At 45.7% G+C, this 69,817-nt stretch overlaps 4 protein-coding genes and 1 pseudogene across 6 annotated transcripts in view; 3 read left to right on the top strand and 2 right to left on the bottom strand.

Moving 5' to 3' along the window:
* MAT1A (methionine adenosyltransferase 1A) overlaps positions 1-233 on the top strand; it is a 16,967-nt gene extending 16,734 nt beyond the window's left edge. Inside the window, exon 9 of the mRNA XM_006064768.4 lies at positions 1-233. This exon is cut by the window's left edge and continues 1,862 nt beyond it. The gene's annotated coding sequence lies outside the window, so the exon portion shown is untranslated.
* A 15,346-nt stretch (positions 234-15,579) lies between these two features.
* Positions 15,580-19,811, top strand: LOC102414600 (pulmonary surfactant-associated protein A). 2 transcript variants are annotated; one of them, XM_006064771.4, is made up of 5 exons: positions 15,580-15,727; positions 16,546-16,740; positions 16,991-17,110; positions 17,847-17,924; positions 18,374-19,811. In XM_006064771.4, the coding sequence occupies exons 1-5, from the start codon at positions 15,640-15,642 to the stop codon at positions 18,748-18,750; spliced, it is 858 nt and encodes a 285-aa protein (XP_006064833.3). In that variant the 5' UTR covers positions 15,580-15,639; the 3' UTR covers positions 18,751-19,811. The 2 variants fall into 2 exon arrangements, with proteins under 2 accessions (XP_006064833.3, XP_044798293.1); XM_044942358.2 differs by having other exon boundaries at positions 15,709-15,727; positions 16,519-16,740.
* A 4,582-nt stretch (positions 19,812-24,393) lies between these two features.
* On the top strand, positions 24,394-29,721 carry LOC102415160 (mannose-binding protein A). Its single transcript, XM_006064773.4, has 5 exons — positions 24,394-24,574; positions 26,894-27,083; positions 27,472-27,588; positions 28,537-28,611; positions 29,275-29,721. Exons 2-5 carry the CDS (start codon positions 26,903-26,905, stop codon positions 29,646-29,648), a joined length of 747 nt encoding a protein of 248 aa, XP_006064835.1. The 5' UTR covers positions 24,394-24,574; positions 26,894-26,902; the 3' UTR covers positions 29,649-29,721.
* Positions 29,722-43,386: 13,665 nt separating this feature from the next.
* LOC102392355 lies at positions 43,387-46,202 on the bottom strand (annotated as a pseudogene).
* A 3,268-nt stretch (positions 46,203-49,470) lies between these two features.
* LOC102415932 (pulmonary surfactant-associated protein D) lies at positions 49,471-60,962 on the bottom strand. Of its 2 annotated transcripts, none has more exons than XM_044942357.2 (9): positions 60,572-60,962; positions 59,490-59,562; positions 58,869-59,070; positions 54,404-54,520; positions 54,013-54,120; positions 53,596-53,703; positions 53,117-53,233; positions 52,134-52,217; positions 49,471-50,064 (listed from the first exon to the last, which is right to left on the bottom strand). In XM_044942357.2, exons 3-9 carry the CDS (start codon positions 59,065-59,067, stop codon positions 49,688-49,690), a joined length of 1,110 nt encoding a protein of 369 aa, XP_044798292.2. In that variant the 5' UTR covers positions 59,068-59,070; positions 59,490-59,562; positions 60,572-60,962; the 3' UTR covers positions 49,471-49,687. The 2 variants fall into 2 exon arrangements, with proteins under 2 accessions (XP_044798292.2, XP_025140615.3); XM_025284830.3 differs by lacking the exon at positions 60,572-60,962 and adding an exon at positions 60,356-60,535.
* Positions 60,963-69,817: the final 8,855 nt, after the last annotated feature.

The following is a 69,817-nucleotide window of genomic DNA, read 5'->3' as shown; positions in this document are numbered from 1 at the left end:
TCTGGTCACCTGGGAAGTCTCAAGTTCCTTTTCGGAGAGGGAGGCTTAGGTTTGCAGGTGGCTGAGTTCTTCTAACTTGGGCCATATTTGAAGTGAAAATTCAAAATTTTATACTTTCTGCACCCCCTGGGAGAAACAAGGTTTTCTTGGGTCAACACTGTTATATGAAACTCGAGTCTTTATTTGTTAATAATGCCTGCTAAGCCAGTGAATAAAAACTCGAGAAGCAACTACTCTATGCTTAGTTTCTGTCTCCAACTGCCGTAGACACCTCACCTCCAAGTAGCATTACCTCATCCACCCCCCAGCGAAGCGGCTGTCCTGCCCTCGGGTTACCCGGCGAAGCCTCTGCCATCCTGTCCACATGGGCTCCAGCGCCTCACTCCAGCTTGTGTGTTATCACTGCCTCACCTATTCATTCCACACCACACTGCGTGGAGGCGGGTGGACCCAGGAAACCCCCGTTACTCGTGGAGACCTTGAGGCAAACCGAAATGGGTTAGGACCCAGAGTGGCTGACAGGTGGCTTCCCCAGCCTTCAGGGTGTGCCCCTCGTCCTTGCCTGATTTCTTCTGCTTCCCCTTCCTACGTGTTGTCTACAATGTGCTTGGCACAAAGCAAGTGTTCAGGCAGTATTTGTCCATCGGTTCAGTGACTGAAGTCAGGTGAGGTGAGTGAGCCAAGGGGGTTGGTCAGCAGAGTTGGGAGTTTGGTCTGGGAGGTGGTGGTGAAGAAGGAGTTGGGGAATGAGAGGGGACTGGAAGAAATAGCAACCCAGCAGTGGGTGCCTGGGGTGAAAGACTTGGAATGGGGGACTTTAAGAGAAATTTTCTCCTGGGACAAATTCCCCAGAGCTGATATGACTGGGGCACAGTATCAGAAACAGTGACACAATAGCCAAGATATGGAAACAACCTGAGTCTGCCAATGGATGGATAAAGATGACGCGTTGTATGTGTGCAGTGGAGTGTCATTCGTGAACAAGAAGGAAATCCTGCCATTTGCAGCAACATGGATGAAACTTTAGGGCATTAGGCTACATGAGGTAAGTTGAAGAAAGACAAACGGTATGATGTCACTTATGTGTGGAATCTACAAAAGCCGACAGAGAGTAGAATGGTGCTTATGAGGGGGTGAGATGGTGGGTAGATGGAATGGGGAGATGTTAGCTAAAGGGTACACACTTTCAGTTAAAAGTTCTGGGGAGCTGATATATAACAGTGATATAGCTGATAGCACTGTTCAGTTTAGTTCAGTCGCTCAGTCATGTCCGACTCTTTGCGACCCCATGAATCGCAGCACGCCAGGTCTCCCTGTCCATCACCAGCTCCCGGAGTTCACTCAGACTCACGTCCATCGAGTCAGTGATGCCATCCAGCCATCTCATCCTCTGTCGTCCCCTTCTCCTCCTGCCCCCAATCCCTCCCAGCATCAGAGTCTTTTCCAAGGAGTCAACTCTTCGCATGAGGTGGCCAAACTACTGGAGTTTCAGCTTTAGCATCATTCTCTCCAAAGAAATCCCAGGGCTGATCTCTTCAGAACGGACTGGTTGGATCTCCTTGCAGTCCAAGGGACTCTCATGAGTCTTCTCCAACACCACAGTTCAAAAGCATCAGTTCTTCGGCGCTCAGCTTTCTTCACAGTCCAAATCTCACATCCATACATGACCACAGGAAAAACCATAGCCTTGACTAGACAGAACTTTGTTGGCAAAGTAATGTCTCTGCTTTTGAATATGCTATCTAGGTTGGTCATAACTTTCCTTCTAAGGAGTAAGCGTCTTTTAATTTCATGGCTGCAGTCACCATCTGCAGTGATTTTGGAGCCCAGAAAAATAAAGTCTGACACTGTTTCCACTGTTTCCCCATGTATTTCCCATGAAGTGATGGGACCAGGAGCACTGTACTATATACTTAAAAATTGCTAAGCGTGTAGATCTTAAATATTCCCACCACAAAAAAGAAATGATAATTGCATGACATGATGGAAGTGTTAGCTAATGCTCTGGTGGTAATCATTTTGCAGTGTATTAAGTGTATTAAACCAGCTCTTTGTGCACCTTAAACGTATCTATGTTACAGGTCAGCGATACCTCAGTAAGTCTGTGGGGAAAAGCAGTGCGACAGGCGCCTGGTTCTGGATTCTGAGGTCTACTGCCTTCTTACCGTGGCATCTTCATGAAAGAGGTTTTGGGGAAATAAGAGAGGCTGTGCTCCGAGTTTGGCTCCTATCAGCGTTAGATGCCGAGAAATGTGGGTAGGAAAATAACTTCATGTAAGAGGAAACTAGCCAGAGGGAACCAGGAGAGTTGACAACCCCAGAAATATGCATCAAAGGTGCCATTGGACCTCCCCTTACAATATGGGAGTTCTACAGACCCATTTGCTGTAACTGCCGCAAGACAATGTGAGCCTCAAACGTCATAAGGGAAATAATTCACTATATCGCATTTCATAAAAAATTTTTGTGCATTGGAAAAACACAAAGATAAAACATAAGTGACAAATGGAAAATATTTGCAATGTCAAATTTAATGAACCAGAGATCAATAAGAAAGCAGTCAAAACCCCAGAGGTAAATGAACAAAATACAAGAACAGGAATAAACATGTCATTAAAGGAATGGAACAAACCACTAGAAATGAGTGTTGCTCAGCTGTACACATTTCAAGAAATAACTTTAAAAAAATGCAATATTGGATCTTGGCAAAGAAATGGCTGGCAGATGGGGTGAGGAAATATTCTGAAAATCCAGAGCTGGCAAAGTATAAGGAAGTACACATTTCCAAATACAGTCCGTGTGACTTGTTTACAAACTTACAAGAGGGTACTTGGTTCTTTTGTTCGTAAAATTTAAATGCCATGTTTGTCTGGTTTGACCTTTGGGTCAGAGGTGCCATCAAGACAGGGAGGGAGTGCTTTGCTCCCTGAACTGTGGGTCAGGTGGCCATGCCCCATCCTGAGACGACAGGAAGGCAAGCTTGGTGTGTGCTGAATGGATCATGGTGGTGGTGGTAGGGTGGGCACGTGACTCTCTTGGGAAACCCACGTCTAGGCTACCTAAGAGCCGGGCCCTCTCCTATTGCCAAGGTTGAAGGGACTACTTCTAGGGTGTTTTGTGGAGTCCCAACAGGGTGGCCCTGGGACACTGGGGGCTAGAAAAATCCCCTGTCCTCTACAGGCCAAGGCTGCAACTGCTGAGGCATTTGTGTAGCCTTAGAGGACTATTCAGATCCCCAAGTTACAGAGGAGGAAACTGAGGCTCAGGAGGCTGGGGCCACCTCTGAGGATCCTCATTCCATAAAGGGCTGACCCTGTCCCCAGGCAGGATGGGAACCACAGGTGTGGTGGCTGAGTCCCCTTCACTTCACTGCAAGAAGCGGCTGGGTCACGTCCCACCTAGCACTGGGCCTCGCCCTGCTGCTCTGGAGAGTATGAGGACCCTCCAAGCTGTGTGTACTCTCCGGTAAGAGGGACAGCCCTGGGCCCCTGGGGAGGAGTAGGGAACCCCCTTTCACTTACCCCTGGACCCTGAGGGGCCCCCCTACCTCCAGGGTTCCTGACCCCAACCACCGGCACACACCTCACTCCTCCTGACAGGAGGTTGGGTGCAGTGGGGTAGGGGCCTCTTGATATTTGTGGCTGACATAAAGCTGGTTGGCTTGTTCTGTTGGGCTGAGGGTCTCCTAGACAGCTCCAGGGGCAGCCCTGGCCAGGCTGAGAGTGCTGCCTCCCCATCACCTCCCCCAGGGCTGCTCCCCCTCCACCTCCCTCCACGCAGCTCTGAAGAGCAGTGCCCCCCTCCTGTGGCCAAGACTGAGGGTCCTACCTAGGAACTTCCTCCCTAAAAAAAAAAGAAAAGTGGTGGGGGGAGAAGGAAAGAAGGAAGATCACCTTTAATTAGCTCTGGTTTTGGTACCAAATATCCCAACGTCATGAGTTCCACGGTATCTCATTTGTTTCTATCTTACTTCTGTTTCTCTGCTTTTCTTACATTTCATTTTCCATTTTTAACTTTCTGAGCTCCAGATAGATTCCAGTGGTTTCTAGATCCAAAATTTACCCCAGAGGCAGTTCTACAATTTCCACATGGTTTTCCGCTTCAACTTTTTCACTTGTTTCTAGTTTCCCTGACAGGCAATTACAGAAAATAATCTCTGTTACTTGTATTTTTCAAAAAATTTTGAAGTTTTTGTTGTAGTCCAAAATGGTGAATTTTAATCTTATGTGATGACCTGATGTCATTAGCATGTAGATTTGCATCTATTTCAATTTGTTGTTTAAAGTTATACAACATGCATTTATATTTTAAATTATGTAAATCAGATACTCCAATGGACAGTAATTTTAAGCTTTCCTGAGGGAAAGCTATAGACAAGAGAGAACAGTAATGTGTGAATGCTTAGGCATGGCAAATGGTGGTTTCCACCCTCCTCTTCTCTTCCTTCCCTCCTGCCTCACTCACTCTCTCCGCCTCCTAACCATCCCTCCTTTTTTCTATCTTTTTTTCCTTCCCTCCCTCCTATCCATAGAGGGTCTCAAACAAGATGAACCCAAACAGACTTACACCAAGATATAACAAGGATATTTAAATAAAAAAAGTTAAAGAAAATTTTGAAGGCAGCAAGAGAAGAACCAATTCATATATAAGGAAACCCTCATAAGACTGTCAGCTGATTTTTCTGCAGAAAGTTTGCACTCCAGACAAGAGCTCTTGTAACAATATGAAAACAAACAAATAATTAAGAAATGGGCAAAAGATGTGAATAGATATTTTTTTCTAAAGAAGACATTCAGATGGCCAACAGTCACATGAAAAGATGCTCAACATCACTAAACATTAGGAGATGCAAATCATCACTACAATGAGATATTGCCTCAAACCTGTCATAATGGCTGTAATCAAAAAGAGAATAAGTAGGGAGTTACCTGGTGGTCTAGTGGTTATGACTATTATTCCCATCTCTTAACAATTTCCAAAACTTGTTGTGATCCACAGAGTCAAAGTCTTTAGTCAGTGAAGCAGAAGTAGATGTTTTTCTGGAATTCCCTTGTTTTCTCCATGATCCATGTTGGCAATGTAATCTCTGGTTCTTCTGCCTCTTGGAAACCAGCTTGTACGTCTAGAAGTTCTCAGTTCATGCTGCTGAATAGCTTGAAGGATTTGAGCATAACCTTGCTAACATGTGAAATGAGCACAACTGCATGGTAGTTTTAACATTCTTTGACATCAGAATGAAAACTGACTGTACTAAAAAGGTCTTAATGACCCAGATAACCATGATGGTGTGGTCACTCACTTAGAGCCAGACATCCTTGAATGTGAGGGCAAGTGGGTCTTAGGAAGCCTTACTGTGAAAAAAGCTAGTGGAGGTGACAGATTCCAGCTGAGCTATTTCAAATCCCAACAGATGTTGTTAAAGTGCAGCACTCAATATGTCAGCAAATTGGGAAAACTCAGCAGTGGCCACAGAACCAGAAAAGGTCAGTTTTCATTCCAATCCCAAAGCAAGGCAGTACCAAAGAACTACCATATGATCCAGCAATTCCACTCCTGGGTATTTACCTGAAGAAAATAAAAACACCAATTCAAAAAGATACATGCACCTTAATGTTCAGAGCTGGGGCTTCCCAGGTGGCGCTAGTGGTAAATAACACTCCTGCCAATGCAGGAGACATAAAAGATGAGGTCCAACCTCTGGGTCTGGAAGATCCCTGGGAGGAGGAAATGGCAACCCACTCCAGTATTCCTGCCTGGAGAATCCATGGACAGAGGAGCCTGGTGGGCTCCAGTCCGCAGGGTCACAAAGAGTCGAACATGACTGAAACAACTTAGCACGCTAGCATGCACTTTCACAGCTGCATTATTTACAACAGTGAAGATATGGGCAAACTAAGTGTCCACCAACAGATGAATGGACGAAGAAGATGGATATCCCTTATGACATGTGAAGTGAAGTGTCAGCTGTGCCCGCCTCTTTGTGACCCCATGGACTGCAGCCCACCAGACTCCTCTGTCCATGGGATTTTCCAGGTAAGAATACTGGAGTGGGTTGCCATTTCCTTCTTCAGGGGATCTTCCCAACCTAAGGATCGAACCTGGCTCTCCTGCACTGCAGGCAGATCCTTTACTGACCTTGGTTATTCAATCATAAAAAGAATGGAATTCTGCCATTTGCAACAACATGGATGGACCCGAAGAGTATTAAGCTTAATGAAACAAAGACAAATACTGTATGTCGTCACTCCTATTTGAAATCTGATAAAATGTTGTATAACAAGAAGGAAACAGACTTATAGACAACAAACTAGTGGTTATCATAGTAGAGAAGTGGGGAGGGGCAAGAGATTTAGAGGTAAAAACTATGTTTCAACAGGTGACAAGGGAATATAGTACCACACAGGGAATATAGCCAATATTTATATTAACTTCAAATGGGGTATAATCTATAAAATATTGAATCACTGTTATATACCTGAAGCTAGTATTATAAACCAACTCTAGTTTAATTAAAAAACCACAGAGATTCTAGATTTGGGTCACACATCTAATGAGCCAGGTGGAGTATTTGTCAGGGAGGACATGTTCACTGAGCCCTGGACACATTTCTTCTCCCCTCCTTGCCTGCCAGGCATTCTCTGCTCCTCGTCCTCCACACCATCCTGTGAATGCACATGTGAAGTTCATGCCAGCAGGATGTTCCCTTCTTTTCCTCCAGGAAGCCAGGGTGGGCCCTTGGGCTAGCTTCTCACCAAGGGGTCATTGTTCTCCGGGTCCTCCCTTGAGGGGCTGGGTCTTCCCTGCATTCCCTCAAACAGAAAGTAGAAATGGATTACCTCTTGGCTTTGTGACCCTGTGTGGCCTTGCTAATCCAAATCCCCAAATGACCCCAAGGCCCAATGTAGAAACTCACCTTGTCCAAATGTATTTTTGAACTAGCTATATTTCTTTTTAGTTTAAAGAACTGTTTTTACATAAGTCTTTTTTTTTTCTTCTCATATTGCATCTCCATAGTATTATAAACAAAGTTATGGATAGTATTTAGCAGGTAGTGATTTTTAAAATGATTCCCATTATATTTTATTTTTTATTTTATTTTTAAACTTTACATAATTGTATTAGTTTTGCCAAATATCAAAATGAATCCGCTACAGGTATACATGTGTTCCCCATCCTGAATCCTCCTCCCTCCCCATACCACCCCTCTGGGTCATCCCAGTGCACCAGCCCCAAGCATCCAGTATCGTAACGAGTTAAATTTAAGTTGATGATGTAATTCACTATTTCTTAACTATTATCTGGGAAAAGTTCAACCACCAAAGACATTAGACATATCAGAACACTGTTTCTCTGTCGAAGCTTTTGTGTGGCTGGGCAGTAAAGAGAACAGTGGAGGTTATGTCATGGCATCAGGGTCTCCCGGTGGTCTGTCTGGGTCTGGCAGGGCTGCTGCCCTCTGGTCACCAGGGCTGGACTGAGTTCAGTTACTTATGGCTGCACAAGGTGCGTGCAGGTTGGGATTCTCACCTCTCTAGGGCTTCTGGGCCAGGGAGGCCTTCGGCCTTTTCATCGAGAGTGAAGAGCCATCTCTGATGGCACCGCCGGCCGTGCACCTGCTGAGGGCCTAGGAGCAGCCTGAGCCAAGATCTGGAGCAGCGGCCTTGGGACTGGAGGCTGGGGCATGAGTTGCTGTGCCCAGTAGTCTAGCTGATCCAGGATCAAACATGCTCGGGGTGGATGTGGATTCTAGGCAAATAGCAAGGCTGGAGCTTCTGGCTGATACAGCAAGCAGTCCTGGGACCTGAGGCTTGGATAAGGTCTACCTTGCAGAGTGACTGTCCAAGAGGAGTCCATCCAGAGCTTAAGCCAAGGCTGTGGGCAAAGGATGCACTGGATGGTCAAGGAAATTTTGCCCAAGATTCTGTCAGATCAGATGGGAAGAAGTTCAAACCTGACTCTAGAACCTGCAGACCGTGCTACTTCTGGTAAATTATGGAGCCTCACTGAGCCTCGGTTCCTCTATTATTTAAGGGAGTAAAGATGGGCCCTGTGAAGGATATGGTGGATGTAAAGAAACCTAACAGGTGCTCAGGAGTGGACACTGGTTCACATCTGCTTCTCCAGGGCACAGCATTGAGCCAGCCTCTGTGGAAACAGGGATGGAACGTCCAAGGGTGAAGACTCTATCAGGCTAGGTCAGGGGGAAAGAAGATCCTAATGGTAGAGCCAGGAGAGTGAGAGGATTAAGTCAGGACTTATCAAGACCCCTGATATAAAACTTCCCTGGTGGCTCAGAGGTTAGTGCGTCTGCCTGCAATGTGGGAAATCTGGGTTCGATCTCTGGGTCAGGAAGATTCCGCTGGAGAAGGAAATGGCAACCCACTCCAGTATTCTTGCCTGGAGAATCCCATGGACGGAGGAGCGTGGTGGGCTACAGTCCACGGGGTCGCAAAGAGTCGGACACTGAGCGACTTCACTTTCACTTTCGTGAAGGTGGAATGACTGAATAGGGCGAGTATGATGTGTGACCTTTGTTTTCAGATCTGCTCATTTGACTGCAATTTTTCCTGCAGCCACCAGAGGGCAGAGCTGACCCATACATTTCCTGTGGGAGAGCCGTGGGCTGTATGTTGTCACCCTGATTATTTAACTTATATGCAGAGTACATCATGAGAAATGCAGGACTGGATGAAGCACAAGCTGGAATCAAGATTTCCGGTAGAAATACCAATAACCTCAGATATGCACGTAACACCACACTTATGGCAGAAAGTGAAGAACTGAAGAGCTTCTTGATGAAAGTGAAAAAGAAGAGTGAAAAAGTTGGCTTAAAACTCAACATTCAGAAAACTAAGATTATGGCATCTGGTCCCATCACTTCATGGCAAATAGATGGAGAAACAGTGGAAACAGTAAGAGACGAGAGACTTTATTTGGGGGGGCTCCAAAATCACTGCAAATGGTGACTGCAGCCATGAAATTAAAAGACGCTTGCTTACTCCTTGGAAGAAAAGTTATGACCAACCTAGACAGAATATTAAAAAGCAGAGACATTACTTTGCCAACAAAGTCCATCTAGTCAAAGCTATGGTTTTTCCAGTAGTCATGTATGGATGTGAGAGTTGGACCATAAAGAAAGCCGAGCACTGAAGAATTGATGCTTTTGAACTATGGTGTTGGAGAAGTCTCTTGAGAGTCCCTCGGACTGCAAGGAGATCCAACCAGTCCATCCTAAAGGAGATCAGTCATGAATATTTATTGGAAGGACTGATGCTGAAGCAGAAACTCCAATACTTTGGCCACCTGATGCGAAGGACTGACTCATTTGAAAAGACCCTGATGCTGGGAAAGATTGAAGGCAGGAGGAGAAGAGGACGACAGAGGATGAGATGGTTGGTTGGCATCACTAACTTGATGGATATGAGTTTTAGTAAGCTCCGGGAGTTGATGATGGACAGGAAGTCTGACTGCAGTCCAGGGGGTCGCAAAGAGTTGAACAGGACTGAGCGTCTGAACTGAACTGAGCTGTGGGTTCCCTTTTGTGAATTCTATTGGGAATGATGAGCCTTAAGGCTGGAGAAGACTCTTGACAGTCCCATGGACTGCAAGGAGATCCAACCAGTCCATTCTAAAGGAGATCAGTCCTGGGTGTTCTTTGGAAGGAATGATGCTAAAGCTGAAACTCCAGTACTTTGGCCACCTCATGCGAAGTGTTGACTCATTGGAAAAGATCCTGATGCTGGGAGGGATAGCGGGCAGGAGGAAAAGGGGACGTCAGAGGATGAGATGGCTGGATGGCATCACCGACTTGATGGACGTGAGTTTGAGTGAACTCTGGGAGTTGGTGATGGATAGGGAGGCCTGGCGTGCTGTGATTCATGGGGTCGCAAAGAGTTGAAAATGACTGAGCGACTGAACTGAACTGAACTGAACTGAAGGCTCAGGGATCACCTTCTGCCACTGTAGGTACAGAAGCCATTCACAGGCCCTGAGAAGTCAGAACCCTTTTCTTAACATTCCATCTCTAGAGCAAGCCCTTTTCCCCAGGGTGAGAGATTATGCCCATGAGAGACTGACCCTTAGGTTCCTCATGCATCCATATGGAACACACATACCATCCAACTTTCGCATCTGCTCTTCAGTGGACTTTAGAAGGCAAAGGGAATGCCTGATGAAGGACAATGAAGGCCCTGCCCCAGGCACCATCGTCCCCCACCCTGCAGCAAGCCCGGCCTCAGGGGCAGAGCTGGGAACCGGGGCTTCCTGAGTAAGGGTCTCTCCAGGGTAGTGAGACTCAGGCACAAGCAGGAGAGTTTGCAGCACTATGTCCTGCCACCCCCGACCTTTCATTACGCGCACCAGCCTGGGTCTCCTTCCTGCCTTGGCCCCTCTGTTCCTCTCATATGTGTCTCCCAACCCAGCCAACTCTCCTCAGTTCTCTGGGGCTGTGGAGCAACGCTCTGCTGGCCGCTCGGTTTCCTCTACACCCATGGTGTGGCTTGCATCCTTGTGGGACTCTGATTTGTTCACTGTTCCCTTCCCTGGTTCGTGTTTATCCAAGACACTTATCCTCAGCCTGCTCTTATGCACTTCTTGGGCGCAGGTTCTTTCTCCTCCTCCCTGTTGGTCTTTGGGCCAACTGGGATCTCATGCAGAATCTTTATTTGTCCTATGGATGTCTGTAGAGCTGTGGGCATAGAGAGCCATGGCAGAGGGCACAGCCCCAGGACAGGACTGCTGGTTGCCGAGACAAGGCTTTTTATGGAAGCAGACATTGCTGGTGGCAATGAAATAGAAATGCTTTCACTTTCATGTCGCTTAGGGGAGTCCCAGCTCTGGCAAGGATGGGCTGTGCTCAATTTGCAGCAGGCTGAGTTCCTCTGGCTCAGGTCGTATATGAAGCACAAATTCAGTTTTTTACATTTATGCTTGTAGTCATAATTTTCATATTAACACCATCTCCCAGTAAACCAAAATGTGTTTGGTTGAAGCTGTTTCAGAGACATATTGATTGGAATCTGGAGTCTTTACTTGTTCCTAGTCAGTTTCTCCTGGGGCAGTGAATAACAACCCAGCAGATCCTCTGGTGCATGGGATGGAGGGATTGGAGGCAGCAGCAACATAGCAGAGAGCAGTTTCAGAAGATGGTAGAGTTAGGAGTGATGTAGAGGCCAGGGAATCCCTGCTTGCCCCTCAGAGGGCGGACACTGGACTAGTGTGTGAGGGGCTGGCCCTGCTCCCTACAGATGTGGGATACTCCATCAAAGATCAGATTTCCCCCATATCCATCCCCCTGCCAGGACCACTACCTGAATTGTTGTCTCATCATCTCTTCAGTGAGGTGGGGTAGCCTGTGGTCTGACTGCCTGCCAGGGTGCTGTGAGAGAGCAGGGTAGAAGGTGCCGAGACCTCCTTCTCAGCCCCATTCTTGAGCTACTTTAAGTTGAAAGCTCCAGAGAACATCCCCTCTTGAACATTAACCCAGACCATAGCCAATCTTAGGCCCACATCTTGGCCTGAGGAGACATTGTTCCAACATCCCGGGTCACTGGGACAAGCATTGCAGAACGTTCGTGCCCAGAGGCTTTGGGCCCTTCTGAAATGTTTTCTAAAGTCTAGGATATATGTACTGAGATATTCTTGCTGTAATCTGAGGTTAATTAAGTACAGGAGGGCTCGCAGAAGGGCACTGCACATGGGAGAGTAGACCATGTGGAAGGACCCAAAAGAACAAGCCTCTTTAGAGAGCTCTGTGCAGACTCACACTGTTGACTCCATGGTGTTCTGGGGCCAGGCTCCCAGGTGGAGGCCAAGGCTGACACAGGAGGGTCACTTGTGTATCAGCATGTGGGCTCCGAGGTTCTCTGAGGGCCAGTGGAAGGCCTGGATGAATGTAATAAATGAATATAATAAATGTGGGGGAGGCATGGGGAGATACATGATGGGAAAAGTCCCTTTGACTCCAGTACAGACGTGAGGCTGGAATCAGCCAGATCGGAAGCTGGTGGTTCCGCGAATCAGGGGGAAGAGAGAGTTCCATGTTGTCCTGAGTGTGGGATTCCTCCCGGAACCCTGTAACTGTTCAGAGCACAGGCTAATGTGCGTGTTTGATTCTGATGACTAGGGCCTCCTTGGTCCTGGGATAAACTAAGGCTTTGTTTGTGAAGAAGCTTGCAGGCTGTTGAAAGTCCGCTCCCTGTCACAGTGTAGGTGGCAGACAGTCTCTCTGACTCCCTGAGGCTGGGATCCAGAGGCGGCCCATCCTGCGTCCTTCCCGGGGACGTGAACCCCAACCTGCTTGCTGCTAGTCCCTCCGTCCACCTGTCCTACCCCATAGGCTGCATTCAGCTTTGCCTCCAGCACGCAGTCACATGTAAATAAGCACCAGAACCTGAGCCCTGGCTGCTGCCTCCTCTCTGGGCTGAGCATGTGTGTTTTGCAAGGTGTCTGAAGCCCACTGACCCAGAGAAACGGACTCTTTGACTCTGTGAGAAACCTCTGCACATGGTCAACATCTATTCTTTGATGGACACTTGTCTCCCGGAAGGCTGGTCAGGCACTCTGGCCACACGGTCCTTTCCTTTTCTCTCTCCTACCATATCTTACTTCCCTGCCCGGCCTCCCGATGTAGCCATGGGAACTCCCTTGGGAGAGTCACTCTTGTCCAGGTGGAGGCAGGGCATGAAGCAAGCCCTGAGCATTCTCACCCCTGGCTTCTGGGTCTGCCACTTCAGGAGAACTGGGGCTTGTTTTATTTTTTATTTTTTGACCACACTCCACAGCATGTGGGATCTTAGTTCCCTGACCAGGGATCAAACCTACGCTCCCTGCATTGGAAGCATGGGGTCTTAAGCACTAGTCCACTGGGCAAGCCCTGGAGTTTGTTTTAAATAGCAGCCTCATTTGTACCCACACACTCTCCTGCTCACCAGCCACATAGAAGTCAGAGCCCAGGATGATTCACTTGGACCACGCGGTCCCAGATTAGACCCATGAGGTACAGCAAAGCCAAAGGAGATCTCTGTTCAACCTCTGCAGGACCAGGGCCCTGCAGGCAGGGCTGCCAGATAAAATGTAAGATGCCCAACTGCATCTGAACTTGGGATAACCAATGAGTAATAATATTGCAAACTTACAGTAAAAGGATGATTTGTTCCTTTGTGCACTGTTGGTGGGATTGTAAACTGGTAAACAGGTCTAGTCACTATGGGAACCAGTATGGTGGTTCCTCAAAGATTTAAAAATAGAACTACCAGATGATCCAGCCATCTCAGTATATATTCAAAGTATATATCTGAGTATATATTCAAAGGAAATGAAAACAGGTTATCAAGAGATATCTGTATTCCCGTGTTCATTGCAGCATTACTCACAATAGCCAAGCATGGAAAGAACCTAAATGTCCATTGATACACGAGTGGATAAATAAGATGTGGTGTATACATACCGTGAAATATTATTCAGCCATGAGAAAAAGGAAATCCTGCCATTTGCAACAATATGGATAGACCTTGAGGACATTATGCTAAGTGAGATAAGTATTAGTCGCTCAGTTGTGTCCAACTCTTTGCGACCCCAAGGACTGTAGCCTGCCAGGCTCCTCTGTCCATGGGATTTCCCTGGCAAGAATACTGGAGTGGGTTGCCGTTTCCTTTTCCAGGGGATCTTCCTGACCCAGGGATTGAACCCAGGTCTCCCGCTTTGCAGGCAGACTCTTTACCATCTGAGTCACCAGGGAAGCCAAGTGAGATAAGTCAGAGACAAATATTGTATGATATCTACTTTTTTTTTTTTTTGGTGGCAGAAAATACAATCAGAACACTCCAGACAAGAGAAGAATCGTGATCAAAGAAAATCATGATTAAAGACACGGAAAGCAGCACTCAGTTCTGTGAACTTGGAGCATCATCCTCTGAGAAGCTGCAGAAGGGAGAATTGATGGAACAAGAGTTAAAGAAAGAGGTAAGGCCAGGTAAATAAATAATTCGTGATTTTATTAGAATTTTTATGACACACTTTTATATATTGGCATTAAGCTATGTGAGTAACTTGTTAAACAGATGACCTAAATGATTAAATAAAATACCCCATCATACTCTGTCACTGTTTAATGAAAGTAATATCTGAACCAGTGCTAATTTCTTCATTTTGATGGGTATGTGGAAAAACATTTTTGTATAAAATATAAATTAAGTTACTAGGGTTATGGAATATCATAGTTTCAGGAAAAAATTTGTACTTCCTCTGCATCTTTCCTATAGGCTTGATAGGAAATTTAATTTTGATTCAAAATTTTAAAAGGCTCAAGAAGTTATATAACCTGATCAAAACCACATGGATAAAGAGTGGCAGTTCCAAATCACAACTTGAGTATTTCTGACTCCTAAGTCCACCCCCTCCCCCACCAACCACACGGCCCTGACCTCCAGGCTGCCTTCCCCAGGGCCCTTCAAAATCTGCCCAAGACGATCCTCCCTGTTCTTGTTCCTTCACCCCAAGAACCACACTCCCTCCAAGCCTAGTTGAAGTCCTTAAGCTGGACCTGCTCCCCGCTTGCCCCAGCCCAGTGCCGGTCCTGGCTCCCCATCCCATGCCGGCCGAGTCACAGGCATGTGACAGGTGGCAGCAGGGCAGCTGGAAGCACTTAGAGCTCCAGATCAGCTCTGACAGGCCTCCTGCTCCCAGGAGAGGAGTTCCATTAGCTAGGCTCCCACTCTCCCTGCGGACCTCAAGATTTTCAGACCACTCCCAGGTAAGCATGGCAATCTCATCCTGTCTTGGTTCTCCATTGTTACCATCCTACGTTAGAGATTCCCTTCTAATTAAGTGGCTTGAAGAGGAAACCTCTTGCATTGTCTTCACAAGTCATTCTACCACTTAAAGATATCACCACTGCAGGTCATTAGACATCACCATGGTCAAGACAGAAACCATGGCTTCCTGCCCTGTCTCCCTACCACTGAGCCTGCCAAGGCAAAGGAGTGGGGACCCGGCCAAGGGTTCACCTGTGCCAGTGAACCGTGTACCCATCAACTCAGCCACAGACCCCAGAAACAGAAGTTGGGAGGCTCAGTAGTGAGCCATGCCCCTTGACAGACAGTTTGTTCCAGCTCAATCTGATGATCCTTTGGCTTGAGACATGACCTCTGCATGGTTTAGAGCCACAAGGACACTTCCAAGAGCCAAAGAGGCTCTGGAACTGAAATGGCCTCAGCGGACAGCCCTTTACACCACTGATCTGTCTCTCTGCTCCCCTGGGAAAAGAGTCCAGCCCTGGTATGTTCTCTCCCACTAGTGGGCTTTTTGAGGGTAGTGATCCCAGGAGTGTGAACATGTCACAGGCCAGCAGGGCTGAGACCCAGGAGGGAGAAGACTTCCTTTGCCACATGCCTCCTTGTAAGTGCTCTCGTCCTTCACTGAGTGGGAAACTGGACGGATGGAAGGAGAGTGGGTGACCTCTGGCCCATGGGAAATTTCCCTTCTTACCAACTTGGGGTTTCTCGTTAGCAGATTTTCTAAGTGCCTCTCCAGCCTGAGTGCCTGTGAGGAAATGTTGCTGAGTAAACAAGATGGCAGCTTCCTGCCTGGCCCTTCTGGTGTAGAGGCCCTTGTGACAGGAGCCTCTACAGGGTGGAGGGGATGCCTGGGGACTTACATCAGTATAAATGGCACCATCCACCTGGCCACACTGCTCTGGAGGCAGGGAGCACGGGCTGTGTTCGTGCAGGTGAGTTTAGCCCCATCCTCTGGGTCTTCCCCAGGGTGAACCAGCCCAGCAGGCACAGGCTCACCACAGGTCAGGTGGAAAGGAGGGTCCTCCTCTGTACTACTGGGAGCTATTCCATAGAGTCCTAACTGTGGGTGCAGGATGATGGGCTTGCAGATATCCTCATTCTTCACTGTGCTCCTAGGCCAGGTCCCTTCTCCCCAAGGACTCAGCAGGGCCAGCAGGGTTGGGGCAAGGGGAGAAACAGCCTGCCAAGGATAAAGGGACACCAGAGCAGGGAGAAGGGGACTCCCTATCATTGACCAACTGGGAATGGCCAAGCCATGGGCCCTGGTCATTTCTCCTCATCCTCAGGATTGTGATCCCTCAACTCAAAAGGAGGGCATCTGAGAGTATGAGGGACAGACAGAATGAGTGAGTGAGTGACCACTTCCTTCCTCCCAGTAGCCTGGGAGGTACAGGCCAGGATTGCCTCCAGGACAGACGTGTTAGGGGAAGCCAAGAGAGTTCCCTGTGGTCACACAGTGAGGAACAAACAGAGACTCTATTAGAACCCAGGTCCTCTGACTCTCCAGAGATCTTTACAACCCCTCACCTGCCCAGGTACCATACCACCTCCAGCCAAGGGGATGGGGCATGAGACCGTGTTAGGTACCAAATGATGCTGGCAGTTTCCAAGAATAGTTTGGGTCTTTCCAGAGTTCCTAATTTTACCAACCCAGCCCTCAGGCCCCAGCATGTGCTGAATCTTGACAAAGCAGAGCAAGGGGAAACCCTGATAAATGCTTCAGAGGGGCCACGGCCCTTCCCTTCCGCAGGAGCAGCTGCTGGAGCAGGCGCCATGCTGCTGTGCTCTTTGACCCTTACCCTCCTCTGGATGGTGGCTTCTGGCCTCGAGTGCGATGTCAAGGAAGTTTGTCTTGGAAGCCCTGGCGTTCCTGGCACTCCTGGATCCCATGGCCTGCCAGGAAGAGATGGGAGAGATGGTATCAAAGGAGACCCTGGGCCTCCAGGTACTGAGTGGGAGCTTGGGTACAGTGGCCTGATTTCAAGGGGACCACCTGCCCACATGGGTCCAAGGGTCAGCTGGATGGTGGGTATTTGCTGGGACCCTTAGACTGGAACAGCCCTAGATGGTCTATCCTCACAGTGCCCGCGGAGGGCCAGGCAAGTCAGCCTGGCTGAAATGGAGGTCCAGTCACATCAGCCCCAGCTCACTGTGGGTGACAGATACCACACATCCTCTTCCCCCTCTCTCTGCAGGCCCCATGGGCCCCCCTGGAGGAATGCCAGGCCTCCCTGGGCGTGATGGGATGACTGGAGGCCCTGGCCTCCCTGGAGAGCGTGGAGAAAAGGGAGAGCCTGGCGAGAGAGGTCCTCCAGGTGAGCTGGATGGGGCCAATGGGCAGAGGCGACTGGACACCGTGCCCATGTGTTCAGTTACATAAGGAATGACGGGGGTCAGACAAAACTGTGCAAGTTCCCAAAGGGCATCCCAGAGGTGTCTGGGGTGTGGGTCATAAGTGCAGAGTCCAGTGGAAATTGAAAGTTTTCTGTGCATTACAACTGCTGACAGGAAGATACAGAACATCAGGTGTGGGAAATGGAATAGCGATGGGAGGAGGGGAGGCCCTTCCTGGGGCTGAGGTATATGGGCTCACATGGACCATGGAGCAGACAGATGATGAAATTGGGGGCCCTACTTGCTCAGGGGACCTCTGGAGCTCTAGGTTCCTTACTATACCTTATAGCAGCAATCAGGGTTCATCAGAGTACAGAAAGAACCACATTTGCTCTTAATGGAGGGTGGGAACGGGCCTCTGCCCAGGAACTAGAAAACTCCACAGATACGGACAGACAGAGCCATGAGAGGACATGGAAGGAAAGAAGATCAGGGAAGGGGCGAGCAGGTGCAAGGCTGCACTAAGGGATAAGCGTGTAGGGAACATGGAAACTCACTCCGGCCTTGTGGACCCTTATGACCTGGGGCCTGGGTGGTGGCTGTAGACAAGTGAAGGGAAGAATTCCAGGCTTGCAGTTGATCTCAAATCTGCTTGGCAGCAAGTGGGGTTGTTATTGACCTGTTGATCTTCTCATCTTGCCGGGGATCTCTCTACAGGGTTTCCAGCATATCTAGATGAAGAGCTCCAGGGCATACTCCATGAGATCAGACATCAAGTCCTGCAGTCACAGGGTGGTAAGGAGTCCCCCCTTGGGGCTCTATATGGTAGGGGGTCTCCCATTAGTTCTCCTCATCCTCAGAACCAGGCTCCAGAATCTAGAGACTTAATGAACAAGTGTAGATGTGGAAGTCATTTTTTAGATGTTCTTAAATGGCCAGAAGTGAGAGAAATAGACACTAATTAGCTCCCTATGTCCTGGGGAAGCAAGGTCCCTACCAATATTGCTTTCTTTGTTTCCCAGGAAATCGCACAGTTTATGACACATAATAAGTAATTGCTGAATGGGTGAATGAATAAATAGAGTCATGACAGCATAGCAGAGAATCCAGAAAGACTGGGGTTGGAAGAAGGAGGGATGACAGAGACAGGCAAAGATAAAGAGATTGGGGAGAACACAAAGGTGGAGAGCCTGAAGGGAAGAAGGCAAAGAGATCTGTGGCCTGACCTGGATTCTTGCTGTTAGTCCTCCGTTTGCAGGGGTCCGTACTGGCGGTGGGAGAGAAGGTCTTCTCTACCAATGGGCAGTCAGTCAATTTTGATGCCATTAAAGAGTTATGTGCCAGAGTAGGTGGACACATTGCTGCCCCGAGGAGTCCAGAGGAGAATGAAGCCATTGTGAGCATCGTGAAGAAGTACAACACTTATGCTTACCTGGGCCTGGTCGAAGGCCCCACCGCTGGAGACTTCTATTACCTGGATGGAGCCCCTGTGAATTATACCAATTGGTACCCAGGGGAGCCCAGGGGCCGGGGTAAAGAGAAGTGTGTAGAGATATACACAGATGGTCAGTGGAATGACAAGAACTGCCTGCAGTACCGACTGGCCATCTGTGAGTTCTGAGCAGGCACCAAAGCCACAGGATGGACACAGTCCTATCTTTCCTTTTAGCCTCCATCCTGGGGATCCACCTGGTCTATGAATCAGGTGCTATAATTCCTTTGTGGCTATCAGAATTGAAGGCACTCTTGAGCACTCCACTCCTGGGTGGACCCTGGCTCCTCCCCAATGATCACTAATCAGTCTGACTCCCCCGGAACCCCTTCTCAGCATTGCACTCTTGGCAACCACTCTAACTTTGCCCTTCTGCAAGAGACAGAGGTTTCTTTCCTCCTCTTCTTGACCAGTTCCTTTATTTATAGATGGCAACAGTAAGGTCCTGAGATGAAGGTTCCCTCCAAAGCACCACACAGGGTGCCTGCTTCCTGGCCCCCCTCTACTCTGTCTTTGCAGCTCACTGCTTGCCCAGCCTCATCAAGATTTAGCAGTTCTGCTCAAGCACAATGATAGGTGTACTTCTGGGAAATTTCACATGTGTGGAGCTAAGGATACATTTGGGTTTATCTAGCAACCTGAGATCTGTGGGGAGGCATCTTGTTAGGCTCTCCATGAAGTCAGAGGGCCAGGTGGTGCTCCAGCATGATGGAGGCCAACTTATTCCTAGTGATTGGCAGGTATTATCCACTTCCTTGAGTCTTAGGGTGTCAGCCAACACCTCTAAGGAAGATCTCACCCCCACCATAGACATTACCCAAGTACCTGCCTGCTGATGAACACATTCCCCACCTCTTCAGAACTCAGTGAGGAGTTCACGCCCCTTGTCACACCACCGTTTATTGAGCACATACTATATACCAAGCACCGTGACATGCACTTCTAAGACATATGATTTAATCTTCACACAGTGTCATGGGACGAGCATTATTTTCCCCAATCTTTTATACAAGGACACTGAAATTTAGAGAAGTTAAATGTTTTGCCTTTTTTTTTTTTTTTTAACATGAAGCAGTTGGCAGAGGCTGGTTTCAAACCCATCTACCTGGACCTAAAGCTTGTGCTCATAATCACCTCTCCTTCTCATTGAACAGAGATGATTCACGTGTAATAAATCATGAATGTGTTAACATGAGTTTCCACTGCTTTGGTTTCAAGAAACATTTCTGTATTTTTAGAAATCAAGTTAATTCTGGCTCTGAACACCCACTTACCTGAGAAGTGGGAAGTTCAATCTCAGGTTAAATTTTCTTTGTTGGGTGATAGGGGCCACCTGGTTCCATCCTGGAAGCACATTGGGCACCATCATTCTCTCTACCACCCACACATGCAAAAAAAATAAGAGAAAAAGTTACTGCCTACCTTTCATTTTAAGAAGCCACCACTGTATGGCCAGGGTGATGATGAATCAGAAATTAAACAGATTTTAATGACAAAGCTGGGGCAATAATCATTTGGACTATATTTTAAATCAACTCCATAAAGTTTGCATTCTAAGGAAAAATATATGTAAATAATTATGAGACTGTGTATTCGTTTGAGGAAAAGAGTGAGCTTCAAGGCTTCAAGATTGTACCTATCTATAAGATTATTAAGATTCTTGAACTTGTTATAAAATTAGTGAGTTACATGGATGCACTTCTTAATGTTGAACAATTGCATTCCTGGAATATACTCAACTTGGCCTAATGGCTCATATTCTTATAGCACTTACTATGTGCCATATATTATACTTGTACTAACTCATATAATCCTCATTAACCCTAATATGTAGATGCTATCATTATACCCAATTTAAAAATGAATCAATTCAGTCACTCAGTTGTGTCTGACTCTTTGCAACCCCATGAACTGCAGTATACCAGGCTTCCCTGTCCATCACGAACTCCCAGAGCTTACTCAAACTCATGTCCATTGAGTCGGTGATCCCATCCAACCATCTCATCCTCTGTCATCTCCTTTTCCTCCCACCTTCAAATCATTCCCAGCACCAGGGTCTTTAAAAATGAATCAGATCAGTCGCTCATTTGTGTCCGACTCTTTGCGACCCCATGAATCGCAGCATGCCAGGCCTCCCTGTCCATCACCAACTCCCGGAGTTCACTCAGACTCACGTCCATCAAGTCAGTGATGCCATCCAGCCATCTCATCCTCTGTCGTCCCCTTCTCCTCCTGCCCACAATCCCTCCCAGCATCAGAGTCTTTTCCAATGAGTCAACTCTTCACATGAGGTGGCCAAAGTGAATACTGAGGCACGTATAGGTTAAAATGATTTTCCGAAGATCATGCAGCCAGTTCATGGCAGAAGTGGGCTGTAAATACAGGAAGTCAGAGTCCAGGGACTGGGCTATTAACCACTGATGCATGACTAGATTTTAATAACTATTTTTTACTTCAAGCTTCCTCGGGGGCTTCATGTTTTCTCCACATCATTTAATTATCCTGATATTAGTGGCTACTAGGGACATATTCTCCTCACATTTAAAGCTGCTGTTCCCTGAGTGTCTGCTCATGGTCACACAGCCAAGTCAAATACCAAAGGGTCTAGGGTGTTTACTCCACACACTCTAGTGGGAGGTGCTACAAAGTACCCCGGTAAAGGGCATGGCTATGTATGTCTACGAAAAGAAGACATGAAAAAGCAGGAGCAATCATTCAAGCCACTGTGGACCTATCTGCCAAATATATTTGATTTTCCAAAGAACAAGGTTTTTGAAATTTTATTAATAGCTCTATAGTTTTTTCCTTATACTAGTTCATTAGTTCCACTGCTAAATTTTTATTTATATCTTTATTATTCCTTATTTATTCCTTACTTACACTTTTTACTTTTATTTTAAAATTTATTTACTTATTTGGCTGTGCTGAGTCTTAGTTGTGGCACATGAAATGTTCAACTTTCATTGCGGTGTGCGAATCCTTAATTCTGGCATGTGGGATCTAGTTCCCTGATCAGGGACGGAACCTGGGACCTCCGTGTTGGGAGTGCAGAGTCTTAGCCACTGGACAAGCAATGAAGTTCCACTTATACTGTCTTTTAAAACTGTCTGTTTATCTGTTGTCCAGAGCAACAGTCTTCAGAGGCCTATTTTTGAGCCTTGTATCAGTCAGATTTCACTCTGCTTACTTCTCACTGTGTTTGGTAGTTTTTACAAGGTAGATTCAAAGTGACCTGACTTCCATCTGAGAAAATTCTGAGTGCCTGGGTTAAGGCTAAGGTCCTTGATTGTTTTTATGTCCCCACAGTACGCTAGATTGTGAAGAACTGGGACACTTGAGAAACAGTTTTTCATCTTGGCATAAAGGAAAAAATTCAGTAATAATAATCATAGGAAAATAATACTAATAAGCATAAATTCAAATGCCAGGTCTGTGAGAGGACAGGCTTATGGCATCCTCAAGGGAGGATCTTTATTCCTGCCAGAGTCAAGTGTTTCTTATTGCCCCTTTGCTTACGGTGCACACCTCTCCCTCCTCCTGTTCCAAGCTCTCCCCTCCTTCTATAGCCACCTTTCCTCTAAATCTGTAGCACATAGAGGGCCCTGAAAGTGAAAGTGTTAGTCACATAGCTGTGTCCAGCTCTTACAGCCCCATGGACTGTAGCCCGCCAGCTCCTCTGTCCTTGGGATTCTCCAGGCAAGAAGATTGGAGTGGGTTGCCATTCCCTTCTCCAGAGGATCTTCCCAACCCAGGGATTGAATCCAGGTCTCCTGCATTGCAGGCAGATTCTTTACCATCTGAGCCACCAGGGAAGCCCACATATCGTGTCCTGCTGCTAAGTCGCTTCAGTCGTGTCCAACTCTGTGCTACCCCATAGACAGCAGCCCACGAGGCTCCCCCGTCCCTGGGATTCTCCAGGCAAGAACACTGGAGTGGGTTGCCATTTCCTTCTCCAATGCATGAAAGTGAAAAGTGAAAGTGAAGTCGCTCAGTCGTGTCTGACTCTTAGCGACCCCATGGACTGCGGCCCACCAGGCTCCTCCGTCCATGGGATTTTCCAGGCAAGAGTGCTGGACGGGGTGCCGCTAGTTGTATGTAAATCTCTCAGTTTCAGATTTCTACCTTTCCGGGAGGTCTGCTCATTTGCTGTAAGGTTTGAGCATTCTTTGTCCTCTGAGCCTAAGGGCCCTCCAGAGTTATGTCAATGGCATCAGGAAACACAATCCTGGTGTGTTGGCGGGAGGCAGCGATCTTCTCTACAGTGGGCTCCTCTCAGGGCCTGGCAGGCTCCTTGATGACAGGAATCTGGGAGGCTTGCTGAACAGGGCATGGCAACTTGAGTACACAAGGGCCAATGACCCTTGAGGAGCCAAATCATCAATCACGAAGTAGAGTCAACGGGAAGTGGCCCCACCCCCGGGACAAAGCAAACCTCTAGAGTTGCTTTAGTTGTTAGAATAAGTGTTTCAAAGAGTGGGTATAAGTTTGGGGGAAGGCAGGAATTCAAAGTTGCATCAGGGACTTGAAAAAGGCCATTTGATCAGGCTCTGGAGATAAGAACTGGATGCTTCTGGAAATCCAGGCATGGAGGAGCCATGGACTGATCTGGTATCTGCCCTGCTCAGGGTCTCTGCTTCTCTCCTCACTCTGTCAATGGATCCTCGCTGTGTGCCCAGCCCTGAGTTACACCCTGGAGACAAGGAGGTGAATCAAAGGCAGCTCCTGCCCTAGAAAAGAGAGCACAGATATCAGCTCTGGGTGGAGCGAAGTCAAGAGAGCCGCTTTGAGGACACAGTGCTGAAGGATTCCTTTGTTTCATTATGTTTATTGAGCACTGATTCTGTTCCAGGCCCTCTTCTAGGTGGGGATGTAAGATCCCTGTTCTGATGAACTTCCTGTTCTAAAGGAGTGGGCTGGTCAGTACATATGGCAACCAAAGAAATAAGACAATTTTACATAGAGATGGACTAGAAGAAGATAATTAAAACAGAGAACTATAATTTTGTGATAGGGCTTTCTCCAGCGATATCACTTAAGCTGAAATCTGAATGACAACAAGTAATTGTGCAAAGATGGAGAGACGTGTTCTCAGCTAGAATGCCTAGCACAAATGCCCATGTTCAACTCCGAATTTGAGTTATTTACAAATACTTCCTCTCCTTGTGTCTAGGCCTGTGATGCACCCAGAGAGGACAGATAAGGGATGTTTTGAATGAGAAGAAAGGGATGAGGTAACTTTCATGTTGTAGGTCTTTAACCCCTTCCCTCCTACCCCCAGTAAACTAAATATGGATGAAGGGGTGAACTAGGCAGAACAACTGATACAGAGGTGTGCACCTGTGTGTGTGTGTGTACCTGTATGTGTGTGTGTGTGTACCTGTGTGTGTGTGTGTACCTGTATGTATGTGTGTGTACCTGTGTGTGTGTGTGTACCTGTATGTGTGTGTGTGCCTGCCTGTATGTGTACATGTGCATGAGCATATGTTTGTTTGGTAGGATGTATATGCATGCCTCTTCCAGAAATAAATATTGGGAAAGAACTATCCTCTGTGATTCTGATCCATGATCTGAGAATCTGTGATTCTAGATGGTCAGATAGCTGAGTGGTAGAGAGGGTTGTGTGGGAGGGAGCAGTAGGAGGTGTCTAGGTGCTGCAGTAGAGAGCTGCCCAGTGCTAAGGTGGAGAACCCACCAGCAGCCCTGGAGAACTGCCCAGGATATGGCAGTTCTCAGGATGGTTGTTCATTAATCTGGGGTTGAAGGCCAGTCTACCACTGTCTCTGCTGTATAGACTAGTTGGGGCTGACGTTGCTGAGGCATCCGCCAAAGGCCCAGGCTGGAGGACCAGCTTCCCGGCCATAGCTTCTGTGCTCTGAGGAGGCCCTAGTAGATCATTCGTGGAGGACAGAAGTGGAGGCCTGGGCCAAGAGTCTGGCCATTTGACTTGATCCTGGTGAGTTCCAGGCAGGGGCTATGGTGGGGTCATCAGATTCCCTGAGGGCCTCTGTCTCTCTCTGACTTGGGGCCTTGTGCCCTTCCTGGATCCAGTTGACTATCTGCAAACTAAAGGTAGTCTTTTCAGCTAAATAGAAGGATGGAAATGGGGTGTATATGCTAGCAACATGTTTAGCTCTGGCTTTTGTCTCTAGCATAATCAGGAGAGGTAAAGAAAGGAGAAAGGTGAAGATCTGATCAAGAAAACTCCCTTCCTGGACTTCCCCAGCAGTCCAGGGGTTACCCATCAGTGGTTCCATCTCCGGTCCAGGAGCTAGGATTCCACATGCTGTGTGGTACAACCAAAAAAGAGATCAATTAATCCCCAAATTCAAAATCCTAAAAAAGAAAGACATTTCCCTTCCAACTCATTGCTTCTCACTGAGTCCTGGAGGAAAGAAAGGGTTAAGAGAGCTGACAGGCCAGGGGAGGCAAGGACAGATGCAGTAGTGTGAAGCAGCTCCAGGGACACCGGGGTTAGAGGCCAGAGATAAGCAGAGGGGGAGGCCCACGGTGGCTGGGCTCTGAAGGCTTTCTGGGAGGGGGCCAACTCAGGCAAAGACTGGATGGGGATCTGATGGCTGGATGGGGCGCGGAGCCAGAGAGGCAACTGGGAAGCTTGCAGTGAATCCTGCCAGGAGGAGGAACATGAGCTCACCCCACCGGGCCCAGAGTGAACAGAAATTTTAGAAGCCTGGGTTCTGGCTGGACAAATGGCCTCTCCGTGGAAAATTCAAATGAAGGGAAGGAGGTAAATCTAAGTCTCAGTTGGCTGGGATCAATGACCAGGAAGCCTCCATTCTCAGGGTCAGAATAAGGCTCCATACCTCAGGGCAATCTGGGTCCCCAGTCCCAGCAAGTGCCTGTCACAAAATAGAGACTTTATTAAACAAGATGATTGACAGGCTCTTGGGAAACAGCTGTGGTTCTGAGGGTGGTTGGGACCCTGGGGTGTAAAACAGATTTTTATGTGAAATGAGACAATGGATGTTGTAAAAACAGGTGCCATCAAGCAATGGGCCTTGTGGGACCTTGGGTCACCTGCAACAGTTTTGAGTCTAGCTTTAGGGTCCATAGGAGGGGATGGAAGAGGGAAATTTAGGCTATGTAGACCTTCAAGAAAGGGAGTTAAGAGAGCAGCCAAAGCTTATGCCAGCAATGTGCTCTCTTTGCTGGGCCATCACCTGTTCTAAAAGGAACAGGGCTTGTGTGTCATGCGCAGACCCCATGGGCTCTCATGCTTTAGGGCTGCCTAAACTACCAAGCCTTGAACTCACAGGGCAAAAGAGCTCCAGGGAAAACGGGCCCCTATTAGATTACTCTTGCATCTAAATTTGTGTTAGCACTAATCTAACTCTAATACAGTTTACTTATCCCAGTAGTAGTTTTCCTAGTAGCTTAGGAGTAACTCAGAGCCAAGAGTTGTGATATTTCCCTGTGTCAACTGCCCTGAGCACAGGGCCCAACACATCAGTTGTTGTTCAGTAGCTCAGTCGTGTCCAACTCTTTGCGACCCCATGGACTGCAGCATGCCAGACTTCCCTGTCCTTCACTATTCCCTGGAGCCTGTTCAAACTCATGTCCATTGAGTCAGTGCTACCAGCCAATCATCTCACATTTTGTCACCCTCTTCTCCTGCCTTCACTTTTTCCCAGCATCAGGGTCTTTTCCAATGAGTCGGTTCTTCACATCAGATGGCCAAAGAATTGGAACTTTAGCATCAGTCCTTCCAATACATATTCAGGGTTGATTTCCTTTAGGATTGACTGGCTTGATCCCCTTGAAGTCCAAGGAACTCTCAAGAGTCTTCTCCAGCACTGCAATTCGAAAGCATCAGTTCTTCGGTACTCAACCTTCTTTATGGTCCAACTCTCACATCCATACAGGACTACTGGGAAAAACATAGCTTTGACTCTATGGACCTTTTAAAGCAAAGTGATGTCTATGCTTTTCAATATGCTGTCTAGGTTTGTCATAACTTTCCTTCCAAGGAGCAAGTGTCTTTTAATTTCATTTGCAGTCACCGTCAACAGTGATTTTGGAGCCCAAGAAAATAAAATCGCACTGCTTCTACTTTTTCCCCTTCTATTTGCCATGAAATAATAGGACCAGATGCTATGATCTTAGTTTTTTGAATGTTGAGTTTTAAGCCAGGTTTTCACACTCTCCTTTTTCACCCTTATCAAGAGGCTTTTTAGTTCCTCTTTGCAGAGGTGGTGGCAAATGTTGGTAAACAAAATAAGATGAAACAATTGTCCTCAACTCTCTTCATTCTAAGGTAAGGATCATGTTCCTGTTTTCATCACTTCCTGTCCTTCTGTGTGTGGTGACAGTATCCTTCTCAAATACAAAAGCCGTTGAGGATGCTCAGAAGACCTGCCCAGTGGTGGCCTGTGCCATCCCAGTCACTAACGGCACCCCAGGAAGAGACGGGCGAGATGGACCCAAGGGAGAAAAGGGAGAGCCAGGTAGAGGACAGGCCACTCTTCTTAAACCTTTACCCCAACAGGAGAGTGTCCTCTCTAAGGGGTCTAGCATAGAGACAGGGGGAGGCTCACCTTTCATTATGGTGCATGCCTGTGAAAGGGCATTCTCTCTAAAGATGCTTCTCTGGCTCTCCAGGATCCCTCACTGCCACCCTGGAATTGGCGACACATGGTTGTCCTTAGAGAAGGGGTGTCTTGACTGCTCAGGGAGCTGCCTTAGGACAGGCCATCCCCAGGATGCAGGAGGATCTTTCTTCCTTGGGTCACCACAAGTTGAGTGGCAGTTTCTTGGGATCAATCAACTATTGAGCTTTTGGAGAAAGAGAATGAGTGACAGCTACTTCTTCATATTTCCTTCATCTTCCAACAGGGCAAGGGCTCAGAGGCTCGCAGGGCCCTCCAGGGAAAATGGGGCCTCCAGGAAACATAGGGAATCCTGGGCTTCCAGGACCCAGGGGCTACAAAGGAGATCGTGGAGATAGCTCGGGTAAGGAGCTCACCCCAGCATGTAGTAGGGGCTGAGGGGACGCAGGCCCTGGGAACTCCAGGCCAGGTGGGAGGTACCCCGTCTCCTGCTGCCCTACTGGAAGATGCTCAGCTCTGCTTCCTGACCCAGCACTCTCGTTCCTCTCAGCTCCTTGGGGCCTGAGGGGATTTCCACAGCTGCCTGGGTACAGACTTCCAAACTCCACCGGCTGCTCCCTGAGCAGGCCACTGTAGGCCACGTGCCCTGGCCTTTCTTCAGCTGCACAGTCCAGTGCGTGGTTGCAGGCTGCAAGGACAGAGGCGGCTCTTCTCTGCTCTTCCTTTATGCCTCTTGTCACGAGAGTGGCATGAAAAGTGTTGGCCTCATAGAATGCCTGGATAATGGGCGACATCATAGCAACCTAGTTCAGAGTAAAATAAATTCAGTAACAATAAAACCAAAATGATGACCTCTTACTAATATTTTATCCACTGGCCTTCAAAATAATAAATGTATTCAAGAGTCTGCCTACAATAAGAAATTAAAATAGGATTAGGAACATGTTTCAAAAAGGAGAATAATTTTTTGGGCCTTTCTTATGAATAATTTTAATATTTAAGAAATATATGAAGACAAGGACCCAGAACTATAGTTTATGGTATTATTACTACTATTACTATTATTATTTCCAGAGTTATAGTTTGCAATAGTTACTAAGTATACTTGGGAAGGCAGGAATAAATTTTATTTTCCTTTTGCTTCTTTTTATTTTTTTTTTCTGGAATACTTTTTACTACGCTAATATATACATATATTTTCAAAATACTCTGCTTTCCAATTTAAGGTCTTCTTCACGGACAGAGGAGCATAGTAGGCTACAGTCCATGGGGTCGCAAAGAGTCGGACACGACTGAGCAACTTCACTTCACTTCACTTCTCAATAAATATCCTCTTCCTATCGCTTTATAGTTGCCGAGGCTAAGCTGGCTAGCTTGGAGAGACAGATAAGGGACCTGCGATCAGAACTGGATCACGTCAAAAAGTGTAAGAATTTTTTCTTACACTTACACTGTGAATTTTTTCTGTCGCCAATGTGTTCTGGATTCTTTTATTTCCTGCGAACTCTAAGTTTTGGGGGAAGGGTGGAAAACAACTTACATGTATGACCACTTATTATATACCAGGGCTAGGTTGGTTGTCATTTTCTTAATAATATGATTTCATTCAATCCTCTTGCTATCCCTATGTATGGGTATTACACCCATTTTATTGACAGGTGACAAAAAATTAGGTCCAAGAAGTGTGGATAATTAATTCAGCAGCATGCAGTTAGGAAGATGGAGGAGGATGGAGTGGAGGTCTGCTGACTCTGGGATCTTTGCTCCTTCCTCAGCACCCATGGGTCTCAGATGGGTATCCATGCCTCTTTCTCACCCTGGTGCCTACACCTGGCAGTGCGGCTCTAGCATGTATCCCTAGGTTCACCAGTACAGGGACAATTTTTCCAGATATTTGTCCTAAGGATGGGATATCCCAGGAGATCCCTGGCCTGCTGCCAGGGACTTGCCTTCACCTTCTTACCAGGATCTCACCAGAGGTGGTGAAGAATGGGGCTCAACCCCAGATTCCCAGAGCAGGGCTTTTTCATCTGCTGTCCAGGGTGGGGCTCTAAGCCAAATCAACCCCATCTACCCTTTGTGATTTCAGTGCAAACCTTCTCCTTGGGCAAAAAGTCTGGGAAGAAGCTGTATGTGACCAATCGTGAAAAGATGCCTTTTTCCAGTGTGAAGGCTCTGTGCACTGCACTTGGGGCCACCGTGGCCACACCCAGGAATGCAGAGGAGAACAAAGCCATCCAGGACTTGGCCTCTGATACCGCCTTCCTGGGCATCACAGATGAGGTGACTGAAGGGCAGTTTATGTATGTAACTGGAGGAAGGCTAGGCTACAGCAACTGGAAGAAGAATGAACCCAATAACCATGGCTCAGGGGAGGACTGTGTGAGCCTCTTACCAGACGGGCTCTGGAATGACATCTCCTGTTCTTCCTCCTTCTTGGCCATCTGTGAATTTCCAGCCTGAAGAGGCAAGTTCCTCTGCCCCCTCAGTGTCTCCCTGCTGCTCTGGAAGAGAATTCAGTGCTTATTTTCCCACATCCAGTGTTGACTTGTTCCTTCTCGGGGATGGGAGAAAGTGAAGGGGTGTATTGGATTGAGGGAGGAGGAAGAGAAAAGAGGCTGACAGTGGAGCATGAGGGTTTCTGGTCCAGTCCATGGCAAAGGACACCATCTGTCCTGCCTAAGAACACAGCATTGGGTCAGAGTCAGTTACAGAAAAAGCAAATGAACTCCCTCCTTTTTCAGTGAGGACACTGTGGCCCAGTTGGTGGATCAGTGGAGGACCACGTCTGTGTCCAAGCAAGCATTAGTCTCAGCCTCCAAGAGATCCAATGCCCATTTTTCCAAGTTGCCACTACTTGGTGTCAAAGACTCCTTCCTTCTGATGGCTAACACAGCCTTGTCTACAACATAAGTGTTGTTTTAGTTATTCATGAGCTACCCCTGAAGATCTCTCACTGCAAGACTTAACTCCTGGCATGGGTAACAATGAATAGTCCTAGGAATCCCTTCGCCTGCTCAAGTGGCTGTGGTCTCCCTATAGCCACTGCATGATCCTGAGGACAAAGGGCAGCCTTTCCTTCTTGCATACTTTTAGGAGGCTGATTTGATAGTGCAGCATATGCCAGCATCATAGAAGCTAATGGTCAGGCAGGCTGTGTTGTTCCCCACAGCATCACTGGTCTTAGTCCCTCCATGTTCAGAATCCCCTCCCTTCTGTGACATCCTTATCCCATTATAGGTCAATAGGTCCATTATTAGTAGAAACAAGAGGGAAACTTCATAAGGGTGAGGTTCATACCCTGGAGGGGAAGTTGTACAGCACCATCCAGTCAGCAAATAAAGCCTCCCCTCTGAGCAGAGTTCGGACACCATCTTGGCTGACAGTCAAGCTCAAGACCATGGATGTTCTTGAGTAATCTCAGGGTAGTGGAGCTGAGATTATACAGAGCCCAGGCAACAAACTGGGGGAAGGGAGTGAATTCTGGCTCCAACTGTATGTCAATCACAAAATGAGATTGAAAATATTTCATGAATGGGCTAAGGACCACCTTAACTTAGTGAAATATCTTTGTTAAATTAGTTTTCCACTTTATTTTTCTTTGTATCCAAGCTACCAGAGGGGGCGCTTCCTATTTGGGAAACACTTGATGAGCATTTGTTGGAGTGGTGCACCAAAGACTTAGCAAAATGGATGAGTGGGTGGAATATTGAGAGTTGAATAGTATAGGGTGGAGTTCTCTCCAAGGTGTGCTTCATCTGCAAGGCTATCAGGGTAGGGGCGGGGTGTGCTAAAGACACTGGGTCTGGCAGGGTGAGGGGGAGAGTGCCTTGTCCATGGCCTCTGGCCCACCAAGATGGTCACATCACTGAATTTTCAACCTCCTGAAGCTCTTGTTCAGGCACTGCTCTTGCGGGCAGTGAGAAGAGTGCTTTTGGGATGCAGAGCCGAAAAAATCACTATTTGCACTTCAAATCCAGGCTGCTTGCCAAAGGAATGGGAAAGTGCCCAAAATGTATGAAAGAGGCACATATGAAACATAAAGAATGTAGGCTATGGCAAACAGAAGAAGGAAAGAGGAGAAACATTTTAGAAGGAAAGAAGATACATAGATGATGACCCAGAACAAGAGAATTATGGTAACCAAGCATGAAAATTACAGCTGAATTTTATCATTGCCAAGATGAAAATGAGAAAATGGACAGGTTACCATTATATAATTCTTTCTATTTTAATAATAAGAATGAACGGGGATGGGGACCACTTCTACCCTGGGAAGAATGTCTCCTTTGTTTACACTGTGCGGAAGGGACAGTGTCTAGCTATAAATTTGAAGAGGATACAGTCATGTGCTTCACAGGAATTGTTTCCCGGTATGTAATCAGTCCTGAATATTCTGATTCAGAATTTGTAGCGGGGAGGAAGCACCATGGAAGGAACTAGAAGAAGGCTGAAAGGGAAATGGAAGAATTTGGAAGGACTGATGGTGAAGCTGAAGCTCCAGAACTTTGGCCACCTGATGTAAAGAACTGACTCATTGGAAAAGACCCTGATGCTGGGAAAGATTGAAGGCAGGAGGAGAAGGGGACGAGAGAGGATGAGGTGGTTTGGATGGCATCATCGACTTGATGGACATGAGTTTGAGTAAGCTCCAGGAGTTGGTGATGGACAGGGAAACCTGGTGTGCTGCAGTCCATGAGGTTGCAAAGAGTCAGATACGACTGAGCTACTGAACTGAACTGAGTGTAATGAGTGCCCCCTCGGTCAGGGAAGTGTAATAAAAATCTGTGGATGAGCTCAAATTCTTCCATTTCCCTTTCAGCCTTCTTCTTCTAGTTCCTTCCATGGTGCTTCCTCCCCGCTACATCCCTCAATCACTAGAGCCTCACATTCGTGTTCTGAGAGCTTCCCATGAGATCCAAGACCCGATCCTGCTCCCCTACCCATAAGCCAGTCCTACTGAAGATCCTTATGGATTCCCTCTTGTCTTGGCCCACTTTGCAGGACATGAAGCTTCTCCCCAGGCTCTTGGACAGGTAGAGCTGGTTCTCTCCCTAATTGAGCACCTGATTGTCTTTTCAGAGCTCCTGTCTCTATTGTATGCCTGGCAGCATTCTTCACTCAGTCTAGGATTGAGGGAACCGCCTCCCTAAATTCACTTTCCAGTTCTTATCAGCAAGCAGTGGGGCCCATGATGATCAGCTCAAGAAAACATGGAGCTAATCTAAAAATGGATTCTCATGAGAGTCCAAAGATAGAAACTGCAGTTAAGCCAGGCTTCCTAAGACCTGGAACAAGAGGGAGATTATGGATTCAAGAAGACTGTCCAGATAATCTCTCTCACTCTCTCAAGGGCTGAAAGCAGGATGTTTTCCTTTTCTAAGGGGCATATGATGACTGAGATCTCTTGCACAGGGGACCTAATTAAGCCAGGTGCTCCAAGGACAGACCTCAGGGACCTTAGGCAGCACATTTCCATTGGGGCTTCAGGACTCTGAGCAACCTCTTGAGTCCTGTAGTTTGTTCTGATGGAAGAGGAATCTTTGTTATGACATGCTGGCTCTCTGGACTTCAGTTTCCCTATCTGAAAATTGATCTGTAATGGCTTCTCCTTTTTAAAGCTGGATGAATCCATAATCACATACAGTTTCAGACCTACAGGGCCCATCTCAGGGGCAACGCTGCAGGATCCAAGGATTGTCTTCCATTTTTGTTACCTGACAATTTTTTCCAAACTAATTGTGCCCTGAACAACTTATCACCAATTCTCAGGTTCATAGGAAGTCATTCTGAGTGAGTTAGAATAGCAAATACTCCCTGCTCTTAAGACGTGGACTCTGAGTTTAAATTATGTCTGAAAGTCAACTCTCTCCTGTGAAAGTATAGATACAGGCTTCATTCCTGGACCAGAATGAATATAACTGCCAAAACTTGCAGCATTCAAGCCCAGGCTCCAGCCTGGATTCTGGATCCTAGAACAGCAAGACCTTGCAAGTCTTTGTTTGGAATCTTCCAGCTTTTCTGTTCTCACTTTTCAGTTCAGTTCAGTTCAGTTCAGTCGCTCAGTTGTGTCCGACTCTTTGCGACCCCATGAACACACACAGCATGCCAGGCCTCCCTGTCCATCACCAACTCCCGGAGTCTACTCAAACTCATGTCCATCGAGTCAATGATGCCATCCAGCCATCTCATCCTCTGTCATCCCCTTCTCCTCCTGCCCCCAACCCCTCCCAGCATCAGGGTCTTTTCCAATGAGTCAACTCTTCACATGAGGTGGTCAAAGTATTGGAGTTTCAGCTTTAGCATCAGTCCTTCCAATGAATACCCAGGATTGATCTCCTTTAGGATGGACTGGTTGGACCTCCTTGCAGTCCAAGGGACTCTCACGAGTCTTCTCCAACACCACATTTCAAAAGCATCAATTCTTCGGCACTCAGCTTTCTTCACAGTCCAGCTTTCTTCACATTCATATATGACCACTGGAAAAACCATAGCCTTGACTAGACAAACCTTTGTTGGCAAAGTAATGTCTCTGCTTTTGAATAGGCTGTCTAGGTTGGTCATAACTTTCCTTCCAAGGAGTAAGCGTCTTTTAATTTCATGGCTGCAATCACCATCTGTAGTGATTTAGGAGCCCCCCAAAATAAAGTCTGACACTGTTTCCACTGTTTCCCCATCTATTTCCCATGAAGCGATGGGACCAGATATCATGATCTTAGTTTTCTGAATGTTGAGGTTTTTTTTGTTTTTTTTTTTTTGTTTTTTTGTTTTAATTTTATTTTATTTTTTCAACTTTACATAATTGTATTAGTTTTGCCAAATATCAAAATGAATCCGCCACAGGTATACATGTGTTCCCCATCCTGAACCCTCCTCCCTCCTCCCTTCCCACACCCTCCCTCTGGGTCGTCCCAGTGCACCAGCCCCAAGCATCCAGTATCGTGCATCGAACCTGGACTGGCAACTCGTTTCATACATGATATTTTACATGTTTCAATGCCATTCTCCCAAATCTTCCCACCCTCTCCCTCTCTCTCAGAGTCCATAAGACTGTTCTATACATCAGTGTCTCTCTTGCTGTCTCGTACACAGGGTTATTGTTACCATCTTTCTAAATTCCATATATATGCGTTAGTATACTGTATTGGTGTTTTTCTTTCTGGCTTACTTCACTCTGTATAATAGGCTCCAGTTTCACCCACCTCATTAGAACTGATTCAAATGTATTCTTTTTAATGGCTGAGTAATACTCCATTGTGTATATGTACCACTGCTTTCTTATCCATTCATCTGCTGATGGACATCTAGGTTGCTTCCATGTCCTGGCTATTATAAACAGTGCTGCGATGAACATTGGGGTACACGTGTCTCTTTCCCTTCTGGTTTCCTCAGTGTGTATGCCCAGCAGTGGGATTGCTGGGTCATTAGGCAGTTCTATTTCCAGTTTTTTAAGGAATCTCCACACTGTTCTCCATAGTGGCTGTACTAGTTTGCATTCCCACCAACAGTGTAAGAGGGTTCCCTTTTCTCCACACCCTCTCCAGCATTTATTGCTTGTAGACTTTTGGATCGCAGCCATTCTGACTGGTGTGAAATGGTACCTCATAGTGGTTTTGATTTGCATTTCTCTGATAATGAGTGATGTTGAGCATCTTTTCATGTGTTTGCTAGCCATCTGTATGTCTTCTTTGGAGAAATGTCTATTTAGTTCTTTGGCCCATTTTTTGATTGGGTCATTTATTTTTCTGGAGTTGAGCTGTAGGAGTTGCTTGTATATTCTCGAGATTAGTTGTTTGTCAGTTGCTTCATTTGCTATTATCTTCTCCCATTCTGAAGGCTGTCTTTTCACCTTGCTAATAGTTTCTTTTGATGTGCAGAAGCTTTTAAGGTTAATTAGGTCCCATTTGTTTATTTTTGCTTTTATTTCCAATATTCTGGGAGGTGGGTCATAGAGGATCCTGCTGTGATGTATGTCAGAGAGTGTTTTGCCTATGTTCTCCACTAGGAGTTTTATAGTTTCTGGTCTTACGTTTAGATCTTTAATCCATTTTGAGTTTATTTTTGTGTATGGTGTTAGAAAGTGTTCTAGTTTCATTCTTTTACAAATGGTTGACCAGATTTCCCAGCACCACTTGTTAAAGAGACTGTCTTTAATCCATTGTATATTCTTGCCTCCTTTGTCAAAGATAAGGTGTCCATATGTGCGTGGATTAATCTCTGGGCTTTCTGTTTTGTTCCATTGATCTATATTTCTGTCTTTGTGCCAGTACCATACTGTCTTGATGACTGTGGCTTTGTAGTAGAGCCTGAAGTCAGGTAGGTTGATTCCTCCAGTTCCATTCTTCTTTCTCAAGATAGCTTTGGCTATTCGAGGTTTTTTGTGTTTCCATACAAATTGTGAAATTATTTGTTCTAGCTCTGTGAAGAATGCTGTTGGTAGCTTGATAGGGATTGCATTGAATCTATAGATTGCTTTGGGTAGTATACTCATTTTCACTATATTGATTCTTCCAATCCATGAACATGGTATATTTCTCCATCTGTTAGTGTCCTCTTTGATTTCTTTCACCAGTGTTTTATAGTTTTCTATATATAGGTCTTTAGTTTCTTTAGGTAGATATATTCCTAAGTATTTTATTCTTTCCGTTGCAATGGTGAATGGAATTGTTTCCTTAATTTCTCTTTCTGTTTTCTCATTATTAGTGTATAGGAATGCAAGGGATTTCTGTGTGTTGATTTTATATCCTGCAACTTTACTATAGTCATTGATTAGTTCTAGTAATTTTCTGGTGGAGTCTTTAGGGTTTTCTATGTAGAGGATCATGTCATCTGCAAACAGTGAGAGCTTTACTTCTTCTTTTCCAATTTGGATTCTTTTTATTTCTTTTTCTGCTCTGATTGCTGTGGCCAAAACTTCCAAAACTATGTTGAACAGTAATGGTGAAAGTGGGCACCCTTGTCTTGTTCCTGACTTTAGAGGAAATGCTTTCAATTTTTCACCATTGAGGATAATGTTTGCTGTGGGTTTGTCATATATAGCTTTTATTATGTTGAGGTATGTTCCTTCTATTCCTGCTTTCTGGAGAGTTTTTATCATAAATGGATGTTGAATTTTGTCAAAGGCTTTCTCTGCATCTATTGAGATAATCATATGGCTTTTATTTTTCAATTTGTTAATGTGGTGTATTACATTGATTGATTTGCGGATATTGAAGAATCCTTGCATCCCTGGGATAAAGCCCACTTGGTCCTTGTGTATGATCTTTTTAATGTGTTGTTGGATTCTGATTGCTAGAATTTTGTTAAGGATTTTTGCATCTATGTTCATCAGTGATATTGGCCTGTAGTTTTCTTTTTCTGTGGGATCTTTGTCAGGTTTTGGTATTAGGGTGATGGTGGCCTCATAGAATGAGTTTGGAAGTTTACCATCCTCTGAAATTTTCTGGAAGAGTTTGAGCAGGATAGGTGTTAGCTCTTCTCTAAATTTTTGGTAGAATTCAGCTGTGAAACCGTCTGGACCTGGGCTTTTGTTTGCTGGAAGATTTTTAATTACAGTTTCAATTTCCATGCTTGTGATGGGTCTGTTAAGATTTTCTATTTCTTCCTGGTCGAGTTTTGGAAAGTTGTACTTTTCTAAGAATTTGTCCATTTCTTCCACGTTGTCCATTTTATTGGCATATAATTGTTGATAGTACTCTCTTATGATCCTTTGTATTTCTGTGTTGTCTGTTGTGATCTCTCCATTTTCATTTCTAATTTTATTGATCTGATTTTTCTCCCTTTGTTTCTTGATGAGTCTGGCTAATGGTTTGTCAATTTTATTTATCCTTTCAAAAAACCAGCTTTTGGTTTTGTTGATTTTGCTATGATCTCTTTTGTTTCTTTTGCATTTATTTCTGTTCTAAGTTTTAAGATTTCTTTCCTTCTACTAACCCTGGGGTTCTTCATTTCTTCCTTTTCTAGTTGCTTTAGGTGTAGAGTTAGGTTATTTATTTGACTTTTTTCTTGTTTCTTGAGGTGTGCCTGTATAGCTATGAACTTTCCCCTTAGGACTGCTTTTACCGTGTCCCACAGGTTTTGGGTTGTTGTGTTTTCATTTTCATTAGTTTCTATGCAAATTTTGATTTCTTTTTTGATTTCTTCTGTGATTTGTTGGTTATTCAGCAGCGTGTTGTTCAGCCTCCATATGTTGGAATTTTTAATAGTTTTTCTCTTGTAATTGAGATCTAATCTTACTGCATTGTGGTCAGAAAAGATGCTTGGAATGATTTCTATTTTTTTGAATTTACCAAGGCTAGCTTTATGGCCCAGGATGTGATCTATCCTGGAGAAGTTTCCGTGTGCGCTTGAGAAAAAGGTGAGATTCATTGTTTTGGGATGAAATGTCCTATAGATATCAATTAGGTCTAACTGGTCTATTGTATCGTTCAGTTTGTGTTTCCTTGTTAATTTTATGTTTAGTTGATCTATCCATAGGTGTGAGTGGGGTATTAAAGCCTCCCACTATTATTGTGTTATTGTTAATTTCTCCTTTCATACTTGTTAGCATTTGTCTTACATACTGTGGTGCTCCCGTGTTGGGTGCATATATATTTATAATTGTTATATCTTCTTCTTGGATTGATCCTTTGATCATTATGTAGTGACCATCTTTGTCTCTTTTCACAGCCTTTGTTTTAAAGTCTATTTTATCTGATATGAGTATTGTTACTCCTGCTTTCTTTTGGTCCCTATTTGCATGGAAAATCTTTTTCCAGCCCTTCACTTTCAGTCTGTATGTGTCCCCTGTTTTGAGATGGGTCTCTTGTAGACAACATATGTAGGGGTCTTGTTTTTGTATCCATTCAGCCAGTCTTTGTCTTTTGGTTGGGGCATTCAACCCATTTATGTTTAAGGTAATTACTGATAAGTATGATCCCGTTGCCATTTACTTTATTGTGTTGGGTTCGAATTTATACACCGTTTTTGTGTTTCCTGTCTAGAGAATATCCTTTAGTATTTGTTGGAGAGCTGGTTTGGTGGTGCAGAATTCTCTCAGCTTTTGCTTGTCTGAAAAGCTTTTGATTTCTCCTTCATACTTGAATGAGATCCTTGCTGGGTACAATAATCTGGGCTGTAGGTTATTTTCTTTCATCATTTTAAGTATGTCTTGCCATTCCCTCCTAGCTTGAAGAGTTTCTATTGAAAGATCAGCTGTTATCCTTATGGGTATTCCCTTGTGTGTTATTTGTTGTTTTTCGCTTGCTGCTTTTAATATTTGTTCTTTGTGTTTGATATTTGTTAATTTGATTAATATGTGTCTTGGGGTGTTTCACCTTGGGTTTATCCTGTTTGGGACTCTCTGGGTTTCTTGGACTTGGGTGATTATTTCCTTCCCCATTTTAGGGAAGTTTTCAACTATTATCTCCTCAAGTATTTTCTCATGGTCTTTCTTTTGTCTTCTTCTTCTGGGACCCCTATGATTCGAATGTTGTAGCGTTTAATATTGTCCTGGAGGTCTCTGAGATTGTCCTCATTTCTTTTAATTTGTTTTTCTTTTGTCCTCTCTGATTCATTTATTTCTACCATTCTATCTTCTAATTCACTAATCCTATCTTCTGCCTCTGTTATTCTATTATTTGTTGCCTCCAGAGTGTTTTTAATTTCACTTATTGCATTATTCATTATATATTGACTCTTTTTTATTTCTTCTAAGTCCTTGTTAAACCTTTCTTGCATCTTCTCAATCCTTGCCTCCAGGCTATTTATCTGTGATTCCATTTTAATTTCAAGATTTTGGATCAATTTCACTATCATTATTCGGAATTCTTTATCAGGTAGATTCCCTATCTCTTCCTCTTTTGTTTGGTTTGGTGGGCATTTATCCTGTTCCTTTATCTGCTGGCTATTCCTCTGTCTCTTCATCTTGTTTAAATTACTGAGTTTGGGGTGTCCTTTCTGTATTCTGGCAGTTTGTGGAGTTCTCTTTATTGTGGTGTTTCCTCACTGTGTGTGGGTTTGTACAGGTGGCTTGTCAAGGTTTCCTGGTTAGAGAAGGTTGTGTCGATGTTCTGGTGGATGGAGCTGTATTTCTTCTCTCTCCTTTCGAAGAGTTGGGTTGCTTTTCTGGGTGCCTGATGTCCTCTGCCAGCATTCAGAAGTTGTTTTGTGGAATTTACTCGACGTTTAAATGCTCTTTTGATGAATTTGTGGGGGAGAAAGTGTTCTCCCCATCCTACTCCTCTGCCATCTTGGCTCCTCCTCTGAATGTTGAGTTTTAAGCCAACTTTTTCACTCTCCTCTTTCACTTTCATCAAGAGGCTTTTTAGTTCCTCTTCATTTTCTGCCATAAGGGTGGTGTCATCTGCATATCTGAGGTTATTGATATTTCTCTCAGCAATCTTGATTCCAGCTTGTGCTTCTTCCAGCCCAGCGTTTCTCATGATGTACTCTGCATATAAGTTAAATAAGCAGGGTGACAATATACAGCCTTGACTTACTCCTTTTCCTGTTTGGAACCAGTCTGTTGTTCCATGTCCAGTTCTAACTGTTGCTTCCTGACCTGCATATAGGTTTCTCAAGAGGCAGGTTCTCACTTTTAGCCATGTCCAAACCAGAGGATAGGGGTCTGGGGTACCAGTTGAAGCCTAGCGTTCACTCTCCTCAAATCCCCTTCCTGCTCAGGACCAGCCTGCCTCCCTTCTTTATGGCTGGCACCAGGGGTCACAGTTTGCTCACTGCTGTCAAGGTTGTTTGCTCATTATTATGTAAGTGAACTGTGCTTTAGAACCTCCCAGGAATCAGCGATTGTTTCCTTGTTAACCAGGAAGGGATTGTTTATTATCATGGAGTGTGGGCTGGAGATGTCAGGAAGCAGACTTTGAAAATCGATGTTGTCCTTGTAACCCTCAGTGTCTGGTGGGGTGCTGGGAGGAGAGGAGGAGCTCAGTGCAGGGCTCCACCTGGAAGGGGAGCCCTGGGAGGGGGGCAACCTGGTGAAGAGGACACCTGGACCCGTGGTTTGTCCAGGCAAATGCAAGTGTCATGCTCTAAGGAAGTGACATGCAAATAACCATTCGTTAGCCTAACAAACACCTCAGGCTGAGCCAGCTGCCACCGACCCCAAATCCAGCCTGCCCTGTCCTGGCAACCACAGTGCTTAGAGCAGCGACCTGCAGAATTGCCTGGAATGCTTGACAAAGTCACAGGCTGTCAGCTCTGCGCTGCATCCAGTGAACCAAAATCACGGAAATGTTTTACCTTCATGAGACCCGGAGGTGACCAAGTGTGTTTGGTCACTTTGGGAAACAACTGTCCCACGAAACAGCATCACCATTGCTGCCTCCTGCCTCCCCCTCACTTTTGCAGGAGGCCTCCAGCTAGGAAGCCAGATTTCCCTTTTCCTTGTAGACCCTTCATGAAGTAAAGAGGGTCCTGCTTTACTTTGTATTGATAGACCCCCAAATAATCTCCTTCAACTGATTGATGCCCCACTGATAAAAAGCAGCTACTGACCGAAATCCTTCCCTGTGCATTTCCAGGATCTTCCTGGACATCAGGGAGGGGTCTGGGCCTGGAACTGCCCTGGGGAGTGTCACAGAAGGTGAGGCCCTGGGCAAGTGACACTCTGCCTGGGTAACAGTGTGTATTCGGATTGGGGAGTGTTCATATGTATTTGTGTGTGTGTGCGTGTGTGTGTGTGTGTCTATACAAAAACCAATAGACTCAGTGCTTGAAGTTCCGGGCATCCTGTTGTTAAGGGGCTCAGCCTCTGCCCTGCCCCCAGACTGTGTCCAAGCTGCTCTCCACACTCCCCTCGCTGAGGACCACTGGCTTTGGGTGGTTCCAGAGGCTCTGGGTGAGGAGTGTAGGTGCTTGGTTATGGACTAAAGGGTCCGCAAGTGGCTGCAAGTTGTGTGCTGGGAGCCCCTAGCTGCTCTTGTATTACCACACTACCACTCACTTCTGTAGTTCCAAGGCCTAGGAAAGGGCTCACTTAGTTGTGTCCGGCTCTTTGAGACCCCATTGACTCTACAATCCATGGAATTCTCCAGGCCAGAATACTGGCGTGGGTAGCCTTTCTCTTATCCAGGGGATCTTTCCAACCCAGGGATTGAACCCAGGTCTCCTCTATTGCAGGTGGATTCTTTACCAGCTCATCTATCAGGGAAGCCCAAGAAGTCACATGCACACTCAATAAGGTTGAACACATAATCAAACAAGTGAATGACTGAATCTAAATCCTGCCCCAAAACGTGTGATCTGATTCCCTTCTCTGGAGCTTGACTCAGCTTCAAGCTGGATCCAAAAGAGAAGTAGCCAGATTGGTTTTGGAATATGGCTCTGGGCACAGCCTCCTTTCTCAAGTAATGGGGTTCCGTGACTTTGTGCCCCAGGAGCTGAGGCTTCCTGCTGCCCTCTGCTGGCGTCTGTAAGACAGGGTCAGCAAACAAAGATCACAAGACAGCCAGGTGAGAGGCGGGGTTCTGTGAGAACTTTGAGACTTCACATGATCCTGCTTCCCTCTCTTCCCCTTCTCCCTGGTTGCTCCACTCTCTTGGAATGCCTTTCCCTAGAAGCCCCTACCTGCAGGGCCAGATCCAGATACCCCATGCCCACATGTGTATCCAGCACCCTGGACTCACCAGCTTAAGACCACACTCACTGTGAGCACCCTGGACCAATTCCCTAGGACTTTGGGCAGAATTCCAGATTAGAGAGAAAGCAGTGCCCCTTTCCTCCTCCCTGACCAGGAGCTGTAACCACGCGGAGCCCCAGGGCAAGGACATCAAATCTGACCCCAGGCCACGAAGTTAAAGTGAGGGAGGGCTGAGCTGAGATGCCAAATTCCCTTCATCCTCGTCCTGTTTAATTATGACCAGTACCTGAAAGGAGATGAATGTATTGCTTTAAAGTTCTTTTCATGTTTTTCGTGTTTGTGGTTACAGCATCTTTCTTATCTCCACTGCTCTGCTTGTTAGTGTTTTGTCTTTTTTTTCTTATATAGATTTATCAGGATACATTTTTCTTATTTGACTTTAAAATGTTTGGTTTCTGGGTTAATTTATCATTTCTTTTATTTGTAAAATATTTCATTAATTTCACTTTTATATTTATTTGTTTTGTCCTTTATTTTTTGTTGTTGTTGTTTTTAACATTTGTTTCAAAATGATAAACTGTTCAATTATTTTCAGTTCATATTTTTATGGTTTTAAAAATTTTAATGGCAAAAGTAAGACATATTTTCCTCTGAGAATAGCTTTAACTATAGCTTATAGATTTTTGGATACTTGTTACTATTTGATATGTTTCTTTAATTACTAATCAAATTGTGCATTTTTTCATGATTCCATACTATTGGCCATCATTATTTCTTCTTTTATGAATTTTCTCTTTTAATTTTCACTTATCTTATTTTTTCTACTTAGGTACTAATTTTTTGTGCAGATATATCAATATTTTATTTGTTTTTTTGTCTCTGATAGTCTTATTTTTTTAATCTGGATGCTATTTTATTTCCATTAGAAAAATACTATCTATATAAAATTTAGTACAGTTTCTTTTCCTTTACGTTTTTCATTCAAACTTAAATGCTTTAATGTTCCTCAAGTAAAAGCAGAATCATATATCTGACATGAGAACTAAGTCTTTCACATCATTAAATTAATAGGATTTGATTGAATTAGATGTGCTCTTTATTTCTCAGGAATAGTAACTCATCTTTCCTACATGTTATTTTCCTTTACTTTTGTGTTTCTGAGAATTATGTAATGCATGTCTGTTTTCCCACATCCAGTAATATGAGTGTTCTAGAAGTGTAATTTATAACATTAGTAGCTAGATTCATCATTAATCTTCAATTCATGTTCAATTCTCCTTATTAAATGGAATTTCCATAATCATTTCAGATGTTTCAGTCAACCTTACACTTTCCAACAAAGATTGTAAAAATGAAGACATTAATTAAAAAACATTATTTAAATTCCAGACTAAATGACACTGGAGATCAGTGTCATTCTAAAGGATATCAGTCCTGGGTGTTCTTTGGAATGAATGATGCTAAAGCTGAAACTCCAGTACTCTGGCCACCTCATGCGAAGAGTTGACTCATTGGAAAAGACTCTGATGCTGGAAGGGATTGGGGGCAGGAGGAGAAGGGGACAACAGAGGCTGAGATGGCCAGATGGTATCACCGATTCGATAGATGTGAGTTTGAGTGAACTCTGGGAGTTGGTGATGGACAGGGAGGCCTGGCATGCTGCAATTCATGGGGTCGCAAAGAGTCAGACATGACTGAGTGACTGAACTGAACTGAAATGAAATGACACTGGACCCACTTAGAGTGACACTGTCAGGAGAGATCCTTGCACAGCTACTGCTTCAGTCTCAACCCGGCCTCCGTTTGGCAAAGCAGAAACCTGCTACTCTGAAACTCTTGTCTGTAAATATCACTGGCAGTATTGAAGTCATTTATGTCAGCCAGCAAAAGAGGTGTTTTTACTACATTTGTGAAGTCACAGCCTGCTACTTTCAGAATTTTACCCATGTTTGTGAGAGGTTGTTTAGCTCTTTCTGCCACTCTCCTGGCACAAGCTGTCTACCTGCAGAGTCCATGCCTAGCTTTCCTGAAATATTTACGGTCCTGTTGACTAACACAGCCTGATTGCAGGGATCAATGGCCACTGTGGCTTTTGTGGTGTGGATCACCTTTTCTTTTTCTCCAATTTGTTTTTATTTTTATTTATTCTTTTTAAAAAATTGGAGAATAATTGCTCTACAATGTTGTGTCAGTTTCTGCTGTACAACAATGTGACTCAGCCATATGTATACATATACCCACTTCCTGTTGAGCCTCCCTCCCCCCATTCCACCCCTCTAGGTCATCACGGAGTGTCAGGCTGGCCTCCCTGTGTTATTCAGAAGCTTCCTGCTATTTTACACATGGTACTGTATATATTTAAAGATGGCATGGCTAATCCTTTTCCCTTGCTGCCCTTCAGAGTCAATTAGCCCAGATACTACTCCTTCTTGCATCTCGTTGCACTCTCTGATGGTCTTAGATTGCTCTTGTCCCTTCTAAGACTGCATAAATCATTACTTAACATTTTCTTCTGATTTTGATTTTGATACATAACTAAAAGAATCTAATTTCATTTTTCTTCTAAATGCTTAACCTTTTAGCTCAGCATTATTAATTGAAAGATTATTTTCCTGCAATTTAAGGAAAAATAAAATTTAAAAATAGAATTATTGTTTATCTTAATTATGCATATATAAGATATATGTGTATAAATATATATATATTTGGACCCGCTTTTGGACTCTATTATTTTTTACATTGTTTTGTTTATTCCTGTGTCAGTAATACACTATTGTAATTATGTTAGCTTTCTAAAACCCTTTAAAATGATCAAGTCTATTCTCATTATGCTTTTAAATTAATTTTTATGTCTGTTCTAGGATGTTTATTCTCTCACCAGAGCTTTGGAATCCTTTGATGAAGTCTTCACAGCCTCAGTCACTCTTCTGGGGGGATTGAGTCTTTGGAGAATTCACATCCCCCTCATTCTCTTTCTCTTCTCTCAGACTCTCTGTAGCTGGGGACGAAGCTTCCTAGGCTTGTTCAAAACCCACCATTGGTTTTCCTCCCCTGCCCACCCTGCTCCGTCCTTCTGTTCACAGAATGCCTTTGCCTGGCCTGAGGTTGTCATCTGACCTTTTGGCCCTTACCCCTGAATTGAAGTATTCAGGTAGTTGATAAATGTGCAGAAAAGCTGGCAGTGATGTAATGGTGCTGTTTCTTCAGATCAGAGAGCCTGGAAACATCTTGAAATCACCTTCTTCAGGGCTATAAATAGACTTACAAGTAGGAATGAAGGATTTTATTCACTCAACTCTTCCACTTACTCACTTTGTTCATTCCTTCTCCTTACTAAATAAATATGAAAAGTACCATTTCGCTCAGGCAGGGCACCCTTGAGTCCCTCTGTGGCTCCAAGTTGTTTCAGCCAGGCAGTCTGAGAGACTGCTCTGCTTAACTAAATGGAGATCAAATGTGTGAATATTCAGAATGTATCCAGTAAGGATGGGCTACAGAGGATGTAGTAACAACTCTAAAACCACACTCAAAATCCAAGTGGATCTAGGTGATCCCCAAGGGCATTTGATTTCCATGCATTTGCTCAGGTGTCCAGAATCCTGGGATGTCCAGCCTTATAATCACCAACATTTCTGTGCTCACCAGGGCAGCAGAAAATTGGGCATTTCAGCAATGTTCACTGGCCTTCATCTTCTTCTATCCAGGAGAAACACATGTCACAGGGCAATGTCTGCCTTCATAGTTCAGTTCAGTTCAGTTGCTCAGTAGTGTCCAACTCTTTGCGACCCCATGAATTGCAGCACGCCAGGCCTCCCTGTCCATCACCAACTCCCGGAGTTCACTCAAATTCACATCCATTGAGTCGGTGATGCCATCCAGCCATCTCATCCTATGTTGTCCCCTTCTCCTCCTGCCCCCAATCCATCCCAGCATCAGAGTCTTTTCCAGTGAGTCAACTCTTTGCATGAGGTGGCCAAAGTACTGGAGTTTCAGCTTTAGCATCATTCCTTCCAAAGAACACCCAGGGCTGATCCCCTTTAGAATGGACTGGTTGGATCTCCTTGCAGTTCAAGGGACTGTCAAGAGGCTTCTCCAACACCACAGTTCAAAAGCATCAATTCTTCGGTGCTCAGCTTTCTTCACAGTCCAACTCTCACATCCATACATGACCACTGGAAAAACCATAGCCTTAACACCATAAGGCCTCTCTTATTGAAACATTAGTGAAAAACAGTAAAATCTACCAAAAGATGCCAGTCATTAGTTATACAGAGGCCTAATAGTCTTAGGCAATTCAACTGAACAATAATGAGTATCTAGGTCTCTGAATATATTGGTGCCTCTACAGGAAGAAGGCTCTCCTCTATTCTCCTGGTGAAAACATTTTACAATCCATCCACTCATTTCCAGTTTACACTTTGAGCACCTCCAACACCCATTGCTGAAACACAATTTTATATCTGATCTCTAATGTTAAGGTAGTTCTGGGTTTTAGTATATGTGAAGGCATGACATGCCTGAATAAATGTTTGGCATATCAATTAATATTTTACTTTTTCTGATAGGTACCTGGTTTCTTTGCTCTACTATATAAAACACAGGTAACCTGAAAAAGTCTACCACTCCATTAAGCTTGAATTAAGGACATCTGGAAGGTAAGAGTGATCAAGAATGTTCTGAATGTAAACAACTCAAATGCCAGGGTTGTATATCAGCAAAATTCAGAACAAAGCTAGGATCCTAGAAAAGTTAAAAAAAAAAAAAAAGAGGGGTTCCCATAGGCTGTTCAGTATAGGGTGTGGGCTGGGCTGGTTACAGGATGGTTGAGAACCAAGAGGCACCTATAGAATATACTTGAGAACATACCATAAACAGAGGCTTGCCTATGATGTTGTCCCCCCTCCAGACATGGAAGGATCCCAGCTTGTGCCCACGGTGTCAGCTGGCATTGTGAGTGTCTTAACATCTCTCGACAATAAGAGGCCCACAGCTCTGGCTTCACTTGGCACCTAGGCTACTAAACTAGGGTCATGGCTACTATGGTTTGGGTGGGGCTGATGTGATTGGAGATCCATGTTCACATTTGCTCATGACTGAAGGTGTAGGAGGGAGAGACCTCTGTGTTCAAGAATGGTTAAAATCCTGCATTTTCTGAAATCCTTGCCTCTTTCCTCTGCTTAAATCGGACTGTGTCTGCAGAGCCTGAAGACTCTCCTTACTTAATCTCTGTGCTGGAGAGCTGCAAACCAGACTCTCGTGGCCCCTGGTGCAGGTTGATCTAAGCTTCTTCCTAGGCTTTGGGGGTCTCAGCATTTGCGGACTTCAGCAACACAGATTTTTTCCTTCCTATGGCATCACATAGTTTCCTCTTGCTAAGAAATAGGCATGGTTTACATATTGGGATGGGTAGTGATCACCCACAGAGCATCCGCCCAGACCACCAAGACCTCCCATGCATCCCAGTGGCCATGTTGGATTATGAGGTTCCAGAGTGAGTTGGTTGGATCAGAGGTGGGCATCTGAGACAGGAAGATGCATTTTCACATAGTTTTGAATTCATGTCAAGCAAGAGAGCAAGAGTTTCTGATCTCTGTGACACACAAGAGACCTGGATGCAGAGGATTTGATATGTAAAGAAGGGAAAGAGGTGAGGATGGGCAGAGAGAGGCAGAAGCTAGGGAGGTGGCACAGGGTTGCTTGCCCCCCGCAACCTGGTCCTTCTAAAGTCAATTCAGAATTCTCTTTTCTCAGGAAAAAAAAAATTACTTCCCTTTGGCCTAAGTAGATCCAGTTGTTTTTCTTATTTGCAATAAAAACAGGCTGTTCTAAGCTCCACGCCTTTGTGCTGGAGAGCTGTTTGCTCATTATTGTGTAAATGTTTATATTTCAGAAACTGCCAGGAATTGGGGAGATTTTCAGTAACAGGAGAAAGATCTTAGCAGGAACCTGAGCTGCATGTTGTTGAGAGGTGTGGCTTTGTTTTCAGATGTGCTGTTCACATATGCAGTGTGGCTGCAAGCATGTTGGGAAGAGGAGTGGAGCTTGGGGGTCCCATTCAGAAAGGGCCAGAGAAGGCAGTCCTCCTGGTCCCTGGGAACAAAGGAAAGAGAGGCTGGTTTCCTGTCTGGGGAAGGATATTTATCACCCCCGCCCATGAGCCTATGGTTCATTCAGGCCTCATTATAATTTCTTAACCCCAGATGTCATTTAAATCTTTCTTCACAGCACCATGTCAATAAAATCAACTAAATATAAAAATTAAACTAAACTAAATATAAAAATTTTTGATCTAAAAATTTACAGGCTGGAAGTATAAGCTCTGGAGTCACATGGCCTTTTTCAAGAGTGAGCAGTAGCACCAGTACTACCTGTACAAGCTCCCTTCCTCTCTGTGTCTTGGTTTCTTATCTGTAAAATGAGAAGGGTTTAACTAGATTATCTCTGAGGCAGAGTGGAGACCAACATCCCCAGAAGTGCCAGGCAGGAAGAGATTTGGGGATGAAACTGAATATGGCTCTGCATCCTCTTTGCCTGAGATTTCAAAAGGGATTAGGATTGTGTAGACGGTATATTCTCCCATGAGCCAATGGCAGTCACATTGTCAAGGGTAGAGAGAGATCCTCGGTGTTCAAGAGTGAGGGTCCTACTGGGTGTAAGGCCACTCAATCTGGCCAAAGAAGCTGGTATCTTCCTGCCAGGTCATCCCTTTATACCTGTGCAGCTTCCTAGGCTCAGGGCTTGAAGCAAGAGGCAGCCACTGAGACACCTCCTGTTAGGGGAAGCACACTGATTGAAGCCGCCCACCCTGGCCAGGCACCATAGTAACGATTTGCATGAGTTGTTTTACGACAGGAGATCCTGGTAAGGAATACGGAACTAATAAGCTTCCATCAACCGGAAGAGTTCGGGAAAGGTCAAAATGAGATACCACATGTCCGATCACGTCCCAGAATCCTCCTCTCTGGCATTCATCTTGGCTGAACAAGGTGTGCACCACCAGGAAGGACTCTGAGTCAGAATGATTGGCTAAAGACAACCCAGAAACTAATCCCATCACCATAAAACCCAAGACTGCCAGCCATGTGACAGAGCAGTTCTCCTGGGTTCCCTTACCCTACTGCTCTCCACCCAGGTCCCCTTTCCCAAAAAAATCTCTTGCTTTGTCAGTGCATGCGTCTCCTCAGACAATTATTTTCCGAGTGTTAGACAAGAGCCCAGTTTTAGGGCCTGGAAGGGGTCCTCCTTCCTGTAACACTCCCAGCCCCAGGGCAACAGCTTGCATTGGCTAGAGAAGTCCAGGGTTTGGGGAGAGGTCTTGAACAGAACAGTACCTGGGGAGGCATCAATAGAAGGAATTTAAGCTATGGGAGAGAATGAGCCCAAGCCTGGAGTAAGTGTGAGGAGAGAAGGGAGCCAGAACTGAGGTTCCCAACCTCCTCCATGGACTTGGAGGAGAGGAGGAGGGACAAGGGAAAGAGAGTGATGCTGAGCAGCCAGGAAGATAAGAAAACCGCAGGCACGAGAGGAAAAGGGAAGGAGGAGGGGATGGTGATCAGTGGCGTCAAATGTAACCGATGGTTGGTAGAGATGGAGGGATGAGGCAGAGACACTGGATTTTACAACAGGGGAGAGTTGGAGAACTTCCTTTAACCCTTGATCCTGGGAAGGGAGGCTGCCCCTCTTTTCCTCTGGCAAATCTTTCTTGTGTGAAGCCGGTTTCAAACTTTATTCTGAGGGATGTATTCCATAGGAGCCCTGCCTCTGGCCTTATCCTGTGGCTCTGTGGAGAAGCCCTGGCCAGCAGAGGGTCACCATTTTATTGAAACACTGGAAAAAAGCAGCTCTGGGCACTGCCCATCCCTCCCCACCCCCACTACCCCGCCCCAACACACACACTATGTATGTGTGTGTGTGTAGGAGGAGCTCAGAACTCGCAGATCACAAGGCGCTGCTCTCCGCAGACCTTGTCATTCCACTTGCCATTGGGAAAGATCTCCACACAGTTCTCTGAGCCGCCATCATTGTTGGGCTCCTGGGGGGCCCAGTTGGAATAGACCAGGGGCTCCCCCGTGGGGTAGATGAAAGTACCCTCCTTCCTGGTGTCGCTCATGCTCAGGAAAGCAGCCTTGTTCTGGGCTGTGGCCAGCTGAGTCAAGGCCTCGTTCTCAGCTGCGGAACGTGGGGAGGGCAACTGTCCTCCAGCCTGTGTGCAGATCTGCTGGGCATCCTGAAACGTTTTTTCAGAGCCTGCCGTCTTAAAGATCTTCTCCCCGACACTCCGGCCATCGGGGAAGAGCACCACTAGGGGAAGAGGAGAGTCAGGTTGGGGATGCGGCAGCACCTAGATCTTGTGCTTCAACTGGAGTCCCCAGTCTCCTATCCAGGTACCAGGGCACCAGAGAGGAAGAAAGTGAGGCAATTGGTTCATAGCAGTCCTGGCTCCACGATGTGCCCTGTGAGTGGTGTTGTGGTCTCCAGGTACAGGTGAGGACCCCAGAACTCAGGTGCTTACTTTAGAGGCCCAAAGTCGCCCAACTGTTAGATGTAGACAAGGATCAGACCTTGCTGGAGGTAACACTAAAGCTTGCACCTTCTGTTCCTCCCGGTGTTGCATGCCAGAATCAAGTTTTCAGTTACTCTGTAGGTTGGAATGACTTTGGGAGGGAAATGACACCATGCAGCCCAGGGCAGTTCCTGGAAGTGTGGAGAACATCATACAGGGGGCTCACTCTAAGCCCTCCATGATGATTGGGTACATGGGGTTGCCACAGGGAGTTCTGTGCTATCTGAAGGGGTGAGGGCTAGGAGAGGATGAGGGTGCATCTGAGAACAGCCTAATATTGGCCTCGACATGCTTGTGATGCAAGTCACTCAGTGTCCCTGGACCACTGGGCAATGTGTGTAGGAATAGTGGGCAGGATGCGATCAGCACTAAAGACACCCCTGTTTTGGATCCAGAAGACCATGTGTTCATCCTCACCTTGGCAATGATGGTCCAGGTGGACACAAGAAAGTCACTTCCCTTTTCGGGGTCTCATTCCTTATTTCTAAAGTAGGGGTATACTGTAAAAGAGTATCCTCTGTGTGACGTAAGTATCTCTTCTTATTGTAACCTGTCCCCATCACTCTGACTTCTAGGGTCATACATGGAAATTTTGAGGGCTCCCTGGACTCTTTAGGAACCCAGACTGCACCCTGACCGTCTGCCCTTCTCTGAGTAGCTTCAACAGGTATTCAGGGAACAGATTCTCTGGGGGGTTAGGACGGCACCCAGATCAGCCCTGAACAAGGTCAGTGTGAGTCCATGTGACACTATTGGGCTTACACCCCATGCATCTGGGTGGCTGTGTATTTGTATCAGTGAATACGCCCATGTGTCTATCTGAAGATACATGGGCAGACTTAAGGTCCATCTGGATAGGAAAGCTCATGTGTACCTGGTGCTCATGTATGTAGATGATGTCACATAGGTGGAAGGAGGAAGGAGGAGGAGGATGCTTCTGGAAGGAGGAAGACATACCAAACGCTGGCAACTCTCATCCTTAACTACTTTGGTACTTAGTTGGCTAGAGTCCTTAGAAGCCAACAATATATCTCACCAGATCAGGCCCCTTTATGCTCTGCTCCTTCAGAAAAATTTTTCATCAATCACTGAGTTTGGATGAATGATGTGAATGCAAAGCTGTACTCAGGGAGAGCAGAGAAGGAGGAGGGGCAGTTGGTGGAGAGTCCCAGGGCACAGGGCACTCAGGTGTGTGCTCCAGGAGGCCTCTGCCTGCTTAGGATCCAGGCTTAGGGAAGAATCTCTGCTTTAAACACCACAAGAGGTGCGGGGGAGTCCAGAACTGACCAGAGACTAGAGGCAGCCTGCTCCTGCAAGACCTAGGGGCATGTTTAGGGAGAGATACTTGGTGACCACACACTAAGGACAGGTCTTCAGCAGCCTTGAACCCCACATGAAGCATCCCAGCCCCATCCCCATGACCAGGTATGGATTCTCTGCTGCCCTGGGCTGTGTGGCTGCTTCTCTATGCACTTGCATACCTGGCCCCACAGAAGAAAGACAAGGATTGGGTATCCCCTTGTCTGTCGTAGGGACCTGCCCAGGGTATGCTGGGATAAGGTCTGCTGAACTGGTGACAGTGACCACTTCCTCCTCCTTGTTCTGTGTGTCTACTTGCAGTTCCTGGAGCATGGCTCTGTCCCAGCCCTCTCCTTAGCCCCACTTCTGCCCCAGGTCTTGGTCCAGTCCCAGTCATGGTCCCAGCAAGTCCAATTTAGACCCAAGCCCAGCAAACTGCAAGCCAAACCCAGACTAAGTCTGAGGCCCATACTTGGGGCCTGGCTCAGGGTCAGGTCCAGGAACTCACCTTTCTTATACTGAGAGAAGGCATTCTGGAGGCGTTGTAGTTGTCCCTCTAAGATTACCACCCGCTGCCTGAGAGCATTGACCTCTGCAGGAGAGAGAGGCCAAGTGAAGATAGATCCAGAACAACCTGGGGTCACTCAGAGCCCAGGCCTCAAGGGAAGAATGTCCAGGTGGAGATGCAAGTTGGTGGTGGGGTTAAGGAGGTGGAACAGACCCCTAGGAATCCCACCTCTGCTAACCTAGCTGGCCTCTGCTTCCCACAAGATTTCCTGTGGTTCTCTTGTGACCAGTATCTCCTGAGCAGGTCCCTGCACCTCACTGACAGTGAACCAGATATCATTTTAATTCCAAATTCTGTCGATAGCACTTCCTTTTGCATTGCAGGGGGTGGTATGGTTGTAGGAGAGGAATACACATAGCTTGAGTATTTTCCATCCATTGAGTTATTTGCTGATCAGGGTTATCTGATGAATTAGAGAGGCAGGTTTGCTTGTCATAAAGATCATATAGAAAATCTGCTCAGGTTGTCCTCCAGCGAGTCATAGAGGCTAAGACCAGAGTCCACCTCACCATACACCCTGTCAACTTTTCCTGCTTTGACCCCCACCTGTAACTAAATGGGTTATCTGAGAGGAGCTGCTGCTGCTAAGTCATTTCAGTCATGTCCGACTCTGTGTGACCCCAGAGACGGCAGCCCACCAGGCTCCCCCGCCCCTGGGATTCTCCAGGCAAGAACACTGGAGTGGGTTGCCATTTCCTTCTCCAATGCATGAAAGTGAAAAGTGAAAGTGAAGTTGCTCAGTCGTGTCCGGCTCTTTGCAACCCCATGGACTGCAGACTACCAGGCTTCTCCGTCCATGGGATTTTCCAGGCAAGAGTACTGGAGTGGGGTGCCATCGCCTTCTCCACCTGAGAGGACAGCTGAGCTAAATAAGGCCTCCTCCCTGCCCCATACCCTAGCGGGGACCCCCAAGGCTTCCTTACCTGCAAGCCCACTCTCCCCCTTTGCTCCTCTTTCTCCAGGAGTACCTCTGTCTCCCTTCAGTCCTGGGGGGCCCCTGGCACCTGAAGGCCCCAGTGGACCTATGGCTCCAGCAGGCCCTGGGATCAGAGAAGTAGAAATGGGTGAGTGCTGAACATATATTTTAGCATTTTCACACCCCTCCCCCCAACCTCCACACATGGACTTCCTATCCCCCAGCCATACACCCTCCACATTTACAAATGTCCCTCTGTGCCTGAAAACTCTCCTGCATCCTCTCTGTACACTGACTGTCCCATAACCTAACAACCAGCCTTCCCTGAATACAGATAGTCCCTGCTGCTCATACCACCCTCTCCCTGGAGACAGACAGTTCCCAGAACCCAAAACTGGTTCTCATCCTGGAATGCCAGCTCTGACCTGGAGGGTGGTATGGGTGGGCACAGGGGAACATGAGCCCAGCCCCACGTCCATTGCTCACCTGGTGTCCCAGCACCTCCAGGGGCTCCAGGCTCACCAGGGGCACCTCTCTCTCCTTTGAGACCTACAGGGCCTGGGGAGCCCTGCATGCCTGGGGCACCCACTCCTCCTGTAGAAGGAACACATCGGAGAAACATGGCTGAGAGTGCGCTCAGCAGGAACAATCTCCTCAGCAGTGCAGCTTGTCACCCACAGCTCCAGGTGAGAGAGCGACCTGGGAGACTGCTCCTGACTGCTTGGTCTCTTCTAGGAAATTCACTCAGTGTGAGAATATGGGGGGAGAGGCCCAGGCCAGGCCTACCAGGCACGGAGGTTCCAGGCTTTTCCAGGCACTGTGCACATACCTTGGTCCCCACCAGGGCTGCCAACGTCACCCCTCCCTTCTCCCTCCTTCACCCACCACATAGCACCCTCCTACCTTTGGGCCCAGTCTCTCCTTTGGGGCCTGGTGTGCCTGGAGGTCCCATGCGCCCCTGCTTCCCTGAGGGGCCCTCTATTCCAGCTGGTCCAGGCATACCTGGAGGCCCTGGGAAAAAGGACCAGCCCAGTCAGTGACACTGAATCTCCTTGGAAGTGGAGTGCATAAAAGATGGGGCAGTAATAGAAATCAGACAGGCAGCCTCCTCCAAAAGATGTTTCCCTCACTCTCTGCCCTCCCCAGGAGCTCCAGCATTCCCTGAAATAACCCCGTGCCACCTTGAGAATGACCTCCTTCATCTTCCTGGGGCAGAATCTGTGCATGCCTACTGCCATGGCCTAGCAGCAGCACGCCATCTGCAGACACCTGCATTCCATGCCCAGCTGCTCACCAGGTGGTCCAGTGTCTCCCTTTGGTCCAGGTTCTCCAGCAGAGCCATTGTCTCCTTTCAGCCCAATAGGGCCAGCTGGTCCAGGTATTCCTGCTCGTCCTGCAGGTCCTGGTGAACCTGTGACAGAAAAGACGGACATAAAGCTGACCCAGCCTAGGAGGAGCCAGCTGCCTGCAGGGTCAGTGCCCTGGCATTCCTTCAGGGTTCTGTAGGGTGTAGACACTCCCCCTTCAGGTGACTGGTCCAGTGGTGATGCAGGAAATGCATATCCACATCCCCATTTTACAGGAGAAGGAACAGGCTTGCAGAACTGGAGGCAGATCCAAACCTAGACCCACCTGGCTTTGCATACAATGCACCTGCCCCTGCCCCAAGGCCACAGTATTTATGGCAGTTAAGTCTGTCAGCTTTTACCCTGGACCATGGACTCCCTGCCCTCCCCCCTTCCCAGAACCAAAGTTTCTGTCAGAAATGACACCTGACACTTACCATCAGAGAAATAGAAATCAAAAGCACAATGAGCTGTCACCTCACACCTCTCAGAATGGCTCTTATCAGACAGCAAATAGGAAGTGCTGGAGAAGTAGAGAAAAGGAAAGCTTTGTGCAGTAGGGATGCAAATGGAACAGCCACTATGGAGACAGCATGGAGGTTTCTCAGAAAGTTAAAACTAGAGCTACCGTATAATCCATCAATTCCCCTTCTCAGCATTTAACTAAAGAAAATGAAAACACTAACCTGAAAAGATATATGTACCCCCAAGTTAATTGCAGCGTCATTCATGGTAGCCCAGACATGGATGCAGCCTAGAGCCCAAGTATCTGTGGATGAATGAACGGATGTAGAAAATGCAGGGTGCATATACAATGGAACATTATTCAGCCATAAAAGGGAATGAAATCTTGCTATTTTCAGCAACACTGGTGAACTTTGAAGGTATATGCTTAGTGGAATAAGTCACAGGGAAGGGCGGTACCATACGATCTCACTTACATGTGAAATCTGAAAGAAAACTAATAGAAACAACATACTCACAGATACAGAGGACAGATTTGTGGTTGCTAGAGGTGAGGTTGGAAAGTGAGGTGAGGTTGGAAAGTGAGCTGAATGAATAGAAATCTTCAAAAGGTACAAATGTCCAGTTTAAAAAAAAATTGATTCCTAGGAATACAATGTATAGCGAAGTTACTATAGTTAGTAATCCTGGGTTGCATGCTTGAACATTGCTGAGCAAGCAGATCTTAAAAGTCATCATCACACACAAACTGTAACTCTGTGTACTGATGACACTGACATGACTTATTGTGACATCATTTCACAATAAATGCGAATATGAAATCATTATGATATACATCTGAATCTATTATAGATCAATTCTATTTTAATATAAAGAAGAGAAAAATCTATGTTACATGTTTTTAAAATTAAAGAAGATAGTCAAAATTAATGTGCATCATCAAGTGATAAATGTAGGCTATAAATACTCTATTTAATTTGAATCGGTTTCTTCAACATGTCCACACATGTGTCAGGCATGTGCACATGTAACACACATTGAAAAAACCACAAGAAGACCATATGCAAGTGTTAACAGTTGTTCGTTCTAAGGGGCACAATTCAGGAAATTTTCATTTGCTTCTTTTTGTGATTAGTGATCACATGTTAATTGTTTTGTAAAAATGATCAAATATTTAAAAATCGCATTACCTTAAGAGGGCTGCCTAAATCTGAAATTATGAGAGATTTACCTTCAAAGACTAACGGGAGAAATGCCTATTGATTCAAGAATTATACACTCAATTCTGTGAGCTTGGTTATTCTTTTTTCATTGAGATGAAATTCACATAATATAAAAATAACCTTTTTTTTTTTTTTAATAGTGATGTGTAGATTGCAGGATCTCAGGTCCCCGATCAGGGATTGAACCTGAGGCCTGGCCATGAGAACACTGAGTCTTAACCCCTGGACCTCCAGGAATTTCCTATAATTAGTCATTTGAAGTATGTGATTCAGTGGCATTTAGAACATTGACATAATTGTACAACTACCACTTCTCTTTAGTTTAAAACTATTTCATTAATCCCAAAGAAAATCTCATACCCATACTCCCTCCCTACCTCCTCCTAAGCCCTGGCTACCTCTATGCAGCTGCCTGTCCCTGTTATCTATTCTGGATATTTTATATAAATACATACAATATATGAGCCTTTGTGTCTGCCTTTTTAAACTAGGAGTGACATTCTTGAGGCTCATCCAATTTGTAGCACATCTCAGTACTTCGTTCCAGTCTATGGCTGAGTAATGTTCTATAGAATGAATACAATACATTTTCTTTATTCATTCACTGCGGATAAATGTTGATAGACACTTGGGTTGTTTCCATCTTTTGACTGTTGTGAGTAAGCATTCATGTGCAAAAAGACAACGAAAGAAATCTGTCAGTTACTACTAACTTGTTCATTCGCTTATTTGTTCATTTCTTCATTTCATCTCTCTATTCACCGAGAATCTCTCTGTGGAACATGGCTTTCTGCCTAGCACTGAGCAGGAAGTAAATGTCAGCACCAGGTCCTGGTCTGCAAGGAATTTGCCACTGAAGTTTAAACTGTGAGCCACAGGTAATGAGTGAAGAAAACAGCTTATGAGATGTCCCTCATCCTATCCCAGTACCCCCAACCCATGGACACACATGTACTCATAGGAAACAGGACTTCAAGGCTGAAGAGGATTCAGAGCCCTGGAGAGGAGAGATGACATTTCATATCTGGAAACCACTCCCCCAGGGTAAGAAGGGCCAGGCTTGCCTGGGCCAAGAATGTGCCGGTGGAGCGAGACTGGGGTATTTGATGGGTGGTGAGAGCCTCTGTGCTGGACATTGGGTCCTGCTCTTAGCTCCAGTTCTCACTAGGCAATCAATGGGAGCCCCGAGGATGAGCCCCACATCCCAGACCCCCTGTGCTCAGGCAGAGACACCTGGTCCCTGGCTGAGCCTCTCCTGGGCTCCCCCCTGGCTGGGGAGGGCAGCAGGTACCTTGGAAACAAGTCACTCCTTAGAAGGGAGCATTAGAGGTTGCCCATCCTTTGCACAAACCATGGTGGCCATGAGAGCAGGGACGTAGAGGAAGGGATACTTTTCAATTCAGGGCCCCTCAGGGAGCTAGAGAGAGCTGGCATTTTGAATACCACCCCTCCTCTGAGATTACTTCTAGGCAGCATTTTCAAGCCCCAGCCCATTCATGTTGGGAGCTACTTTCTCTCTAAAAGACAGATAGATAAGATACTTGTCTCTTACCCTACAAATCCTGGGGATGTTATGTATTCTTTTCAGCTTTAATGTTGTTCATTTCTTTCCTCTGCAATCAAAGCACAAACTCCAGAAAGATGAAAGACCTCAGTTAATCCCTCCACATCCCTGGCCCAAGGCCATGGTGGTCCCCTCCTTGTCACTGGTTCATCAAATTCTCACTTCTTGCCAGTAAAAACCAGATCTTCTCCTGTGGGGCAGTGTTTCCAGAAAATTCTCTTAATAATCAGTACATTTGGAAACCGCAGGAGAATTCAGCTTTTTGGTACAGCAGAAGGATAAAACTTTATCTTGAAGATCAAACAAAGAAATAAAGCCTTGACTCAATTCTTTGTCACTGTGTGGTTGATATTATGCTCATCTACAGATGATTAAACTGAAACTTACAACACTGTCATCAGTTCAAAAATATTTAACATTCTGCAGAGGCAACATTTAATACGAATGAACAACAGTTAAGTTTTGGAGGGTGTGTACTCAGTCGCATCTGACTCTTTGTGACTTTGTGGATTGTAACCCAACAGATTTCTCTGTCCATGAGATTTTCCAGGCAAGAATAATGCAGTGAGTTGCCATTTTCTATCCAGGGGATCATCCCAACCCTGGGATCAAACCCATATCTCTTGTGTCTCCTGCATGTGTGTACTAAGTCGCTTCAGTCATGTGCAAACCAACAGACCATAGCCTTCCAGGCTCTTCTGTCCTTGGGATTCTCCAAGTGAGAATACAGGAGTGGGTTGCTATGCCCTTCTCCAGGGGATCTTCCTGACCCAGGGATCGAACCTGCATCTCTTATGTCTCTTGCATTGGCAGGCAGGTTCTTTACCACTAGCGCCACCTGGGAAACCCAAGAGTTCTGGAGTAGGGGCCTCGAAATATCAGTCATTCACTCATGTTTGTACATTCTTGGGGGTGGTTAGAGTCAGAAGATCCTAGGGGAAGAATCAGGACAGCTGGTTATAGAGCTGGGGGCTTTGGCAAGCCAGTCTTTGCCAATCAGTAAAGCCATGTCTCAGGTGGACTGAAGATCTGGGGGAAACCCACCCACTTGGAAAGACCATCTTCAAGGTTTCCACAGCAGAAGATTCAGAGTTTCTGGGTTAGTTACAATTCCAGTGCCCACCCCTTCCCACCAGGACAAATCCATGGACCCAGTTCTACCTGGATCTCCCTTCTCCCCCCGGGGGCCTTCTCTCCCATCTCGTCCATCACGACCAGGCAAACCACCCTCCGGGGGGCTACACATAACCAGGGTACAGGCGTTGGCCAGTGTTTTCTGGGAATAGATCTTCATTTCTGCTCCCAGGGATCTCCAGGGCTGTGTGAGCAGGAGCAGCACGGAGAGAGGGAGGAGAAGCATGTCCTAGGCAGAGGAACAGAAAGAGGGGGTGCTCTTGGTCCAAGGACGAGGCTTAGGGCTGGCCCAGCTCCTGGAGGTCAGGAGAAGCCCTTCCCCCATCTCCTCTCCCATCCTCCGAGGCAAGAGTAGCAGGGCTCCAAAAGCAGTTTAGGGAAAGTTTGAATAAGGTCTGGCCAGGGAGGACATGAGTGGACCAGCTGGGCCTCTGACCTGTTCTGCCAGCAGCATGAATCTACTGTCAGATGGTCTGTGTCATCCCTTTTGGGCTTGTTATCCCTGCCAGGGGCACTTTGGCCAGGATGTAGAATTCCTCACTGAGGCCATTGTCACACCAGGAGGGACTCACTGAGGGCCCTCGAGTGGGACCCTTCCCTCTCTGGGCCTCTTTATCCCTTTTTATATCAGTAAGTCGGTTGCTTTACCTCTTTACAATGCTGGCTTGTTTCCTCTCACTTTCTGCTCTGGACAGGCTAGTACTGGAGTCTGCAGTGCTATCTGAAAAGAAAGCCAGAGGGATAATGCTTCGTAAGGTCTGTCCTGAGCACAGAAAGGTGCATGACTGCTTTTTTCCCAGGATTTGTCATTCCTGGGCTCCACCAGGAAAGTTCCTGGCACACTTAGAGTCCTGCCCAGACCTCCTGAGAGGACTTGGGATAGGGGCCTCATGGAAGAGGGGATCTGTGAGATGGGTGCCATCAGGGGGAGGCTAGCTTCAGAGGAGGAAAGCCAATGTCCAACAGAGCTTCCAGTCACCATCAGAAAGTGACTCAGGAGCTAAGTGAGATCAGGGTGGGTGCAGGACATGGGTCACTTCCAGTGTTGGGCTTCTTTCCTCTCTCAGAAAGAAACTGTAAAGTTTTGAGCATGGAAAAGAATCATGGGAGGTGCAGGGACCTGGAAGAAATTCCAAGGGACCTGTGCAAAGGACCAAGGGTTGCCAAGCAGGCTGATGTAGTGGGAAGGAAGGGGTTTCCTGGCCAGAGAAGTGCTTCCTTCCAAGAGGAAGATGACATGCACTTTCCAAAGGGACTTCCAGACAATGGCATCAGAGAGCTGGTTGGATGTCACATCCAACTCTCCCCCTCTCCCTGTCCTGCAAACACATCTCCCACCAAACAAAGGGAGCAGAGTGAAGAGCACCCCTTATTACCCCATTTTCTCCCATCTCCAACACTGAACCTCATAGAGTGGAAGGTCTACACACACCCTGCCTTCTTCAACTACCCACATAGGTAGGGAGATATTCACCAGACATTGGAAAACAAGAGGCAAGGACAGAGACACTCACAGTTGCTTCCTGTAGGGCTCCAGCACGTCCAGGCAAATTAGAGTTCCTGGGCAAGAACTGGCTCCTTATACCTGTCCTGTAACCTGACTCTCAGCCCCAGTTTCCTGAAAACTCTCTTCAAGAAGTAGGGTAATTTCCTTCCTTATTGACTCACTCAATTGTACCCTCACCTGGGTTCTGGACACCTGCCACTGAAATTCATAGGACTACACACACCTTAGAGTTCAAAGAGCACCCTCAGCCCAAGATCTCATCGGTTCCTCACTGCAGCCCTTGAGTAAAGAGGCAGCATCAGTGTCTGTGTTTCATGGATGTCCAGGAATCCAAGGTTCAGAGAAGACCAGCCAGCTGCACAATGACCTAGAGCTCTTGTGAAAGCAGCCTGCCTCTGCAGAGTCCAAGAGCTAGCACCCGCTGTGCCGACTTCTCTTCCACCTTCATCTCAACATTACTACTCAGACACTAAGAAAGAGCTAGGAGCTGCTTGGCCAATCTGAGCAGAAGTGGGGCAGGTGAAGGGCTGATGAAGCAACAGCCTGTGGGAGACAGCATCTGGGGGAGCTGCCATCTGGCAGGGGTCACTCTTTTGCTTTCTGCTGTAGATCTAGGACAACTCTCCACTTGCCTCAGGATGGCTTTCTATGCTCTCTGTTCATCCCCTGCCCAACCCTCCTTCACTCACATGACTATCCAATTCTCTTAATTACAGGGTTTAATGGTAACTGCCTACATACTTGCTGCCCCAGACACTGGTTTCCCTGGTAACTGATGAACAAACTGATGTCAACTCTCTGTTAGAGTGGTGGGTTCCTCTCTCAAGCAGTGAAAATTGCATCCAGGCCCTTCCTGTTCTCCCTGAACATGGTTGTGCTAAGACCCTTCGTTTTGGACATTAAGATTCCTTATCTAATAAGCCATGGACATCGTTGTCCCTGTCTCCCAACTCTTGCTTCGGTCTCAAGGCTGGGCATCAACACGCGTGCACAGCTGCAGGGTGCGGCCCAACAATTAGTGAGTCAGCCAGAAGGCTGCAGATAATCCGGTGAGTGCCGAGATGTTGGAGAATGAGGACAGGGAAGGGAAGTTGTGGGGATAATCCCAGGGTTCATTTCCCTAACATGTGAGTTCCTGTGAGAGATATCTTTCTCTTCCATTAAACTGATGGCATCCTTTTAACTTCAGTTTCTTTCCAGTTTAAAAGTAGCAGCCTGGGCTTGTGCTTCACCTGACTACCTGGGGAGGGCTTGTGATACTGGCAAAACACAAGAGCCTTTCTGGTTTTATTGTTTTCACAAAATACAAACATACCCCTGACCCACCACGCCTAAACACCCTAAACAATTACAGGCTTTATGGACACTAACTGGGACAGCTTGTGAATTGGCCATGGTCAGTTACCATGAAGGGTTTGGTTGGGACCTGTGGCAATGGCGAAATAAAAAGAGTACCCTCTGGGCTTCTGGTCCCGGGTGTGGGAGGGGGCAGAGCAGGGATATAGTGTCAAGGAACAAAGCTCTGTGCAGCCTACATGCTTTACAACAGGTGGAAGCTGTTACAGTGGGCCTACTCAAGTTGCTGAGCAATGCAAAAAAACACCGCTTTGGTGGCCATGAAGTTCAGGAATGGGCTGATAAAAATGCCATACCCTGGCATTTCTGCCTGCCCTACAGCCCTACTGCTGCCGGGCTAACAGAAGGACCAGTGGACTGAGTAAGAAACAACTGATACAGGAAACCCACTGTCTCAACCTGTGAACCAAGAGGCTAGCTTAAGTCATAGAGATTGTCATTAAATATTCCAAGAGCAGTCAGCACAGGGTGTACCTACATCGTGTTAACCCAGAGGCAAACTTGTCAACATCATTGGAGTTCAACTGTTGACCACCCAAGTATCATTGCCAGCTAATGATCAGGAGAATAACTCACTTTTGCCCTTGCCACAGGATCTATCCCCAGGGGAACATATTGTAAGTGGCCCTGGGACTAAAACTGGCAGGGAAGTCCCAGGTGTTTGGGGTTTGCAGCCCTGTGGGGCTTAAGACTAGAAAGGAACTTACAGATTTCATCTGGACCCAGGTAAGAAGACTAAAAAATTAATCTAGGTCCCCTACTAGAGAAAGGCACCATTAATCTGGTGGTCTGTTACACCCCCTCCAGTGTTTGACACTGGCTGAAGAGGACAGAGGTTGGATAGCATAATGGTACTGCAGCCCAGGACAAAAATCATAGTCAAGGGTGTTAATATGTCACAATGCTGTTACTGCTTGTCTTTTGCTTAATGGTCAGGATCTTCCCTGCAATGAGTCTGTTAGACATCTTATATTTCATGTCTTGTCTGAGTAGAAGGATCTATTTGCAGACAGAGCAACAATGATGACCTCAGTCCAAGATCAACCTGATGGCGGGTCTACAGCGATATGCTATTGTTGTCCTCAGGAATTCCATGAAGAATTGACCTGATAAATGCCTGTCTCCAAAGGTTGCTACCTTTTGGACTCAGTATTCACTAGCTGTGGTTGTCTGTGTTGCATTTCTGGTATCTGTTTGTGGTACACCTCTATGTACCTGAGCCAATAAAGTTGCGGAAGAGGGGTTAACCAAGATATCAAGGGGTATGAAGGTTGTGTAGGGGTGGAGTGTATGGCCAACCCATTCAAGATGGCTGTTCTCTTGCATTTTCTACACCTCCCTGCTCGACCAGTCCCTGCTCCACTCACAGGTCTAGCTAGTCCTCTTAAATATAGGGCTTAATTAGTAACTGCCTACCTGCTGGCTGCTGCCCCAGCTGCAGGTTTCCCTGGTAACAGATAAGCCTAACTGACATCAATTTCCCCAGTGGATCATAGGGAGACACTTTGACACTTTTCCCCAGTGTCAAAAATTGCTGCCATTTCCTATCTGCTATAAATGGTGGCATGTCACTCTAGGAGTTTCTGTTTCTAAAATGTAAGATGCCCTGTCCAATAACTATTGATGTCTTTGTTGCTGTCTCTCCCTCTTACTTAAGTCTTAAGGCAGGGCATCTGCAAGGCACAAAGGCCTGTGAGATCCATCCCAACAGCAGTGGGCAGGTTGCTTTGGTTTTGGTCTCTGGGAACTGTCAGGGGAGGTCTGGCATAGAGGCCTTCTGCTCTGTTCTGGGTGCTGAGCTCTTTGATTCTAAAACTGTAACAAGGGCAGGAAAAAGGAGACATGGACATCAGAAGAAGTAAGATTCCACTGTTTCCCCCTTGACCTGTCAGGCAGAGGGCAATGTCTCTGAGGCCAAATCCTGGGGGTTCGATTTATACCTTTCATCTTGTCCTTGCAAACCAGGTGCAAATTCAGAGCAACTGTCCACACCAGGCTAGTAGTGGCTTCTCCATTGGTTGGCTAGAATGGAGGGCTCCTCATATAGTATTGCTTACCTTGTCCTTCTGTTTCCTTAAAGTTGACATCTTAGCATTTCCCATTTTTCGATTCTTAGGGGAAGTAGTGATCTGCCTTCATTTCACTACCCAGAGTACTCAAGTCCTCATGTATACAGGCCTTCCTTAAAACTTTCCCTCTCTGCTAAGAGCTGGGATCCAAATGAAAAATCACCTTCTCTGGCTCACATGGCTCTCCTGGTTTAGGCATGGATTGAAATTCATGCCTTCAGTGAATTCATGCCTTCAGTGGGCACATGCCCACTTGATATGACTATAAGCTCATCTCTTATGTACAGATGTTCAGAAATAAGCAGTCACGATGTCCTGAAGAAACACACCTGAGTTAGAATCGCCACTCTTTCTTCAGGCTGTATTGGGAGAGACACTTTTCTGTTGAGGCTGAATTTCCATTCCTTCCATGCAGAACAGAAGAACACAGGGTCTTGCAAACCAGTTGAAGCAGGATCATAGGTTTTTGGATACAAATGACTTTTTCAGAGACTCAGATATACCCCAAACCACTATCTTCCTACCTTTCAGAGAACAACAGTTCTCAACCAGGGATAATTGTGTCTCAGCCCCAACCAAGGATGAGCGCAACAAACTGAGATGATTAGGTTATCCCAAGGGGTAGGGGAGGCTGGATTTGGGGCAGGGTTTGTATGGGCTCCTAGGGCTCTCAAACCCAAGATCCTGGTAACCAATGTACCTCTGTTTCATAATCACTTACTTCAGAACTTACCAGAGAAATGATCTGTTCTTGTACCTTGGACATAAGGAATAAAGGAATAAACCACATGCCCAACCAGCCTGACCCTCATTATTTATGCACATTCCTTCTTGACCATCCATTCAAATGAGCCAGTACCACTCAGCCACTCAAGGCCACATGTATTCCCAAGGGATGAATGTTAACCACTAGGATTTGAGTAAATGTTGTCTCAAACACCCCAAAGGGAAGCAAGAGAAACATGTCTTCTTGAGAGTTCAAGAAAGGTGTGTGTGGGGGGGTGGGTTTGGTACTAAGGTACAAAGAACCCCCAACAACTGGTGGCCCAGTGGTTAGGATTCCTGGGTTTCACAGCTGTGGCCTGGGTTCAATTCCTGGTCAGGGAACTGAGATCCCATAAGCCACATAGTACAGCCAAAAAAAGAAAAACAAGTCTTCTCCCCAGTACCCTCTTTGAGGTTCCTGTAACCCATAGCTTATTTGTTTCTTTCTTTTGTTTTTGGCCATGGAGCAAGGTATGGGGGATCCTAGATCCTGACCAACAATGGAACCCATATCTCCTGCATTGCAAGCAGGAAGTCTTAACCACTGGACCACCAGGGAAGCTCCCCCATAGCTTATTGGGTACTATAACATTTATAAAATCCTGATCCGTAATAAGTTGCTTACTTTATTTGTTGGTAGTCTGAATATGGCTTCCTCTGCTGCTGCTGTGAAGTCGCTTCAGTTGTGTCCGACTCTGTGCGACCCCATAGACGGCAGCCTACCACACTCCTCCATCCATGAGATTCTCCAGGCAAGGATACTGGAGTGGGTTGCCATTTCCTTCTCCAATGCATGAAAGTGAAAAGTGAAAGTGAAGTTGCTCAGTCATGTCTGATTCTTTGCGGCCCCAGGGACTGTAGCCTACCAGGCTCCTCCTTCCATGGGATTTTCCAGGCAAGAGTACTGGAGTGGGTTGCCATTTCCTTCTCCAATGGCTTCGTCTAGATTAACTATTTTCTTTCTAGCTGTCTCTTTGATCACTAGATACATTTCCCCCCTTTTTTATATGAACGATTCCATTCAAAATTATTCTACCAGTCCATAAGCTGTCCTGTGTCAAAGCCATCTGAAACAGTGGTGCAAAAAAGGAATCCTGATCTGAAACTGGCAATATGGGTATTATTTTATCCAGAGTCCACATATTATATACTGCTTATTATTTTCTAATGTTGACTATAGTCATCAAGGACAACATCCGATAATCAAACTGACCCTGTTGCCTACATTCTCTACAATGTCCTCATGTGACTTCATTTTCTACTGTGTGATGAATATGTAGTACAGGTCCCTTCCCCATCAGTGAATGCACCAAACCAAACTTTCCTCCATTGGTAGAAGATATAGACAAATTTATTTTTATTTAATCCTTCACATTGTATGATATAACTTGTAAAAATTGTTTAGAAAAATACTTGATATAAAATATTGATTCAAAATTGCTAGCCCAGATTATCTCTTTACCTTGATCCTGAGAGATAATGAAAGAGAAATTCAAGCATACTTGAATTCTAGTTTCTGGAATGCAAAAATTTCTCTTTTTTTCAAACTGAAATATATTTGACATACAGCACTGTGTATATTTCAGATGTACAACATATTAATTTCATATATTTATATATTGTAGTATGATTGCCATTGTAGTGATAATAAGCACCTCTACCATAAAACAGTTATAATTTCTTTTTAGTGGATGGAATATTAGGTTCTAGTCTCCCAGTTTCATTACAATAGGATATTGTCTATATTCACTAGATATTTGATCTCTAGGACATATTTGGAGAAGGCAATGGCAACCCACTCCAGTACTCTTGCCTGGAAAATCCCATGGACGGAGGGGCCTGGTGGGCTGCAGTCCATGGGGTTGCTAAGAGTAGGACACGACTGAGCGACTTCACTTTATTTTTCACTTTCATGCACTGGAGAAGGAAATGGCAATGCACTCCAGTGTTCTTGCCTGGAGAATCCCAGGGATGGAGGAGCCTGGTGGGCTGCCATCTATGGGGTCGCACAGAGTTGGACACGACTGAAGCGACTTAGCAGCAGCAGCAGCAGCAGGACATATTTACTACTTGTTGCTAGTTTGTACACTAAAAAAAATATTCTAACTCTTCTCTCTGTCATCCCCTAGTAACCATTTACTCTGTTTTTTTGAGTTTGTTCTTTTCTAGATTCCATGTATAAGTGATATTGTAGAGTATTTTTCTTTCTCGGTCTGACTTATTTCAGGTAGCCTAATGTTCTCAAGATCCATTCGTGTTATTGCAAATGGCAGGATATACTTCTTTCTCATGGCTGAATAATATTCCGTTGCACATATGTGTATCAGTTCAGTTCAGCTGATCAGTCGTTTCCGACTCTTTGAGACCCCATAGACTACAGCACGCCAGGCCTCCCTGTCCATCACCAACTCCCGGAGTTTACTCAAATTCATGTCCATTGAGTCAGTGATGCCATCCAACCACCTCATCCTCTGTTGTCCCCTTCTCCTTCTGCTTTCAATCTGTCCCAGCATCAGGGTCTTTTCAAATGAGTCAGCTCTTTCCATCAGGTGGCCAAAGTATTGGAGTTTAAGCTTCAACGTCAGTCCTTCCAATGAATATTCAGGACTGATTTCCTTTAGGAGGGACTGGTTGGATCTCCTTGCAGTCCAAGGGACTCTCAACAGTCTTCTCCAACACCACAGTTCAAAAGCATCAATTCTTTGGTGCTCAGCTTTCTTTATAGTCCTACTCTCACATCCATACTTGACTACTGGTAAAACCATAGCCTTGTCTACATGGATCTTTGTTGGCAAAGTAATGTCTCTGCTTTTAAGTATGCTGTCTAGATTGGTCATAACTTTCTTGCAAGGACCAAGCATCTTTTAATTTCATGGCTTCAATCACCATCTGCAGTGATTTTGGAGCCCCAAAATATAAAGTCTGACACTGTTTCCACTGTTCCCCCATCTATTTCCCATGAAGTGATGGGACCTGATGCCATGATCTTAGTTTTCTGAATGTTGAGCTTTAAGCCAACTTTTTCACTCTCCTCTTTCATTTTCATCAAGAGGCTCTTTAATTCTTCTTCACCTTCTGCCATAAGGATGGTGTCATCCTCCTATCTGAGGTTATTGATATTTCTCCTGGCAATCTTGATTTCAGCTTGTGCCCTATCCAGCCCAGTGTTTCTCATGATGTACTCTTCATATCAGTTAAATAAACAGGGTGACAATATACAGCCTTGACATACTCCTTTTCCTATTTGGAACCAGTCTGTTGTTCCATGTCCAGATCTAACTGTTTCTTCCTGACCTGCATACAGATTTCTCAAGAGGCAGGTCAGGTGGTCTGGTATTCCCATCTCTTTCAGTATTTTCCACAGTTTGTTGTGATCCACACAGTCAAAGGCTTTGGTGTAGTTAATAAAGCAGAAATAGATGTTTTTCTGGAACTCTCTTGCTTTTTCGATGATCCAATGGATGTTGGCAATTTGATCTCTGGTTCCTCTGCTTTTTCTAAGTCCAGCTGGAATATATGGAAGTTCGTGGTTCACGCACTGTTGAAGCCTGGCTTGGATAATTTTGAGCATTATTTTGCTAGCATGTGAGATGAGTACAGTTGTGTGGTAGTTTGAACATTCTTTGACATTGCCTTTCTTATGAATTAGCATGAAAACTGACCTTTTCCAGTCCTGTGGACACTGCTGAGTTTTCCAAATTTGCTGGCATATTGAGTACAGCACTATCACAGCATCATATTTTAGGATTTGAAATAGCTCAACTGGAATTCCATCACTTCCACTAGCTTTGTTCATAGTGATGCTTCCTAAGGCCCACTTGACTTTACATTCCAGGATGTCTGGCTCTAGGTGAGTGATTACACCGAGGTGGTTATCTGGGTCATGGAGATCATTTTGTACAGTTCTTCTGTGTATTCTTGCCACCTCTTCTTAATATCTTCTGCTTCTGTTAGGTCCATACCATTTCTGTCCTTTATTGAGCCCATCTTTGCAAGAAATATTCCCTTGGTATCTCTAATTTTCTTGAAGAGATCTCTAGTTTTTCCCATTTTATTGTTTCCCTCTATTTCTTTGCGCTGATCACTGAGGAAGGCTTTCTTATCTCTCCTTGCCATTCTTTAGAACTCTGCATGCAAATGTTTATATCTTTCCTTTTCTCCTTTGCCTTTAGCTTTTCTTCTTTTCTCAGCTATTTGTAAGGCCTCCTCAGACAACCATTTTGCTTTTCTTTTTCTTGGGGATGGTCTTGATCACTGCCTCCTGAACAATGTCACAAACCTCCATCCACAGCTCTTCAGGTACTCTATCAGATCTAACCCCTTGAATCTATTTGTTATTTCCATTGTATAATAGTAAGGGATTTGATTTAGGTCATACCTGAATGGTCTGGTGGTTTTCCCTACTTTTTTCAATTTAAGTCTGAATTTGGCAATAAGAATTTATGATCTGAGCCACAGTGAATGCCTGGTCTTATTTTTGCTGACTGTATAGAGTTTTTACATCTTTGGCTGCAAAGAATATCAATCTGATTTTGGTATTGATCTACAAGCAGGTCTAGTGGTAATGAATTCCCTCTGTTTTTATTTGTCTAGGAAAAACTTTATCTCTTTCCTTGAAAAGATTATTGTTTCTGGGTAAAGTACTCTTGGTTTAGATTTTTACTTTCAGTGCTTTGAATGTATTATGGCCTTTCTCCTGGACCATAAGGTTTTGCTGAAAAAATTTGCTGATAGTCTTATGGGAGTTCTCTTATACATGAAAGTAGCTTTTCTATTGCTACTTTCAAAATTCTCTTTGTTCTTGATTTGATAATTTAATTATAATATGTCTCAGAGTAATCTGCTTTGGGTTGATGCTATTTGGTGTTATTTGAGCTTTATTAGTTTCATTGTCCATTTTTCCTCCCAAGATTTGGGAAGTTTTCAGCCATTTTCTCCTTAAATATACTGCTCCTTTTTCTTTCTCTTCTATCTCTGAGACTCCCATAATGTGTACATCAGTTCCTTGATGGTATTCCATAAATCATGCAACATTTCCTTAAGAGAAAATATTAAAAGCAAGTGGGAATTCAAAGTATGCTAGAGAAAAAAGAGTAAAGAATGTGAAAAATATAGGAAGATTGTGGGTAAAGAATATAAGATAAAGGAGGCTTGTGAAATCAAGGATAGACTCTCTAGAGAAATAAATTTATTGAATTGAAAATAAGAAAGGATAGGTGGTGGAGAGAATAGGGAAAAAACAGCAAATGATAAGTGAGAAGAAAGCATATATTCAAAGA

Source organism: Bubalus bubalis, chromosome 4 (genome assembly GCF_019923935.1).
Source record: "Bubalus bubalis isolate 160015118507 breed Murrah chromosome 4, NDDB_SH_1, whole genome shotgun sequence".
Lineage (NCBI taxonomy): Eukaryota > Metazoa > Chordata > Mammalia > Artiodactyla > Bovidae > Bubalus > Bubalus bubalis.
Note: the sequence above shows the minus strand (reverse complement) of the source record. Positions and strands in the feature narration are given on the sequence as shown.

Excerpts from the sequence above, each read along its gene's own strand:
- LOC102414600 (XM_006064771.4), top strand. The coding sequence starts at position 15,640 with ATGCCTGGGGACTTACATCAGTATAAATGGCACCATCCACCTGGCCAC. Across the intron at positions 15,728-16,545 it reads CACGGGCTGTGTTCGTGCAG|GAGCAGCTGCTGGAGCAGGC; the intron begins GTGAGTTTAGCC and ends TCCCTTCCGCAG. Across the intron at positions 17,111-17,846 it reads TGGCGAGAGAGGTCCTCCAG|GGTTTCCAGCATATCTAGAT; the intron begins GTGAGCTGGATG and ends ATCTCTCTACAG.
- LOC102415160 (XM_006064773.4), top strand. The coding sequence starts at position 26,903 with ATGTTCCTGTTTTCATCACTTCCTGTCCTTCTGTGTGTGGTGACAGTA. Across the intron at positions 27,084-27,471 it reads GGGAGAAAAGGGAGAGCCAG|GGCAAGGGCTCAGAGGCTCG; the intron begins GTAGAGGACAGG and ends ATCTTCCAACAG. Across the intron at positions 28,612-29,274 it reads ACTGGATCACGTCAAAAAGT|TGCAAACCTTCTCCTTGGGC; the intron begins GTAAGAATTTTT and ends TTGTGATTTCAG.
- LOC102415932 (XM_044942357.2), bottom strand. The coding sequence starts at position 59,067 with ATGCTTCTCCTCCCTCTCTCCGTGCTGCTCCTGCTCACACAGCCCTGG. Across the intron at positions 54,521-58,868 it reads GGGGGAGAAGGGAGATCCAG|GTTCACCAGGACCTGCAGGA; the intron begins GTAGAACTGGGT and ends TTTCTGTCACAG. Across the intron at positions 53,704-54,012 it reads AGGAGAGACTGGGCCCAAAG|GAGGAGTGGGTGCCCCAGGC; the intron begins GTAGGAGGGTGC and ends TTCCTTCTACAG.